The sequence below is a fragment of the Molossus molossus genome, unplaced genomic scaffold (assembly GCF_014108415.1).
Source record: "Molossus molossus isolate mMolMol1 unplaced genomic scaffold, mMolMol1.p scaffold_m16_p_1, whole genome shotgun sequence".
Lineage (NCBI taxonomy): Eukaryota > Metazoa > Chordata > Mammalia > Chiroptera > Molossidae > Molossus > Molossus molossus.
In genome coordinates, this window is record NW_023425344.1 from 213,937,507 (window position 1) to 214,009,595 (window position 72,089).

At 40.3% G+C, this 72,089-nt stretch overlaps 1 protein-coding gene across 1 annotated transcript; it reads left to right on the plus strand.

Annotated features, from left to right (window-relative positions):
- Nucleotides 1–36,977: 36,977 nt before the first annotated feature.
- Nucleotides 36,978–60,415, plus strand: LOC118623455 (potassium channel subfamily K member 16-like). The gene is made up of 6 exons (XM_036251049.1): nucleotides 36,978–37,095; nucleotides 38,957–39,153; nucleotides 45,060–45,174; nucleotides 47,550–47,716; nucleotides 49,802–49,970; nucleotides 60,213–60,415. Exons 1-6 carry the CDS (start codon nucleotides 36,978–36,980, stop codon nucleotides 60,413–60,415), a joined length of 969 nt encoding a protein of 322 aa, XP_036106942.1.
- Nucleotides 60,416–72,089: the final 11,674 nt, after the last annotated feature.

Consider the following 72,089-nt stretch of genomic DNA (forward strand, 5'->3'; position numbering starts at 1 on the left):
TTTTTCCGGTCTTTGCACTCGAGTGAAACATCATCTCTTCCTGGATCTCAAGGCTGTTGGCCTTCACACGGGAACTATAACATTGGCCCTTCTAGATCTCCAGCCCACTGACACCCAGGGGGTCTTGGGACTTGTCAGCCTTCATAATCACATGAGCCAATTCCTTACAATAAATCTTTTCATATTAATCAAGAGAACCCTGATTAATACAACATCTATTTCATTATGTAATGTTTAGGCACAATGAAATTAACAGGTAAAATAATGCTGTCAGATGCTTTAAGGCAACAGATACAAATGCAGACGGACACGGTTGCATTGATAGGATTCCAAACAAAAGAAAATATAGAACTTCCCTTACTTAACAGTGATTGTATTTCTTGAAAATTCAGGAAATGTAGGTATATTAAACTATGTAAAAATACTTCATGCTCACTTGTATAAAAACATAAGGTCCTTGCCTCAAATAATTATAAATGGGTTTTCCACCTACCCGAATGTCTCGTGAGATATTCCAAAGTCATGCAGAAGACTGAACAATATCTCATTGTGTGGGACTGGCATGAATGTTGCCCACTCAATGCTCGTAACATTTTCCAATTATTTGAAACCTAAACCACCTTCATGTATTTCTATATGGGGCAGTGTAGCCTCCACTGAGAACTACTGATCCTTATGGAAACTTTCCAAGGTAATAATAGTGTGTGTGTGTGTGTGTGAGTGTGTGTGTGTGTGTGGTGTGTGTTAATAAGTATGTACTGTATTAGTTTCCTAGGGCTGCTATAAAAAAAATGAATGCAAACCTGGTAGCTTAAAACAACAGAAATTTATTCTCTCACTGTTCTGGAGACCAGGAGTCTGGCATCAAGGTGTTTCAGGGTTGTTTGCTCTGGAGGCTTCTCCGTGCCTCCCAGGTTCTGATGCTGAAGACAATCCTTGGCGTCCCTCAGCTTAGAGACACATCGCTCCAATCCCTGCCCTCCCCTTCCCACGGCTTCCTCTCTGTGCGCCTGTGTCTTTTCTCCCTGTGTTTTACAAGGGCCCCTATTTTTTAATTTAGGGCCCTTCGTAGTCCAGGATGATCTCTCCAGCTCCTTAGCTTAATCGCATCTGCAAAGTCTTTTGTTTCTTTTCAGTTTATTTTTTACTGAGGTAACAGTGGTTTATAACATTATAACTTTCAGATGTACAACATTGTAAATCAACATTTTTATGTATCCCATCACGTACACCACCAAAAGTCTAATTTCTATCCATCCCCACACATGCAGTCTTTTTCCTAAATAAGATCACGTTCTGCGGTTCTGTTTAATCTGGAAGCATGTGAATAGTTGAGTGCTAGTTTAATCATTTTAATCATTTTAGAAATCTCTCTTCATTGCCATGAGCAAAGGACAAGCGGGTTGTAAGCAGATACACTGCAGAGAAAGTCTTTTTCTTTAGCTAATGCCTGCTTAGAAAACTGCATAATCAGAATTCATGCTTTCTGTGCGTTTGAGGGGAAAAGATCTCGACCATGAGGAAGAAACAAAACTCTAGATTCGTGCAGGGCGGCAGCCAGGGCCAGCTGCACTGTCGACAGAAGGGCCACCAGGCTTCCTGCTGCATGACTCCAGCTGCCATTGCTGGGCATCCCAGCAGAGGACACGTGAGGCAATGATCGTTTTACTTAGAAACTTGTCGCTAAGAAAACAGTTCTTTGTACCCGTGAACTAGTACACATGCAGGATAGGCTGGTTCAAACTTGAGGCAATCATATGGTACCCTTTGGAATAGAAAACATTTTTAATTGGAAAAGGGACAAAAGTACAGTGTGGGGGCCACTACTCTCTGAGTTTTAGAACTAGTAGATTTTTCTTTCACGATTCATTTCCTGCTTATCTGTATATTGCAGCACATACTCCCCCCTATGAAAAGGGACTTCAAAAAAAAAAAAAATAGTATGCAAGGGCACTTTTGGAATCAAAGCTACAGGTACCAGGTGATGCTGAAAGGCAAATATATATTCTGCGGATCTTGATTTGCTTTCAATTTTTCATGCTTTGGCGCATGAATGAAGTTGGGTTATTTAAAAATTGTTTCCAAGGAGCCTTTTTAAAATATTTAAGCTACAGGGTTTAAAGAGCATATACCATTTTAATTCTGCTAAAATAAACCATGTGAACTTGAAAAGATCTAGACGTTTATTTTGATGTTGATTATTTGTTAAGAACTCAAATAGTCATTTATTTAATCAAAGGGCATTTGCTTCAGATTACTTCCATCCATTGTCCTTACCATGAAAGACTGATTGTGTTTTGAACTAGGCTCTTACTTTTTTTTTTTTATTATGAGAGAGATAAAGAAAAATTTGTATAAAAGAACCTACACATCAAAGAATCAGCTCCTTAAAACATTTTCCTTTTATACACGTTGGCTACGTGCCTACATCTGTTCATAAACTGATATGTAGTCTTTTTATGTCCATTTGACATTACTGAACATTTCCTACCTTCAAAGATGAAAATACCAATGCACTGGGAAATGCACTTGAGATAAGGAATTACTCAGAAGAGGCTGTGGCTTATGGCTGCTTGTTTTCTTGTAGCTTTGCATCAGGTTTATTATAACCTTCTGTTTAACCTGAGGTTGAGTTTTTAATACAGTGGAACCTCGGTTCTCTAACTTAATTCACTCTGGAAGGCCGTTCAAGAAGTGATTTGTTAGAAAACCGAATCATTTTTTCCCATTAGGAATAATAGAAATTGAATTAATCTGTTCCAGACCCCCAAATGATTCCGTTTTAACATTTCTTATATATAGTCCATGTCCAATGTACTGTTTAATCTATAAATATACACTTTAAAAACAAAAAGGACGTGAAATGTACATAAAAATTTAACCAAAAGGAAATGATCAGACACATGAACACCTCTGTTGTACTTTGCAATTATTTTTAAGCTCTATCATTGTTCTCACATCTTTCCTTTTCACTTTGCTGCTGTCACGAACCTGCTTGGGACCCTTGGTGACTTACTGTACGTATTTAATAATAAGCAGCAGCAACAAAAGCAAAAATCCCACGAGAATATTCCCAGCACAGTTCCCGGGAGGCTCACATTGCGGGCGTAGCGGCAAACCGACGGTACTCCCGCGTTCTCTCCTTCGCTTGTCGCCTGAGCGCCGCACGGCTGATCGTCCAGGTGTCAGCAGGAAAGGCTTGTGGAGTCAAGAACTGAAGTTTTGTTCGACAGCCAAGACATTTTTTCCATGAATAACTTGGTCAAGAACTGAATTGTTTGAGAACCTAGGTCTGACTGTAATTTGTTAACAAATAAAAATACAGTCCACTGTGGCCTAACCCAAGATATAAGAAAGCACCAGAATTCCAAAATTTCCTACAATATTTAATAAAACACCTCGTTTACCTATCTTTAGGTTATGCCCACTCAGACTGCAGCTCCTCACCTTAGGAAGTAGAGATAAAAGACAAACTTGCCCACACATTACACATTGGAATGCAAAAGAGGGGGATGTTGATTGTTTTCTTCCTGACAACCCAGGAGGAGGGAAATTTTGAGAACTGAGGCAGGTAAGAAGTGAATGGGAAAAAATCTCTCAGAAGGAGAAGGGGTGTGTGTGTGTGTGGAAGAAAAACGTATAGTAAGAGATTCCTTGTAGCAGGGGAGTCAATGGGGGCCCCAGGCAAGACAACATCTAAAATTAAAAGTTAAGTCGCTCACTTCTCTCTATGGAGTTTCCCCCTTTATCACCAAATCTTGCATGTATCAGACACCAGCACTGCGACAGAGCTGCCCTGGGAGTGACGTGGTCTTTCTTCAGATTCGGGGCACAGATGCCAGGAGGGCACCGAGGCGGCCAGAGGCGGCGGTGGGAAGAACACGGGAGGAGACCGTGCCTCGCTCGGAGCAGGGATGCAGGACGCAAGGAGGCAGGTGAATGCAAACACTCTGGTCTGGGGATCCTCCCAACACCGGGGAAGGACGTGCCATGGTGATAGAATTGCACTGCTCACATGGTCATTCAGCAGGAACTGCTATGGGTCACAGTTGATTGACAGCTTCCAGCTGCCTAGCCGTAGAGCCACACGGCGCTCCCGCCGAAGCCGCGCTCCCCAGACAGTAACTGCAGACAGTGGCTACTTGAGCTGGGCCATGCCTTCCTAACGCAGGGTTCTTCTAACACCAGCCTTTTCTTGGGAGCTCTGCACCAGCCTGGCCAAGACAGTCTCTGAACTTCGCGGAGGTCTGAGCATCTTCCTACCCAATCCTTCCTTCCTTCCCTGTCTCTTTTTTTTTTTTTTTTTTTTTATGAATTTTTATTTATTTTTTTGTTACAGATATTTTACCTTTTTACCCCATTGGCACCCCCCACCCCACCCCCCCTTCACCCTGTCCCCGGCTTAGTTGTCCATGTCCATTGGTCATGCATACATGCATATAAGTTCTGTGGTTTATCTCTTCCCACCCCCCCAACCCCCATCCCCTCTTCTGAGGGATGTCAGTCTGTGCCCTACTTCCATGTGTCTGGGTCTACTGTATTCCTCAGACTGTTATGTTCATTATATTCCGTATATAAGTGAGATCATGTGGTATTTGTCTTTTTCTGCTTGGCTTCTTTCACTTAGGATAATACTTTCCAGGTCCCTCCATGTCGTCTCAAAGGATAAGAGATCTTTCTTTCTTACCGCTGCATAGTACTCCATTGTGTATATGTACCACTGCTTTTTTATCCATTCGTCTACTGGTGGACACTTGGGCTGTTTCCAGATCTTAGCTATTGTAAAGAGTGCTGCTATGAACATGGGGGTACATATATTCTTCCTGATTGGTGTTTCAGGCTTCTTAGGGTATATTCCCAGCAGTGGGATCACTGGCTCAAATGGAAGTTCAATTTTTAATTTTTTGAGGTAGCACCATATTGTTTTCCATAGCAGCTGCACTAGTCTGCATTCCCACCAGCAGTGTATTAGAGTCCCCTTTTCTCCACACCCTCGCCAACACTTGTTGTTTGATGATTTGTTGATGGCGGCCATTCTGACAGGTGTGAGGTGATACCTCATTGTTGTTTTAATTTGCATCTCTCTGATGATTAGTGATGTTGAGCATTTCTTCATATGTCTCTTGGCCATTTGTATGTCCTGTTTGGAGAGGTGTCTATTCAGCTCCTCTGCCCATTTTTTAATTGGGTTCTTTGTCTTCCTTTTGTGGAGTTGTATGAGCACTCTATATATATTGGAAATTAACCCCTTATCTGATACATCATTGGCAATGATATTCTCCCATACAGTGGGTTGCCTTTCCATTTTGATGATTGTTTCTTTTGCTGTGCAGAAGCTTTTTCATTTGATGTAGTCCCATGTGTTCATTTTCTCCTTTGTTTCTGTTGCCTTAGGTGATGTATCAGTGAAAATTCTGCTCCGTATGATGTCCGAAATTTTGTTGCCTACATTTTCTTCTAGAATTTTTATGGATTCACGGGTCACATTTAAGTCTTTTATCCATTTTGAGTTTATTTTTGTGTATGGTGTAAGTTGATGGCCTAGTTTCATTTTTTTGCATGTAGCTGTCCAATTTTCCCAACACCATTTATTAAAGAGGCTGTCTTTACTCCACTGTATGCTCTTGCCACCTTTGTCAAATATTAATTGAGCGTATTGCCTTGGGTCCATTTCTGGGTTTTCAGTTCTGTTCCACTGGTCTATATGTCTGTTCTTGTGCCAGTACCAGGCTGTTTTGGTTACAGTCGCTTTGTAGTATAACCTGATATCTGGTATTGTGATCCCACCTACTTTGTTCTTCTTTTTCAAGATTGCTGTGGCTATTCGGGGTCTTTTTTGGTTCCATATGAACTTTTGAAGTATTTGTTCTAGTTCTATGAAATATGTCGTTGGTATTTTGATGGGGATTGCATTGAATCTATAGATTGCTTTGGGTAGTATGGACATTTTAATGATGTTAATTCTTCCAATCCATGAACAGGGTATGTGCTTCCACTTTTTTATATCTTCCTCTATTTCTTTTTTCAATGACCTGTAGTTTTCTGCAAATAGGTCCTTTACTTCTTTGGTTAAGTTTATTCCTAGGTATCGTAATTTTTTTGGCGCGATGGTAAATGGGATTGTTTTTTCAGTTTCTCTTTCTGTGAGTTCATCATTGATGTACAAGAATGCCGTCGATTTCTTGACATTAATTTTGTATCCTGCTACTTTGCCAAATTCATTTATTAAGTCTAGTAGATTTTTGATGGAGTCTTTAGGGTTTTCTATGTACAATATCATGTCATCTGCAAATAATGACAGTTTCACTTCCTCCTTTCCAATTTGGATCCCTTTTATTTTTTCTTCATGTCTGATTGCTGTGGCTAAGACTTCCAGTACAATGTTAAATAAGAGTGGTGAAAGTGGACATCCCTGTCTTGTTCCTGTTCCCTTCCCTGTCTCTTTTTGCAAGAGTCAGACCTGCGCCGCATCGCCATCTGAAAGTTTTCCCTACCTACTTCTGCTCCCTTGCTTTTATTCCCTGCTCCCCCAATCTCTTCATGTCTAATACATCTTAGTACCTGCTTCTTGGGGGACCCAAACGGACATGGGAGGTCCCAAGAGGGGGGTCTGAGAAAGCTGACAGTGAGATGGGTTGGGCCTGGCTCACTCACTGTCCAGCGGGCACAAGGACCCTTTCCTGAGCGGGGCGTGGAAGGCACGCTACAGTCTCTGGAACAAGGTGAGCGTCCAGTTGCTGAAGATTTCCTCAGTGGTGACCTTGGAAATGTCCCAGTGGTGAGAAATGCTCTTGACAGTGCAGTGATTCCAGCATGTGAAAGACGCTGGGGCGTAATGTCCATGAGGAGTGGAGTTGCCTTCTTATTAATAAGCTACACCGACGTCCGGTGATGAGATAATGAGAAATTGAGGGCAGCTAGCAAACCATTCGAGGCTAAGTGTGAGAGCCAGAGGGCCTCTTGACAGCTTCAAAAGAGAACTTTATCTTCTGAAAGGGAAGAGTGAAAACAGCTGAGCAGGAGAGAGAGGTCATAGGCACAGAGCTCCGGAGATACTTAAATGCGCAGATAAGGCAGCTCTGTCATGCTAAAGTTAGGCCCCGGTTGGGAAAACTTGGAACTCTGAACTCTCAGGGAGTGCAGGTGAGGCCCAGCCTTGCCAACAGGGAGCTATCCCTGCCTGCCGGAAGTGACTGCAGAGACCTGCCACCTGCAAGCCACAGGTGCCCCCTCAGGAGCTGCTCCCATACCCTCTCCTGGCTGCTGGAGAGGTAACTAGAGTGAAATCTCCACATGACCTGACTGGAGCTGTGCTGGGCCTGAGAAGAGAGGGAAGAGTTACATGCTGGAAGCGTTAGAAGAATTAGCTGGCATGTACCAGTGAGAATGAATGGATTACCCCTGAAAAGGATCTTGAGGGTGCTTGACCAATATGGTTGGAACAAAAGAATGGTTGAGCAAGAATTCATTAGCTTCGGGGCCCTCTCTCAGGACATGTAACGTAATACTCCGCTGAGGCCCTGGTGAAGTAAGAGAAAGGGATGGCCGATGCCACACGAAGTGGAAAAGCGTGAGTCACTGGCAAGCAGAAGAGGAGAGCAAAGCAGAAGGAAGAGGCGGACGGAGGTGGGCGTGCGGGAGTGGATGTATCATGGGAGGACAGAGGTCTGTTTGAGCTGCTGCCCCTCAGCTCATTCTAGTCACACTGGGGCCACGCCACCCTTGGATTGTTGCCAGCCAATAACTAAGTGTAGCGTGGGTACCAGAGCTGAGCCTGCTCAGTGCTGGGCTCCTCTTCTAGGCAGAGACTTTTTGGTACAGCCAAGACTTTCTCAGAACTGCCCCAGTTAGGGTCTTCCTACCCAACCCTTCCTTTCGCCCTCTCAGTTTCTAGGTGCCAGGCTGGCACGGTGGTCTGCAGTCTCCACCTAGGTCTGCGCACCTCTCTTCACCCTTCACGAGCATTTCCCCCAGTGAACCTCTTGCATGTCCAATCCCATCTCGGTCTGCTTCGGACAGGATGTAGCCTGCCGAAGCGCAGAACTCGGTTACATGTGACGAGTTTTGATTGACTACTTTATTTCCTGAGAACGGTCACTTTTCCTGTTTCTTCGTGTGTCTAGTGGTTTATTGAGACTCAACATTTTCAATAACATATTAAAGCAATTCTGGATTCTGGTTTTTCTTCCCCTGAGGGTTGTTAACTGTTGCAACTTTATTTACTTGTTTATTTCTTTGTTTAATTTCCCTGGGCAAAATCTATGAAATCCGTCTCCTCTGTGGTTTGTCTCTGCTTAGTGTCTTTAAAAAAAAAAAATTCTTGTGTTATTTTTAGGCTTGCTTGCTCGAAGTCACTCCTGTGTCTACATTGCTTTGGTTTGACACTGGTTGGCTAAAGGTTGTGCTCAACCGTTTGAAGCTAAATATGGGTGTGGGGATGGAGAAGTGGAATTCAACATTTATGCATTTTCAAGTGTGCCCAGGCTCTTACTCTCTGCTGGGCGCTTTTGTGTTTCCTCTGCACATATGTTCAGCTTCAGGGTCGGCCAGGCATGTGTAATGGTTTTGGGTTTTCTCCAGTATCTGCTGCACGTAGTCCAGCAAGAAATATGCCTTCTCCAGCGATGACGACAACCTCAGGCGGGTGGAGCTGTGAGCCGGCCCGACTCAGCCGCCCCGATGACAGCACGGCTGGGTGCGGGCTCTCCCTCCGCACCGCACGGCGAGCCCCGCCAGTCAGAGAGAAGCTGCTGGTCCTTGTGACCTGCCCTGGAAAATCCTCTTGTCAACTGAGCCGGGGAAGGGATAGGAGCAGCCCCACAGGTCCCCGTGTTCCTATCTGGGATGGAAAGCCGATTACTGCCTGCTTTTGCTCGTGTCCAGATTGCTGAAATGATGATTTTTGCCAATTTTGTCATAAGGGACTTTTCAGGGAGAGGATTTGCCAGTCTCCTCCCTTGACCGTCACCAGGAACTCTGTCTGTGCAACAGCTTAATTGTGATTTCTGACTCTGGCCCTTCTCCACTCCCAGCTCCATACTGAAGTCTGAGTGATCATTCTAAAAAGACAAATACAGGTGCATCTCTTCCATAATTTAAGTACTTCAGTACTTTTCCATTTTCCTTCGAATAAATTCCTTATCAAACAGCATAATCTTTTCTAGTTTTGTTTTCACCACTTTCTCCTGAAGTCTGTGCTCGGACCAGGCGGGGCTTCACTCCTGCCACGCGCCGTCCTGTGACGCTCACCACCTCCCTCAGGCTCCTTCCTTCTTTCCTCCCCCTGGCTCTTATTTTTCTTTCCGACTCCTACTCACCCTCCAGATTTCAGTTTGCTATTTCCCTCCCAGGATCACCGTTACAATACCCCTCTCCGTTCTGGGTTTGGTGCCTTTGGTTTGTGTTTCCACCATCTGCCGTGTTTTGGCTGTTCCGGGCTTGGACTTGGTCGTTCTGGTGGTGCCACTGGGTTTGACTGTCTCCTCCACCAGAACATACCCTCCGTGGGGCAGCGACCACAGCTGTGTGCTCGTTGCTTTGTTCTCAGCACCGAGACCAGTGCCTGTTGGACCCTGCGAAATCCTTGTTAAATGATGATCAGTGACTACCTGATTAAACCAGGCGTCAGCAAGCTTTTCCTGTAAAGGGCCCAGTAGTAAACATTTTAGGCTCTGTGGATCATAAAGTCTCAGTTACAACTACTCAGCTCTCTGGTTTAGTGTGAAGGCAGCCATAGAAGACACGTAAATGAATAAGCAGAGCTTCATTGCAGTAAAACTTTATTCATAAAAGCTGGTGTCTGGCCTGTGGGCTGTAGTTTACAAATCCTTGGGTTAATTGAATGAAGGAATTATAGGTGATTGTTAAGTGTTTCAGTTGAACTAAACTCTAACTTGTATTTCATTTGTACATAGTTAACACCCATTTTTCTCTACCTTTTGTCTAACTAAGAAAATAAGTAATTGACACTTGCCACATCACAATCCACCCTCAGAAATAAAAATTATGTCATCTTATATTTTAATACAAAAACTGTCCCTTCGGTCAACAGGGAATGTTGGGTTTTTCTTTGTCTTTCTTCATTTCATTTTTCTATCTTTCTTCCTTTACTTTTTATTATTTTAAGTAAGTCAAGGTACAAAGTTAGCCTAAGAAATCAAGATCTTCATTAACATGGTTAAATGACAATTTATAGAGATATGCTCAGCATAGTTGTAAAGAACTATGAAGAAATATGCCAATTAGAAGTAGCATTGAAAATGACAGTTTGACATTTTGAAACTGTCTATTTGTCATTATGTCTTTTTCCTGCTTTTATCTATTTAATAATACCATGTTTTACATTAATGCACTTACATTTTTAGCAATGCAGCCAATTAATTAAATAAAATTGTTGCATTTTTAGATGGTACCTGCTCTTTGAGAATCGCTGCATTCTGTTTAATTGTGAAGAAATCTACTTTAGTTAGGAAATATTTTTATAATTCCTCTAAATTACACAGTATTGTGGAGACAACTTATTATATTCCTTATAAAACTGGATTAGTATTTCCATTATTGATCAGTTATTGAGCATTTGCCCTAAATGTACATACAAAAGAAGGGGCAGACTATTGAAATTCACCAATAACATCTAACTGCATATTTAATTTATGAATTTTAAAAATTAGCAATCTCAGATCTCACTTCCAACAATGTTTTTGTCACTTAAGAAAGAAAATGTCTGCCCCGGCTGGTTTGGCTCAGTGGTTGGAGTGTCAGCCTGAGGACCAAAGAGTCGCAGGTTTGATGTCGGTCCAGGGCATGTACCCTGGCCCTGACCCCAGGTCGTGTGGGAGGCAACCAGTCGATGTACCTCTCTCACATCTCTCTCTCTCTCTCTCTCTCTCTCTCTCTCTCTCTCTCTCCTTCCCCCTTCCACTCTATCTAAAGATAAATGGAAAAATATCCTTGGGTGGGGATTAAAAAAAAAGAAGAAAGAAAATGTTGAATGGCAATTATACAACAGAAAGGGGGGGTACAGAATGTCTTATTCAATAACTTGATTGGGCATTTTTAATAAAAGCAAAATAGTTTTTAATGACATCTTAGAATTTTTCAGAGTATACAGATGCAATGTTTTACTACTAAAGAAATGTACAGTGAGAGTTCATGTAACAGGGGTCTCATTATCGATGTAGAGAAAACCCTGATGTTGTATTTCTGAAGTCACCGTCCACTCTTGGGGAGCTTTGAGGAAAGCCTGAAGGACAATAAGAAATGACATGGATAATCCTGTCTCTGGAAATCTTGGGCTAAAGGCCAAAGGCCTTGCATTTACATTAGGTACTTGAAGATCAACTGACTCACAATAGGTGGCTGAATTGATAATTTGTTTTATCTTAGTGGTTTATTTAATTGTGCTCATTAAAGCTTAGTGAAAGGCTGTTGTAAGAACTCAGCAATTAGTCCTGGGAAATTGCATAAACAAAAAATATTTATCTCAGCATGAGATTCAATAAATAACACAGTAAGGATAAGAGCTTCTAATTAAAGGGCGGGGCACACATGTCTGTACCTGCCTACAAAGGTGTCTTGAGAACCAACTGGAACTGTAAACTCCGCCACACACACAGTACTATATTAAATTGCTTCATCCAAGTGAATTTAAATGCACACAAATTGAAATAGTGTTCCTTATCTTACAATGGCACTTCTGAAATCTCTGTTTTAATAGGTTTCACTCAAACAGAGAGTTCTATGGTCAAATATATTGGGATATCCTACGTTAAACAGAAAAAAGTAATTGGCTCTCTTTCCTAGGGGACTTCTCTGATCCTTAAATATGCTAAAACGTACACTAGACTAACTATATTTTCTTTTTCTGAATTATGAATGCACTTATGTGGTGAACCAAAGCCAAATACCTTGCCTTCTATTACAGTCCAGGGCAGGCCTGTGGTTTGGAGCCAGCTGGTACCCTTGCTTATTGACTGAGTTAAAACCTACACAGCCCAGTGACAGAGTTACTGCGTTCTGTCAGCTGGGTCTTCTCTGGGTCCTTTTCTCTGTGTATAGCTCTGTTATTGGTCCTGTTCAACACAGTGTTGGAGTCCTGGTCTGTGAAAAAGGACCATAAAATAAAGATTGGAAGGGAAAAAAGTAAACAGTCATTATTTGAAAATGATAAGATCATCCACATTTAAAAAAAGCTGGGTCAACTGAGCAACTAGAACTAACAACAGAGTACAGCAAGTTTCCGTAACTCATACTATTTCTTCACACCAGCAATAACCAACTAGGAAATGCATGAGCAATCCAGTTATCATCCATAAAAGCATTTTAAAGAATCTATAAATTATATATATTTCATATAGTGAACATTTTTTTTTCATGTTGACATTCTCTTATTTTATAGTGGTTACTTAATGTGGTGATAATGTTTAAAATTAAAATGTAATTCATAATTTCCTGGTCTAGAGGAGAAATAGGCATCACCCACAAATAGAAATAAGCTAAGAAAGAATTTAAAAACTTTTATAGAAGAAATTTTAAAAATATTATTTTAGGACATAAAAAAAAGCCCAAATAATTAGAGAGCCATACCATGTTCACTGATGGTATTATAATGATGTCAAGTATATAAAATTGTCCAATAAGTCAATATGATTTTTATAATATCCTCACCCATGGATATGTTTATTGATTTTTCTTTTTTAGACAGAGAGAGTGAAAGAGGAACATCAATGTGAGAGAAACATTGATCGATCTTTCTCCCATATGCATCCCAACTGGGAGTCGAACCCACAACCTTTGGTGTATGGGACACTGCTCTAACCAACGGAGCCACCCATCCAGGGCAGTCAATATGATTTTAATAAAAATCCAAGAGTATTTTTCAGTCTCTCTTCAAATCTATTTCAAATATATATGTATGGAAAAATAAAAGTCCCAGATAAAATCCTACAGCGACATGTCTAATAATGGGAACCAGACCCTCACTGCTTTCATGCGTAACCTATCTGAATAGATCCTAGATTCCCATTTTATTCCTTGTGGGTTTTCAACCACTTATGCTACCAATTACTGTATAGACCAGCTTTCTTAGTTGCCAACAACAGAATCCACTCTATTTTGAGCGGAAAGGGATTATTAAAGGGTATGTGTAGTTCACAGAATCACTGGGAGGGTTGACCAAACAGACTAACCTGAGCACCCACAGCGTCTGTTTCCAACACCCCCTCTTCAGCTCAGTATCCATACACACTCTCTTCTTTATTCTCAAGAAACAGCAGGCTCAGATCTAATATAATGTAACTACCCTCATACAAACTAAATGTATTCAACTTTCTCCCCAAAGGACATACCAAAATTTCAACATTTAGGTTAAAACAACAAGATGCCATTTTATGCCTGTTAAGTTGTCTAAAATTGGAAAGCTATCATCAAATATCAACGAGAATGTGAGGAGACAGAAAGTCCCATGCCCTGCTGGGGGAAGAGCACCTGGCCAGCTGTCCTAGAGCAAGAGTAGGTGCCAGACTTGCTTAGTAAAATTCAGCATAAATGTATGACCATGGAATCCTGCTCCATTTTGTAGAGAAACTCTTACAGATTCATAAAAAATGATACAAGAGTGTTTATCACAGTGTTGCTCGTGGTGGTGGAGTTGGAGTCTAACTGAATGTCCACGCTGGGAAATGATAACGAGAACCTGGGGAACACACACCATGGACTGACTACCATGCAGTAGTCAGAGCCAATGCATTGCCTGCACACACAGTGACAGGGGTAGATCTTAAAAGCATAATGCTGTTCCAATAAGAAACAAAAATATCTATACTACAATGCCACTGTATAAGTTAACACACACACACTATGTATTTATAAGTATCTATTCATACATATGGACACATATGACACACATTGGTGAAAGGAACTCTAGTGTAGAGAATGGAAGTGGGGATAAAGAATCAAGTAGAGAAAAATAATTTTCAAAAATGATGGGTCTTGCACGGATGCATAATAGTATGTTTGCACAGACAAATGGGGTTTGTTCAACTGCACCTGAAGGTTTGTTGTTTTTTTTCCAGTGGGGGAGATGTTCTGTGAGTATGGCATCCCATTTTCCTCAGTTAATCATAATAATTAAAAATTCAAAAATTGCCCGAAAGGTGCAGACACATTTTACTTTCAAACATAGTGTTGACTCGTTTACGTCTCTTAGGAGACTTCTGTCAAACATATCAGTCCTGTTCATCTCCAAGTTGCTTATTTTCTTGATTCCATGTCGTCTTGGCAAAGGAAATGGGGAGGTTAGAACAATCTTTCAAAACTTGGAAAATGTTTCTAATTGCTCTACATTTAGGCAAAGTTGCTGGTTGCTTAATAGCCATTTGGAGCTCTACTTGGAAAGCAGACGGCAATTCCAGGCTATAAAGGTAGTTTAATGGAAGTGTTCCTTTTGACAGAAGGAAGACATTGGAGAATTCGTATGCTATTTTAGCTGGGTCTGTGATTGCAATCACACAAATCACTACATTCCAGAGAGATTCTATGAACAGAAGGTTTTTCCATTTTAGTCTTTTAAGGTAAAACATTATCTTTTTATTTTCTGTATACTGCAGAGTATCAAGAAATGATGAAATGTAATTACAATAGTGTTTCTAAGTTTTCTTGATGGTCAGGTATGAAAAGGAGAGGGGAGGAAAATTCTTTTTTCTCATTGACGTTATAATGCCCATTAAAATTATAATGCCATAAAATTTACATATATATATAGTAAATCTCACTATAATGTACTGATTCGGGTGAGGGGGTGTCTGTTAAAGTCAAAAATTCATTATGTACTAAAGTAGGTTTTCTGCATGCATATGTTAAGAAATTGCCAAATTAGTGTACCTGTTTTTACTTATGTAGACACATTTGTGTAATTAAAATTAAGTATGTATGAAAAGTTTAATTTCACAGAAAAGTTTTCTATATGCAGTAGTGTAATTATAAATCCACACTGAATAGGTCTAGTAAATGCGTGTGTTTTCAGTCGCTGTGAGTACGGATGCGCACAGCTGGGGCGTGGCTTAGCGGTGGGAGCACCTGCCGCCCTGGTTAGAGGCGCAGAAAGTCACGCCCCCAAACAACAGAACCGGCCACGGAGCGCCCTGCCGTCCGTATGATCAGGCGCAAGTCATAACCCAGTGTTTATGAGAAGTGACTCTTGGATTTAAATATGTAGACTATAGTTGTAGATATATAATATTCATTTATGTCAACAAAATTACCACAATGTTTTTTCCAGCATTTGTATGGCCTATTTGCTAACATTTGTTTAAAATAACAGCGAATTCACAACAAAAAAATAACCTGTTCATTCAATTGTAAGCAAATCTTGGTTTAAAGCATTTAAAAATTAACAGGGAGTTAATGTTCACATATGGCATATGGACCAGAAATTTTGTTTGTTAAATCCAGGGTCCGTTAAATTGACGCCCGTAAGATTGAGGGTTTATTGTGTTGGGTTGGCTTCCCTTTGTTTGATTGTTGTAACCTCCGACAATCTCTCTGCCTGTTTCCTCCAACACCTGTTAGTGTCGCAGAGCAAGGGAAGGACTGTCTTCTGCGGGCCGAACAGTGCTGTGGAGCTGAAACTGTGGGGCGAAGAGACCTGGAATGACTTTAAAAGGTGAATGGACTGTAGGCTTGTCATACATTTCCCCAGCTGTTCAGTCTGGCCTCCATTCCCCTCTTTGCTAATTTTATTTGTCCACATGGAACACCATGAGGAAGCAGATAGTATAAACAGTGACTATCTCTTGGGCCATTCAATTTTGACTTTATATTTTCAACTCTGCTGATGACTGTTGGTCACATTTCTAATCCAGTTGGGTGGTCTGGTGTAAATGCAGAATGCTGTATGAGGATGGCCAGACCCGCTACCTCAAGCGAAAGTGTCTGCAGTCAGTAATGCAGATTTAATTGCTCAGGAAATTCTAGTGTGGGAAACTCAGCTTCTCCAGGCTTCCTGAGGACTGATCTTTGCTGAAGCATCTGCTAAGGTCTGGTGTGCGTGGCCTCCATTCACTGCTGAGGGAAAACTGTCTCTTAGGGACAGAGCAGTGTTTAGTATTTTAGTTGAAAATAAAATTCTGTCTTTTTAGAAATAAAGATGGCAAGCTATGGCCCCACTGTCTATTAAAAATATCCCTCCATATAATGAGAAAGATAATCCAAAATGATTTCTTTTCTAGGATTATTTCTTTAGCCATGAATACTAAAAGGGATAAAAAAAAAAAGTGCAATAGATTGAAATTCATAGTTGAAGTTGAACTCTACCCTTGAAACTTTTCTAAACATTCTCTCACTGAAAACACCTTTCCTCTTCATTACTTTTCTTGTTCTGTGTTCTCAACACGGCCATGAGCAACTGAAATCCCTGGCACTTCTGGACAGTATTTGCTAAAACCATGTTGGCAACCAGATTCCACTGTTACTAACTAAACATGCAGCTAAAAATAAATGAGATATGCTGGAGATTTGAGTAAGCCTGCAGTCTCATGATAAATGGCAACAGACTCTTTCAACTACAGTCTGCTTGTTGCCGAAGGATAAAACCCAGCATCAAAATTATTTGGGTAATCATCCTCTGCTCTTTTTCTTCCAGACAGCAAATAACCCACACCCTTCAAATCCCTAAACAGTTTCATGTTCACATTTTCCAAATACTTAAGGCTGCTATTCTGAGATAGTGGGAACCAGCCCAATCTGTCATCTTATCGCTCTTAAATAATAAAACTCAGATTGCCACAATCTGCTAAAACCAGGATTCAGAGGTTGCCATTCAAGAATGTGGCATGTTGTTAATGGGTGAAGTACAACTTCCATCGCCAAGGATTCAAAGTCACAGCCAATGTGCTAATGTCCCTGGATATCTGAGATAATTGTAACTGTACAGGGACATATGTGAGCCAAAGGGATGAGGAGTCCTAAAACATTAAAGATACTCTATATTGGATTGAATTATTCTACTCTTCTAAAGTGAAAGAATACTTTTAAAAAATAGATTTGGAGGGAGTCCTCTCCTCTCATCATGCTTTTCAAACCAAGTTCATTTTGCTTTTATTGATTTCAAGCCTCCATCATTTTGCTTCTAGTAGCAATGGGGATGGGATTGAAATGCAAGAAATTAGAAAAGTTTAGTCTAGTGTGCCCTGTGCAATATTTTGTACTTCGGTTAATCTGTGTTTGTTGCCGTTGCCTTCTTCCTTAGTGCTGGGAGTCGGGTGAATGAACTCGACGTGTGGATTGTCCCTCCAGGGCTGGGATGTGTTAGGCAGGTGCACCGCCTGGATGGGATGGGCCTCAGGAGCAGGTCTAGCTGGTAGGGTTATTAGTTGGTTTTTCCCTGCATGGCAAGGATAAAGGCAATAGGTAAACGCCAAGCTCATAACTAGAACATTGAAGGACACACCTTAAATCCGAGAGGTAAGATGGAGAAATTAACAGCACGATTATTCAGAAAATGCCCATCCCTGAAAAGAGCAGAATGTTTAGCAGAGATAGTTTGGAAGCTAGTGTGCTCATCAGGTGTGCAGCGACCGCCTAGGAAAGCGTGCCGGAGGGGAGACCATGCGGCCATCCCCATTCCAGGGCAAGGCAGCAAGACGAGGAGACACATACACGGGTAGAGCGAGTTCCTGGAAGCCTGCGTATCGCAATATTTAATACAACTTATCTGTCTATATGGGCATTCTTGGATAACTTTACTTTTTGATTTAATTGTATTTTCTGATTTCCCCTTCAATAAACATATATTACTTGAATAACAAGAAAGTTTAGAAAGATATTCAAAAGGATTAAATGAAATATAACAGAAAGCCAACCAACATAGTTTAAGACTCAGAGTGTAAATTCTAATGCAACAACATGACCAATTCTCTCTCTCTCTCTCTCTCTCTCTTTCACACACACACACACACACACACACACACACACACTGTGTCTGAAACCAACAGAAACACACAATTTGGTTTTTTCTTGCTGTAGAATATTCTGAGGAAGACAGTATCTAGGGAAAAGCATGATCTTTGTTGTCATTTGCATAATGAAGGGTCAGCAGTTCTTCAAATGGCTTCTAATTCACAGTTTAAAAGGGAAGGAAGCGGTCACTGCCCTGTAAGCTTGATGAAGGCAGGGACCATATCTGTTATGTTCAGTAATGTATTTCCAGGGCTCAGCACCACAGTGCCTGTTTATTCATTGGCAATGTGGTGTTAATCATACCTACCTCTCAGTGGTTATGAGGATTGAATGAGATAACATAGTATTTGGTTATTCTGGTTGTCTATTGTTGCATAAAAAGCAACCTAAGTCCAGCCGGTGTAGGTCAGTGGTTGAGCGTCAACCCATGCACCAGGAGGTCACCAGTTCGATTCCTGGGCAGGACACATGCCCAGGTTGTGGGCCCGATCCCCAGTGCGGGGCATGCAGGAGGCGGCCAATCGATGTTTCTCTCTCTCTCTCCCTCTCACTTCCTCTCTCTGTAAAATCAATAAAGGAAAAAAAAAAATTAAAAAAAAGAACAACCCAAAACGGAGTGACCTAAAGTAACCACGGTAGTTATTTTGTTCACAGAGCGCAGTGGGACTAGCTCATTCTGCTCCGTTTGGCTTCGGCGAGGCAGCTTGAAGATGGGGCCTGGACTTAATTACCTGAAAGCGCACTCACAGGTCTGGTGGCGATGCTGTCGCCAGTGGAGAATTCAGGTGGGCAGGTAGCCAGAACACCGTCCCGTGGCCTCCCCGTGTCACCTGGGCATCTTCACCACGTCGTCCTTGGGCTCCAAGTGTGAACATCCGGGAGCGCCAGCCAGATGGCACTCTTATGAACTTGCCTCGGAGGTGGGCAGTGTTGCTTCCACCACATTGTATTCCTTCAGGCAGACAGCCCCCAAGGTCAAGTCAAGTTCAGTGGGAGGGGAAGTCGCCTCCACTGTCTGATGAGGGGTGACATGCAGGAACAGGAATATTGCTGTGGCCTTTTTCTTGAAAATACGACCTGTCATACTGGCACATAATAGGTTACTGAAAATTGGACAAAATTTTTATCTTAAGATAAATGTTGGCTGGGTGTTATTAACCATTCTATTTATAGCAAGGCTGCCTCTCCTCAAATGTGCCATTAGTTAATGACAGTGTGGCATGCTGTAGCACGCAATGAGTTCTTTCTGGTGTGAGGAGGTCCCAGATTCCTGGAGAGTAATCTGAATTTCTAGTAGAGATTTGAGAGATCATAATCACAACCTTTCATTTTGGAAAATGTATTTGAAATGAGAATTAAAATGAGCAATGTAATTGATACATTTTAAAAACAAAGGCTACATTAATATTACTTGATTAGATGCATACATTTTGCTCAATGTGACCAAGGGTATGTTTGTTGACAGTAAGGGCAAGCAGTGTGGTTACTGTAACCACAGAAGCTTCTCTGGAAACTGATTTTTTAAAACCCTATTTTGTGTTCACATTGGACCACGGAACTTCTGAGCAGACTGAAGAAAATGTCCCCCCAGTTCTCGAGGTGAGGCGAGGTCTCTGCCTCCACTGTCTGGGTAGCGGAACTCTCTCTCCTCACCTCGTGGGGGAGAAGCGATGCTGAGTCCAGCCCCAGGAATGTTGCATTTCCCCCTGGTCCATGGCTGAGCAAGGTGTGAGGGGAGCCTGCTGTTTCAGTTTCTTTAAAATCTAGAATGACCACAGGGAAAGAGCTGCTGAATTTGGAGACCACACAAATGACATAACCTTGGATTTAAAAAAAACAAAAACATTTGTGTTTCTGAAGCCAGAGAAAATGCTTCAAGTCTGTTTAATTGGTAGGTTAGGGCATGTTTCAAAGCTTGCATTTATTTGCTCATTCCATCAGTCACAAAGTACTTACTGAAAGCCAGCTGTATGCTGGGTACCAAGCTAGTTACTCAAAGTAGGAAGATGAACAGAAGAAACAAGGTCCTTGCCCTCAAGCTCTTAGAGTTTATAAAGATAAAATTGTGTGAAGAACCTGGCCAGTGTGGCTCAGTAGATTGAGCATCCTCTCATGGACTGAGAGGTCCTGGTTCGATTCCCAGTCAGGGCTCATGCCCGGGTCGCAGGCTTGATCCCCAGTCGGGGGCGTGAAGGAGGCAACTAATGATGTATCTCTCTCATATCGATGTTTCTATGCCTCTGCCTTCCTCTCTCTCTCTCTAAACAGTCAATAAAAACAAAATTAAAAAAAAAAAATTGCGTGAGGATTCTGTTGGTTCTAAGGTTTTGTAGCCACTGGGAGGCACAGGCTGGGATTGGAGGTGGTGAAATTGGTGCCAGTGGGTCAGCTGGAATATGCAGCCATGGAAGGGGACCCATAGCCTGACAGGAGACCAGAAAACAGAGGAGAGACTTCACGTCCATGTGGTCTGTGTCCAGAGACTGCAGGGACTGGAGTGTGAGCCTGCAGTAGAATCCCTGTGTCAGGACCTTGAATGAGAGGTGTGGCCCCTTTGCAGAATGAGGCAAGATGCCGCAGCTACTTGCACTTGGTGGTGGAGATAGAAGCAGGTCTTGGGCGGCATCACACCTTCTATCAAAAAGAGAAGCATAGAAAGAGAGAGACGGAAGCTGCATCCCAGGGTTGGGGTCTCTGTCTCAGCGTCCTTTCCTGCCAAACTGCAGCGAAGCGTTCCTACAGGCCCTCGTTTGCCATGTGACTGATACCCAAGCCACCTACGTCTCATTTTGGCTTTTGTCTTCTCTACGTGAAAAACGGGGTTTGAGTGGATCAGATATAACAAATATGGCTTTCGTGGACTGGGCGTCAGGTGGCTGAAGTGACCTCCAACCTCATTCCAAAGTTTATTGTTTTTTATAGCATCACTAAATGGCAAAAAATGCCCTCCAAATACCAATAATGTATTGATTTCATCAAGGTACTTGCCAAACTTTGTCATGAAACCCTTGTGGATCAGCCTGAAAAATTGGATCATCAAGTGGCAAACGTGTGTCTCAAGAACACCGAGAAATGAATCAATGCTAAACTGGACCCACGTTCTCAGGCTTGAGTAATATGTACACACCCTTTAAAGGAGATATATACCCGTAGACCACCTCGCTATTGATCTAAAATTTTTATTATAATAATATTCAAACATATAAACTTAAAACTAGAAATCGGTTGTTTTAATACTTGTAAGCCTTAGTCAACAATAAATATTTTAAAATCAAAACCGACACACAAATGAAATAAAAACACAGTGTAAGTTAATAGTATTTATTTCGCATGACAGATAGTGTTTGCTGACACTGAATCACCGATGTTAGATTTAATATCAGTGCTGAATCGTCATTGCTGTTTCCAGGGCAGGACGGGCGCACTCGCTGGAAGACCCCCCGAGTGAGACGCAGGACTCGGAGGATGTGTCTGATACTCCAGGTCGTCAGACCTTGTGATTTATCATGATTCTCCCAACAAGAAATTCTTACATGCCAATTCTAATTAATTACTCAAGATTAGCATTAATATGAGTATCTTTAGGCAATTAACATCTACTTTAAATGGGAACTTAATCCATTAATTTCTGGAAATCAAACGGAATTTCTTTATACTTATGATATAATTTCCTGCTAAATTGGCATTCTAGAAGAAAAGTGAAGTATTATTTTTAAAACTAAGTACCTCGGTTCTCGAACGCCTCGGTTTTCGACCAAATCAGGATTCGAGAAACTTTTGTCTCGGAATCCGAACAAATATTTGGAACTCGAACTTCCGAGATGAGCCGAGTTGAGCCGAATGGCGTTCATTCGGCCCAGCGCGCCTTGCTCGCGTCATCAGTGTGAGTGCAGAGAGAGTCACGCTTTGTGGAGTCCGCTTTCCTATTGGGTTTCATTGCTTCGGTTCTCGAACAATTCGGTTCTCGACCGTCCTCCTGGAACGAATTATGTTCGAGAACCGAGGTATCACTGTATTCGATCCACAAGCATTTATTGAGCACATTTGTCAAACTACTATGTTCACTGTGAACACAGATCTCTCATTATATTTTCCCATATAAACTGCCAGAAACCGTTCTTCTGGTGGGATGTCGCGAGATTGTTTGGCTAGCACATGCTCAAACGCAAGGGCAGGCGTAAGTGCAAGCGTGAACTCTAAAGTGAAGGAGCGATAGTCAGTGTTGAGACCATCACCAGATGATGAAGAATATGTTCATGTTATTTTTCAAAGATCACCCTTCAGTGTAAATCCACATTTAAAATTCTGATTTCAAATTCATAGTTCAGAGTAGGTTTTTTATTTTTAGCAATTCTTCACTTAATGATTGGAACCGCTCAACAAATGATGACTATTTTATTACTGTTGTTGGTGTTTATTTATTTAAAACATTTGGTTGACCGTGCAGCCAAAAAGAGCTGGTACCAGAGCACAGATCTGAAGTCTGTTTTTCAGTCTTGTGTCGACTAGCCGACTCATCTTGGGTATCTCTGTGCTTGTGGTTTCCCAGCCATGAAGGAAGCTGAAACCTTCTAGAATTATTAGGAAAATCATAGGAGTTTGAAATTTAATCAATACTGGCTGGTGTGACTCAGTGGTTAGAGTGTCAGCCTACACACCAAAGGGTCATGGGTTCAGTTTCCGGTCAAGGGCACGTACCTGGGTTGTAGCTTCAATCCCCCACCCTGGTCAGGGCTCGTGTGAAAGGCAACCAGTCAATGTGTCTCTCTCACATTGATGTCTCTCTCTCTCTCTCCCCTTCCCTCCGTCCTGTCCACTCTCTCTAAAAAATAATCAACGGAAAAAATATCCTCAGGTGAGGATTAACAACAACAAAATTAATTCAATTAGTATCTATTATGCAAAAGCCCCAAGGTAAGTCATAGAGCTCTGAGAGTCAAATAATGCAGCACACATCTTATCCTTTTAGTAGACATGAGCCAATCTAGAGAAAATGAATTTCTCAACAATAAAAAACCCCACTCAGGAATACAACATCAAATCATTGCCCCTGGACAAGTATTTTTATCATTGTACCTCACTATAGTGATTGTTCTCAAATGAGACTTTCTGAAGCTGAGAAAATATTCAGAGAAAGGATTCTTTACCTGGAATTCAGGGATAAGCTTCAGGGAATGTAAGTTTATGAAATGTATCCAACATTTGGTGTGTGTGTGTATGTGTGTGTGTGTGTGTGTGTGTGTGCACGCGCACATATCTGAGAGGAAAGGTTTATATTTCATCCGGTTCACACAGGTGTATAAGAACCAAAATGTCTGTGAGCCGCTGTTTTGGAATGAGACTCTTACCTCTTTTTTTTTTTTTTTAGTTTTTCTTTTTTTCAAATCTTTATTGTTGAATGTAGAATGTATTACAGATGTTCCACATTTTTCCCCCATTGACCCCCTCCTCCCCACTCCCGCCCCCCTCCCACCTTTTCCCACACTATTGTCTGTGTCCATTGGTTATGCATATAAGTTCTTTGGTTTATTTCTTCCCACCCCCCCAACCCCTTTCCCTTTGCTTCTTAATCCCTTCACCTTTTTCACCCATTCCCTCAACCCCCCTCCCAACTGGCAACCAACAAAATGTTCTCTGTATCTATGAGAATGTTTCTGTTCTACCTGTTCATTTTGTTTGTAGACTCTTACCTCTTAGTACCACTTGAGAATGAACATTTCACTTTGACCTGAAGCTTGGTTGTTTTTATGAAATCATTTTTCCTGGAAATAGTCTCGAGGGTGCTACAGTATTCATCCTTGCTGTAATTGTGATGCAAAGTATCAATCAGTTTAATAAGGGCAGTTAATCCTTCTTTATCTTCATCAAGGAGAAGTTGAGACTAGAGGTAAAATAATGGTACGTATTGCAACCATGGAACTATGTTATTTGATTTGGAATTACAGTATTAACTAGGCCAAAATAATTGGCACTCCACGAACACAAGCTTGATCTTTATAGGCGAAAGCCACTGAAGTTACAGAGCACCCTGTTAGTTAAGGGAATGTGAGTTCATGTTAGTATGGGGACTGATTGGATTCAGCCTGGCTCTAGCCCTCAGTGACTCAGGTGTCTCTGGTGACATCACCATATATATGGTGGGTCCTAAATGTACAGTTGCATTTTGACAATACTACACCTGTGTAAGCCATGCCCCTGTCAGGTGCAGGGTGTCTTCTCCCTCCAGAGAGCCCCTTGGTCCCTCTCCGGCATTCTCCCCGCTGGAGACTGGTTTGGTTATTTTAGAGTTTATCCTACTTTCTTATTTAGAAAACCTCTTGTCAGATCGGCATTATCCAATGTTTTCAACCTGTGTTTCCCAGAGTCTTAAAAATCCTTGACTGTGACTGGGGAGCCACAGCCAGAAGGTCACGCGGAGGGGAGGAGAGCACCCCAGAGAGACCTGGACGCTTCTCCACTCCTGTGTCCACTGGGGCAGGTTCCCTTTGAACTCTCTTATGAACTGGGATTCCTTGTGGGGATTGGTTTTAAAAGGGGTTCTGCTTCTTTTTAAAACTTATCTGGCATCGGCTATTGTGCCAAAAATAACTGCAGTGTTCATATTAAACCATTATAGACTTCAACACTTGAAATGACAGTTAAGACTTCCTAAGACCCCAGGGAGTGAGCAAAAGTCAGCAGCTGTGCAGAATGAAGGCTGACCAAACGAGGCGACCAAACCAGGGGCCGAAGGAGGCGGCCCCACATGGAGGCTGATGGTGGCAGAGTTGGGAAAGCCACTCGGAGGGGGAATGAGCTTCCTCAGTCACACAGAGGAGTCTGTTCCTTCCCAGGTGACATTCCTGCATTTTAGGCCTTGTTTTCTCTAGTAAGGTCACCATCTGACTGTTTCAGCCCAGTCCTGGGCCTTAAAATCGACTGGACTCAGAGACAGGCCAGAGTCGCTTGTGATGATATCTGAGTAGACACTGTCCTATTCTCTCGCTGAAATCCAACTTCATTGCTGTATGAATTTCAACCTAACATCCATCTCTCCTAGGAGGTTTGGCTTTAATGAAAGAAACCATCAACTGGCTACACTACAGACGCTGTCATATTTATGACAGGGGAAACCACTTCTAGAATTAAATATTATTTTTATGAATTATTAGCTCCGAGTTGCTTAATTTTATAGAGAACCCATTAGAGAAGCATCTTTGCTGGTCGGCCCTTTTGATCTTGTTTTCCTTTAAATTTTCCCCCCAAATAGGTAAAGGATAAAAACCATATTTGTATCTTGATGTACAGTGTATAAAATTATCACCTGTTTATTGCAACAACCCTGAAAAGTATGCTTTGTTATCTCCATTTTAAAGGTGTGTGAACCGAGGCACTCATAAGTTAGGTGCTCTGCTCAGGAGAGCTCAGTGCTCAGTTAATTGCCAGATCTCTAGTACAGTGTCACACATTCAGGACATAACATTGTTCACCTGCATTTTTAGTCCTGGTGTGTTTAGTTAAGCGACAATACGCGGGTAACTATTCTTAATCCTCAGCATCACCCCATTTTCCAGCCCATTGTTAATGCTGGTTTTATGTTTTATTCACTTGTAAATACTTTTACATTTTAATTCTAAAAGTCCATTTCCATTGGGAGAGGAGAGAAAATCGTTTCCAAAAACTTGAGAAGGTGCCAGGAAAAGCTAAATGATTAATCTTCATGAAGTTCATCAGGCATTGCATTTGGGCAGATGACTCTGACCTAGAAATCGTCCTGAGATTGGAGATACAATCTTTGTGGGTTTCTCCAAACCAGGAAAATGCATACTGGCTGGCTACTGAGGAGAAACAAAACACAGGAAAAAGGCCCCTGGGAAAAGGCCTCCTGAGGATGAGCAGACCCCAAAATGCCTATAAAATATGCAGTGAGCAAGCCCCGTTTCACTAGCAGATGTGTCCAGCCTGCTCACTGTCCACGGAGGGCCATGTTATAAGCGAGGATTTGGAATATCAGTTTTTAAACAAACTCACTTAACCACATGCACCATTACTAAGAACGTACGCTCTCCATCAAAGTGGGAGAGAGCTTATCGTCAGACAGGTGAGAACCGATGCTGGAAGGGAGATGGATGGTACATTTTGTTTTTGTTTTATCCTCACCCGAGGACATTTTTCCATTTTTTGTTCAGATAGAGTGGGAGGGAGAGAGAGGAAGAGAGAGAGAGAGAAACATCGACGTGGAAGGGACACATCGAGTGGCTGCCACCCGCATGACCAACCAGGGCCAGGGACAAACTGCAACCGAGGTACGTGCCCTTAGCGGGACCGAACCCGGGTCACTGGACCGCAGGCCGACGCTCCAACCGCTGAGCCAAACCGGCCAGGGCTGGAAGGGAGATGGAGGTTCGTAGAGGACAACATTGCTGTCAGGGGGTCAAAATGGAGTCATGACCTGGCCAGTGTGACTCAGTGGTTGAGCGTCAACCATGCACCAAGAGGTCACTGGTTCGATTTCCTGTCAGCGCACATGCCCAGGTTGTAGGCCTGATCCCCAGTGGGGGTCATGCAGGAGGTGGCCAATCAATGTTCTCTCTCATTGATGTTTCTCTCCCTCTCTCTCTCTCCCTCTCCCTTCCTCTCTCTCTAAAATCAATAAAGAAAAACATATTTAAGAAAAAAATGGAGCCATGACTCTGGATGAGTCATTGATAGGCTGAAGTCCTTCACATAACACAGATGAGAGTAAGGAGGACTGAACAACAGAGAAAACAGATGACAAAGGGTGAGACCAGGCAGCAGGACAAAAAGGCTGTGCAGGTGGTTAGGATCCAGGACAGCCACAGGGGGGCAGCAAAAGCATCACAAATGTAAATTCTCCAGTGTCCTTGACTGAAGTGTACGTTTTCAAAGACCTGAATCTGTCACAGAATTCAGACTTAACACTGCTGTGAGTCAGTATTTCTTAATGACGCTTATGTAATTTAATCCAAAATAAATTTTAAATTAACTTTAAATATTCAAAAAATTAAGTAGGAAAAGTGGATCCAGAGGAAGGATTTTCTGACTGGGTTACAAACAGAAGATGCATTATTCTTTTTCCTCTTTTCTCTTTGCCATGATGAATAGAGAAGTCTCGGACTAGTGATTAAGAATTAAGGACAGATGTTGTGGCCTTTCTTTGAAGTAGTGGCAAGTAGGCAGCTAAAGATACACTAATGTCTTTAATCAGGACAGAATGAATGAAAGTGTAGCTGAGGAAATTGACAATCGGCTGATGAAACTACTTAATTGGATAATTAAACTACTTAATGAAAATGATACCTGGGGGCTACAAGGAGGCTCCCTCCAGAAAGGACTCCTGTACCCATTTCTTATGCCCCATGAGTTTTCAAAAATTGTGTGGAGCAAAGATTATAGATTTTTGTTTAAATCACATTTTTCTTCAAAAAGGAAAGTAACACTCCATAACTGGAAAAGAAAATACTGTTTTGGTAGGTCATCCGAGTGGTCCCCAGAAGAGACCTGCTGTTAGTTAGGAGTTAACTGGCCTGTGGATGGACTGGATTACTTCGATTTCAAGGCAGAAAGCCCAACTTTGGAGGAAATAGGTGAATCTATTCTACAATGTTGGGAGGGGGGACTGGAAGACTGAAATGGAAAACACTTACTTTGTTCAAGGAATGTGTTCTTCTCACTATTGCCTCTTGAGGCCTGAATTTCCTGCTTTTATTGTTTTTATAAAACCCTGATTAAGTATCAAAAACAAAAGACATTGACCAGGAATTCCCTTCCTAGAAAATGATTCCAAAAAATAGTCAGGGATGCAAAAAAGTGATTTATGTCCAATGATTTTTTTTTTAATCCTCACCCAAGGATATTTTTAAATTTATCTTCAGATAGAATGGAAGGGGTGGGGAGGGAAAGAGAGAGAAACAACAATGTGAGAGAGACACATCGACTGTGCCACAAAACTTGTCCCCTGCACGACCCTGACCAGGTCTGGGGACGAACCAAAACCAAGGTTCGTGCCCTTGATCATAGTCATAGTCGAACCTACGACTCATTGGTCTGCAGGCCGATTCTCTAAGCGCTGAGCCAAACCAGCCAGGGCATATGTCCAATGATGGTTTAAGACACCACTGTTTTATTTATATTTGTGAAGATAAAAAACATTTTATAATAATTTATTGAGTACTAACTTTGTGCCAGACCCTGTTTTAAGGCCTCACATTCTTTGTTTCTCACAAGCCTCGGTGTTATAATTATACCCATTTCACACATGAGGAAACCAAGGCTGCAAGATGTTATATACCTCGTCCAAAGTCACACATCTAATCAAAAGTGGAGTTGAGATTTTTTTCTTCAGAACACATAGTTTTAATATTATATTAAATAGCTTTCTATATAATGTAACGACTAAATTCATTTTGGTACATCTTCATAATAGGATATTTTTCAACCTTTAAACATCATGCTTTTGAAGAATAGCAATGCAAGATTAAAAATCACATGTTACGTGAATAAGCCAGGATACCAAATTGTACACACAGTATGACTTCAGTTGTATAAGATTCAAAAGAAATACACTGAAATGTTAACTGAACATACTGCTGGATGGTAGACTGAAATGTTCTTCCTTTTATCTTCTGGCATTTTCCAGTTTATTATATGAATATACTTTGCTTCTGTAATTATACTGAAAGTTACTATGTAACAGGTGTATAGTGAGAAGGAACTTTACATTTTTATTCTGTAAAAAAAAAATTGAGGACTTCCGGTCAAGATGGCGGGTAGGTAAACGCGGTATCGCGTCCTCCCACAACCACATCAAAGTTACAACTAAACTACAGAACAACCATCATTCAAAACCGCCTGAAATCAAGCTGAATGGAAGTCCTACAACTACGGAACTAAGGAAAAAAAAAAAAGCAGCTACATCCAGACCGGTAGGAGGGGCGGCGGTGTGTGTGTGTGGGGGGGGGGGCGGGGGCGGCGCAGCGCCTAGACGGGCTGGTCCCACACCCAAGCGTGGTGGATAAAAATCAGGAGGATCCCACGGCTGGGAAGGTCCTTCCTGAGGACGGAGGGGTCCCCGTCCCACACCAGGTGTCCCGTTCAGGGTTCCAGTGCCAGGAAGAGAATCCCCATAACTTCTGGCTGGAAAAACCAGCGGAAACTGAGGCTCAGGGAAGCTGATGCGTCTGGAGCCCCAGGCAGCTCCTTAAAGGGCCCGCGCACAGACTTATCGGACTCTCTCCCTCTAAGCTCGGAGGGGAGGCAGCTCGAGGGGCACCAGAGACACACAGGGAAGAACTGAGCTGTTTGGCACTGCAGCGAGAGCTGGAGAGGGGGCTTCCTCGGGGACAAACGTGCTGTCAGAGGCCTTTGTTCCTTTGGTGAGCCCTTCCCGGGGGCGGCAGACAGAAGCCATATCTGGGACTCCAGCAACCTGGCTCACACTGGTAGCCCCGCCCTGCTGACTCCCTGAGGCCCCGCCCCACCCAACCTTCAAGCCCACCCAAGCTGTCGCCACTTGCTTAACCATAGGATTGGCCGGTCTTGGATCCTGCTTCAGGTTTTTCCTAAATTCTTTCAAACGAGCAGCACCGGGTCTCAGAGAGCCCCATACCTCTCATTAAGTAATACACTGAAACAAACACAGGGAGGCAGCCAAAATGAGGAGAAAAAGAAACAGGTCCCAAATGAAAGAACAGAACAAAACCCCAATAAAAGAACTAAGCGAAAGGGAGATAAGCAACCTAACAGATACTGAGTTCAAAATACTGCTTATAAGGATGCTCAATGAACTTAGTGAGAACCTCAGTGAACTTAGGGAGGGCATCAAGAGCATAAAAAAGTACCAGTTAGAAATCATGGATACACAGTTAGAATTAAAGGAGGCATTAACTGAAATAAAGAATAATTTACACAGCTTCAATAATAGAGTATGTAGATCCAAGGAGCAAACCATCAATTTGGAATATAAGGAAGCAAAAAATCCCCAATCAGAAGAGCAAAAAGAAAAAAGAATCCAAAAAAATGAGGATAGAGTAAGGAGCCTCTGGGATAACTTCAAGCGTGCCAACATTCGTATCTTGGGGGTGCCCGAAGGAGAAGAGAGAGAACAAGAAATCGAAAACCTGTTTGAAACAATAATGGCAGAAAACTTTCCTAACTTGGTGAAGGAAACAGACATACAAGTCCAGGAAGCACAGAGAGTCCCAAACAAGATGAACCCCAAGAGGCCCACACCAAGACACATCATCATCAAAATGCAAAAGGTTCAAGACAAAGAGAGAATATTAAAAGCAGCAAGAGAAAGGCAGCTAGTTACCTACAGGGAGTACCCATTAGGCTGTCAGCTGATTTCTCAAAAGAAACTTTGCAGGCCAGAAGGGAGTGGCAAGAAATATTCAGAGTGATGAAAACCAAGAACCTACAACCAAAATTACTCTATCCTGCAAATCTGTCATTTAGAATCGATGGACATACATAAACTTTCCCAGACAAGAAAAAGTTAAAGGAGTTCATCACCACCAAACCGTTATTATATGAAATGATGAAGGGTCTTTTTGAAGAAAAAGATAAAATGTATGAACAAACAAAATGGCAATGAATACATATCTATCAACAATGGAATCTACAAACAAAATGAACAGGCAGAACAGAAACATTCTCATAGATACAGAGAACATTTTGTTGGTTGCCAGTTGGGAAGGGGGTTGGGGGAATGGGTGAAAAAGGTGAAGGGATTAAGAAGCACAAACTCATTGCTAGACTGACAAACCTCAAAGGGAAAGGGGTTGGGGGGGTGGGAAGAAATAAACCAAAGAACTTATATGCATAACCAATGGACACAGACAATAGTGTGGGAAAAGGTGGGAGGGGGGCGGGAGTGGGGAGGAGGGGGTCAATGGGGGAAAAATGTGGAACATCTGTAATACATTTTACATCCAACAATAAAGATTTGGAAAAAAAAAAATTGATATGATGAACTTGACAACTGCTTAGAAATTGTAGGCGAATTTGCATAAGCAGTGCAAACATTTGGGGGGAGGCGAGGGACAAGAATCTGACTTTATCTATGAATGCTTCACACTTACTGAAACTTGTTGGGGAGAAGTATGGCGGCTGTAAGTAAGTAGCAGTGAAATACCACTGAAGTCTGTGATAGAAAATCTCCATGAGGGTAGAAGAGATGAGGCCAGCGGTGTCGCTCCTGCCGCTGTGGACCTTTGAACAGGACAGCGTGTCCCAGTGGGGATGCTTTGGACTAGAAGTGGCACAACACCCAACTGAAATTGGACTCAGTAGTAAAGCTATTGATATCATCAGGGTGATCACTTCATAAGGTATATAAATGTCTCGTCCGTGTATTGTTCACCTGGAACTAACATAATATTGTATGTCAACTGTAATTGGAAAATAAATTATTTTTTTTTAAAGTTAGTCTTTAAAAATAAAAAGGATATTTATTACCTCCCATAAGAAATCCAGAGGCAAAGTGGTTCCAGGTTTGGTTCAGCAACTCAGTATGCAGGGATCAGCCCAGGTACTTGCCCGATTCCCCTCACCATCCTCACTTTGTTACCAGTGTCTCCCCTCATTACTCAGGATGGCTGCAGTGGTTCCAGGCATCACATGTAGACAAAATCACATTCAACATATATGAAAAGTTGTTTTTTCCACATGCATTTCTTCTTACTATAGGTATACTCCCCATTCATCCCCATTGGTCAGGAGTGTACACCAGCAAGAGACTGGGGAACGGGGAATGGCCATTGAGTAAGCAAAAAACATTGTCTGCACAGGTTCTTCCGGTGATGGAGTAAATACCAGAACTCGACCAGGTCCTTCAGGTGACACAGCTGTGTTTTTAACGAACTGTAACATTGTCCGTTGGGAGTCCCAGCCACATTTGGCATGGAGCACCCTGGAGTCAGGGTGAGGGTGAGGGACTGACCTCCTGGGGAGATGAAGCATTCCCAATACGATTGGGAATCATAGGAGAGAAAGTCCAGGTGGGATTCAAATGGTTCAGTGGGAACATTTATAAGAAACGCGACCGTTCATCACGCTGGTAAAATGGGCTGTGGTTATTACATTTCTATAAAGCAGAAGGATACAATTATCAAAGAGGAGATATTAAGATCAACATCTGGTAAGACACAATATTTTTTAAAATAAGATAATATAAAATTAAGAATAAATATAATAAGCAACTAAAGCAATAAAAACTAGAAGACGGAGAAAGAAAATAAACAAGGTAAAACAATTCCATCAGGCACACGAGTCAAGACTAAAAGGAAGTAAGAGAACAAAAAGATCAAATGCAGTGATATAACAAATTCAATTTAATGTACGTACTTCAAACAAGATGAAAAAAAAAAAAATGGAAGAAACAGAAACAGCTTCGGAAAGCTTTTTTTTTCTTTTTAATTTATGACTTTCGTTTATAGCTCTGTAAGTTGTGGTAGTTACGGAAGGCCAGCAAACCTCTTCTTAAATGTCTTATGTAACTTTGAAATGTAAGTCTATAGCCTCATGCTGAAGGTAGGTATCTCCAGGTATTTGTTTATTGCTTAACCTTCTGTTAAAGAGGCTGCCAAGTAACTTTGGCCCAACTCCAGCGGTTCTTCCTTGGCAGCCGCCGTGGTAGTGCGGAGCCTGCGCCCCATTCCTGCCCAGCGGACCCCCAAGTCCACCCTTCGCTCTTGCTGTTTTAATGAAGGCATCAGTTTTCAAGAGAAAATGCATAATTGACTGAATCATGTGCAAATCACACCCATGCCTGGGGAATTCTCGCTGGGTAGTCCACAAAGGGAGCTGCCCAGTTTTCAATTGCAGCATCTAAAAATAATCCAGAGTAGGCACAAGTCAGGTTCCCAGAGGACTGACTGTTCCCTCTGTGCCTTCTCGGATCCAGCAGCAGCCTGTACTCTCTTTAGGTTTAAAAACTCCGCTTTGTTTTTAACCTTCATTTATTCAAGTCTCTCTTTATCCGCCACTTGTAAGAATTGCCACCTCTCCCCAGTAAGAGCCCCTGGTGCTGCGGAGCGCGCTCTGACCCCCGGTCTGAGACCTGAGCGAGGCAATGATGAATTAGTTATTCCCGATAATGGACTTTTTCTAAACCTTTAGCCTTGAAATATTTTGAAACTTATAAACCTTCAAATAAATGTTAAGTTAAAGCAATATTTTTATTAAACGATATATATTCATTTTAAAAGCTTGGAAATACAGATAAGTAAGAAGAAAAATAAAAACCATTTAATGTTATTACCTAAAGATAAATTCATTGACATATTGTAATAGGTCCTTTGGGTTTTGGGTTTTTGTGTGTGGATGTACGCTTTTGTTCACTGTTTTAATATTCAACAGGTTTTTACTGTGCGTGGGCCATGCCCTAGGAACCAGGTATAGGGAAGATGGCATTAGAAAAACAATAAGTCCCTCCTTTCATGGAGCTTACATCTGAGTATCTTTTATAAAAACTGGAATCATTTCACACTTAAAATCTTGAAACCTGCTTTTTATTCATTTGAAATATACATTACATGTGTTTGCATGCTAAATATAGATCAATGCAATAATTTTAAATGAGTAATAGTTTAGCATTTGAATGTTCCGTAATTATTTTATCCAATTCCATAATTATAAATAGTTTCCATTGTTTTTTGCTATTACTGTATAAACAACGTTTGGAGGAATTTTGTACCTTGGCACATGTATTCAATTATAATAATAAGATGAATCTCATTCTCCAGTGTTTTGAGTCCTAGATCATAGACCTCTTTCCCAGCTAATATGTAGGTCGGTCTACTTTATTATGATCTTTATATTTTCTTGTAAGATAGTCTAGTATTTAAAAGCATTTTCCTACTGATTGTTATTATAAACAGTGAAGCAATTATATTCTTGTGCATGTACTCAGGCACAATTATATGACTAGTTGTTCCTTTATTTGATTAGATTTTAAATTGAAGTACATGCCTGGCATGAAAATAATAAGTAGAGCAGTATATTAAAGGAAAAGCATCAATTCCATCCTACCCTTTCTCCCCATCCCCAGGTTGACGCCCTGGGGGTAAACCACAACAATGCTTTCTCTCAGGAATTTCCTCCATGCATGCATGCTGTAGGCACTACATGATGTTTTTGTTTTTGTTTTTAAATCCTCCCCCAAGGATAAGTTTTTATTTTTTTATTGCAATTTTTAAATATGTTTTTATTGATATTTATTAGAGAGAGAAGAAGGGAGAGAGAGATAGAAACATTGATATAAGAGAGAAACATCAATCGGCTGCCTCCTGCACGCCCCCTACTGGGGATCGAGCCCTCAACCCAGGCATGTGCCCTGACCAGTAATCAAACTGGGACCTTTCAGTCCATGGGACGATGCTCAGTCCACCGAGCCACACTGGCCGGGGCTGTGCTGTGTGTGTTTGACCATACGTCATCCGTGCTCTCTCTCCTTTGCCACGATATCCTGATTTTTAGGAGTACCCACTCTTTCTCCACGAAATCTGCTCCTGCTGCTCTGGCTTCTTTGTCCCTCAAAATGAATTAAAAATATTCCAGCTTCAGGGCCTTTGCACTAGCCACTGTCACAGCCTGGAACGCTTATCCCCAGATTTCCACAGCTCCCTCCTTAACCCTTCAGGTCTTTGTTCAACGTCTCCCTTGTCAGTGGGGTGTCCCTCGTTGCTCCGTCTGCAGTGGCAGCCCCCGCCCCGTGCCTCCAGCGCCCTTCTTGGTTCCCTCCCAGGGTACTCTTAATCACCTGATGTTCTACACACCTGTTCGCACTGGAATCCCTCATTAGGATGTAAGCTCATAGCCTCAGTGCTAAAATAATATTAACATGATAAATAAATGTATTATTAACATAACAAATGAATGGCAGTGAAGGGACCGGTCACCATAGCTGTGTGATCTTGGACAAATTTCTTAGTGTGTGTAAGCTTTAGTTTCTTTACCTGTGAAATAGAGGAATTAAAAGTAATTACTTTATACGGTGTTATGATTCACAAAAGTTTTGTTACATGTTTTTAAACATAGCTAGCATCAACATATCTTTCCTTTCTCCTCCTCCTCCTCCTCTGCCTCCTCTCCCCCTCCTCTTCCTCTTCTTTTTCTCATTCTTGTTACTATTAGAAAGTAAAAAGCATGACCGGGTTATTTTTCTTCCCTCGAGGTCCAGCTTGTCGCTTAGCTCACGAGTATCTGCAGCAGGCTGACCCCTGCTGCCAGCAGACCATCCTCGCATCCAGGGCAGGCAGCACCCAGGTGCTCTGCTGCTTTGTGGCACCAGGGGGACCCGGCACTCCTGGGCGGTGGTTTGAACACAGGGACACTGCCGTCTCCTTCTACACTCTGTGGGACAGCTTAGGGGTGGGTCCAAGATTAGAGTCACTTATGATCACAAACACCTGAAACCTGGGATAGCGCCAGTGAGTTTTTGGGGGGCCACACTCTTGGCTCATACACTGAAAGTAGATGTTTCATTCCTAGTTCAGAGCATTCAAAGATAAATTAGCAGAGGAAGAACCCCACTTGGCTCCTTGGGATTCACGAAAAGAAGAAATGACCCATTCATGTTTCTCCTAGACTAATTCCCAGGCACCTCCCGCCAAGACTCCATCCCGCTCCAAGTTCATTTCATTACCACATTTTTCACTCATTCAGCAAAGTTTTTTTTTATTTAAGAAACAAAAGCTAGAGGGAAGTCACCATGAACTCTGCCATGAGGCATCTTTCTGCCTAAAGACAGTTATTACAACTAATCATAAAAATCAGAAAAGCTATTTATTGAGAATTTCTGTTGTGTTAGGCAGTCTGCACAGGAACTCAAATTCAAAATGATAGCAGTGTAGGAGATAAGAAAACAGAGATTCAGAGAAGTTACCTATCAAGATCCCAAACGACAGAGTGCCTGAGCCAGGACTCCAAGCCGGTGCCACGAACCTCTGAAGCCCACGCCTTTCGCAATACAGTCGGCCCTCGTTTATCGCGGTTAATCAGTTCCAGACTCTACTGCCATAAATGAATTTTCACGAAGTAGGATTCTTTCTTTATACAGTCGTCCCTCGCCTCTTCACGCTTCGACTTTCGTGGCTCCACCCAATTGTGGCTTTTTCAAATATAGTATAGTATTTGAAAAACCGTGATAGAGTGAAGGCGCGATAGTCGAAGCGCGAAGTGGTGAGGGACGACCAGTTTATATTGTCACTAGATATTGTCATCAGGAGAGGAAACTAGAAAGCTTGTCAATATTATGTTATATGGAAACTATTCAGATGCATCCAAGAAGCATTTACCGAGGATGTAGAGCCCTGTTGGGTGTTCAAAGGAGGTAGAACAATGTGAATAAGGTCAAGTCTATAACGTCTCTAGGGGATTGTGCATGAATGTAGTGCAAAGAAATGCTAACGGAGTTGACAGCAGAGACTCTCCTGTCCAATTAGCGAGGAGCAGAGAGGGCATCACAGACGATGTCAGCTGTGCACGCCAGGGGGCTGAGGAGCCTTTAGCGGCGGACGGGGAAGGCCCAGAGGCCTGACGGATTGAATATGAGTGTGAAGGGACTAGACCTGAAGCAGTAAGTAGTCTGACGGGGCAAATACAGAGAGGTTCTCTGGCCAAGGATGGGCGTCTACATCATTGCCAGGAAAGGGGTCAGTGGGGGACTGATGAGACAGAAAAGTTGAGCTGGAAGAGATCATAGCAAAGATGTCACAGGGTGGAGGGGTTGGAGGACAGAATGAGTGTGAATTACTAGGGGAAGGACCTGGGCCACAGCTGACCAGAGGCATGTCATAATAATGGGGAGGTGACTGTGTGTGGAACCAGCCACCCCCAAGGTTCCAGGTGGAACTGTGGAACGGTGAGCACATCATCTGGACGGGCACCGATGTCCTTTACCAGCTACTTAACCTATAATTTTAGAGGGCGTAGCATTCCACCTAGAGGTAGGATTACTTGAAATGGCTTCACCAGAGTGAGGGCCTGGTCTGTGGTCACACCGATGTTGAGGAGCAACGATGGCTTGGCGGTATGACTGCCGGGAAATGTGCCCCAATGGCGGAGTGTTAATGAAAGGTGTAGTCTCCCCAGTTAGCACCGAACCTCAACGATCCGTGAAGGCCCTCTTGCAAAAAGGTGGCCAAATCAGATGCATTTGTTTTTAATGCTCTACTAATAGTTCCTGAAGGTATTTTTCTGAGGTCTCACTGACGTACCACACTGTATTCGTTGTAGGTTAAACGTAATGATTTGACTGCTCCCTGTTCCCAGTGTTTCTCCGAAGGTAGGGAGACCCAAGAAAGACTCTATGGAGGTTCTTCTTTTAGTTGCAGAATTTATTGTTAGTTTAAATATGGAAATAGAAGATAATAAAAGCTGATAGTTATTCTGGTAGAAATTAAAAGTATAATGGCTGCTTAGGCAAGACTACATTATTTTATTATTATTCTGAATTATTTACACATAGTACAATAAAATTCATTATTTGACATTGGAAATGTGTATTAATAACTAGCTATATTTAATTGTATCGTATTTTATTAGGGTGCATTTTGGATAATTTAAGAATATTGGCTTTAAAAGGTGCTTGTTCTTGTAACTACTTTTTTTTCCTTCCTTCACTCAGGCAGGACTTTTTTTATCCTCACCTGAGGACATTTTTTGCATTTATCTTCAGATAGAGTGAGAGGGAGAGAGGGAGGAAGAGAGCAAGAGAAACATTTATGTGAAAGAGACACATTGATTGGTTGCCACCCACAGGACCCCAATCGGGGCCAGGGAAAAACTGCAACCAACGTACTTGCCCTTAGTGGGAACCGAACCTGGGACTCTCTGGTTCGTGGGCCAATGCTCTAACTGCTGAGCCTAACTGGCCAGAGCAGGATTTTTTTTAAAAATTGATATATCATTGGCATACAATAGCCTATTATAGTTTTGATAGCACATAGAAAACATAACTACATGCTTTCATTTTTAAAGTCCCACTGGGAAGGAAAGTTCCCCCAGGTGACGAGGGTCAGTGCTGCTGAGATTGCCCTGTGCTCTAGGGGAAGAGGCGAGGAGGCCGACTCAAGTGGGGGGCGGACTCAAGTGGGGGGCAGCTCCTTCAAAGGCCCAGGCCTGCCCTGAAGCCCTGTCCCAGAGCCTCAGGAAACTTCGCCCAAGGGCTTCAGCTTTCTGAATATTGGAATCTGGTCCCATGAAGATAAGAGTCTTCATGTTGCCTGGCAACTGTGCTGTTCCTTTCTGCCTGGTGCTTGCAGGAGGAGGGTAGAGGAAGTGGGAGGCAGAGGAGATACACCCCCACTTCCTCCTAATACTGCTCCTGTTATTCCCACCGCTGCTACCAACACCACTTCGTCTTGACTACTAGCTAAGATTTGTTGGGCATTTCCTATTTGCTAGACCTTGTTCTGTGGATTTAAATATAATAACTCATTTAAACTTTATAACAACCCATCAGGTAGCTATTATTATCTCCATTTTACAGATGGGGAATCAGGAACACAGCAAAGATCTGTAACTGACATACATTCACAGTACTAGTATCTGGTAGAGTTAAATGGTCTAACTTAATCCAGTTTATTAGACAACTAAAGCATTAACAGTGTATTCTTTTAAAAATATTCCCTGGGCACACTCCAAAGTATAACTCCATAATAAAATTTCCTCTATGGAAACTGAGCAAATAACTGAGTCACTTGGTTAACTTTGACCCTGAAGTATTTTCCGATCTCCCAAAAGAGCACAATTCATTTTTATTTATTTATTTTTAAATAAGGAAGCTTATAGTCAGGAGCATCATGGGGTCATTATCAGCTTCCATGAGCCCTTAGGATTAGGCTCTTTTGTATAATGGTTTAAAGGTAGGTTAATAAACTTAAGAACAAGTTCATGTTTTGCGTCTGGAAATTCTGTCTTGTTTTGCTGTATTGGGTTTCTTTTGAGAGCACATTAAAATGATTTGAATTCTCTGACCCTCATCCACTATATAAAGAGCCGCCAAGCAACAAATTCCAGAAAACCATATTCTTGTTTGCCTACCTATTGTACCTTTTGCTTGGGGCAATGGTACTTGAAGCTATGGAGAAAGACTTTGATATAAATCAGCGAAAGTTGGCAGATAATACAAAAACTGATTTTCTGAAAAATCGTTCTAATATGACTCAAGAAGATGTCGAAGTCTTTGTGCAGGTAAGAGATGAAGCTACAGTTATTCCAGAGTAGAAGACTTCTCTCTATGCAGAGAAGCTGCTTAACGTGAACATTCTGAGAAATACCTTCCTTCACTGAGTACTTTGTCAGGCATATGTAGTACCAATATTTTCTCCTAGGCTGTGGTTGGATTTCAATTTTGTTCATGGTTTCTTTGGAAGAGAATTTTGGTTTCTGTAAACTCCAGTTCATACATGTTTTCTTTTATGGATTATACTTTCTGTGTTCTAAGAAATCCACAGGTAACCAAAGTCAGGAAGATTTCAAGATGTTATATAGTTTAGCTTTTGTATTTGTTGGTTTATATACTGCATTTCACATTAATTTTGGTAAATTGTGAAGCAAGCATCAACGTTTGTCATTTTTAATACATGTTGTTTCAGAATCATTTGCTGGGAAGACTACCCGCCCCCCCACCCCACCCCATGAAATTATTTGGCAAGTTTGTCCAAAGTCAACTGATCCGGCTCTAGTTATGGGTAAGGTGGGGTGAGTACACTCCACTCTTTCTCCCCCACTGCATGTACCTATAAAACCTGGACAGAATATATGAATCAGGTACTGAGGAGTCTGAAAGTAAACAGTCGCAGCTGCAGAGAGGAAGAACCCCGGAACCGAAGCTCGCCCCGCCCTCCCCGTCTGATCTTAACACAGCTACAAACACAGAAGTGAGCAGAGAGTTCGTGCTAGGACAAATCCTCTAGTTCTGACTCAAGGAGCAGGAAAGGGGACTCCTAATGCTCTGAGAGAGTGGAAATCCTCCTTTTTCTTTCTTTCTTTGTTGACTTGCACCCCAGTTCCCAAGCAATGTTGTGGTGGCGGCAGTAGTAACAGCAGCAAGAGTGGGAACACAAAACCCTGTTCCCTGAGGCTGTTGTTTCAAGGCTGGGTCCAAACTCTTTTACTTTTTTTTCTTTCTTTTTCTGTCCTCCTACCCCTTGGCCCTAGATATGGCACAATCATGGAAGGAGTTGATTTCTGGCTGGCAGACCTCGTCCATCAGGAAAAGAAAATAGTGGGGAGATCACAGAGAGGGAGCTGTTTAGGGAAGTGACCCTGTAAAATTGCTTAGATCTGACCTGCACATACATGGGCCTAGTTTTCACACCAAAGGCTTTGAGAACTGAACTAGTGGGTAGACCTGAATCTGGGTCCCAGACCGACCTCTGAGTGATGGACATGTGGGGCAGGTCCAAAGGATACTGCAGAGGCTGTGACAGCTGGACTGACATTGGAACCACATCCCAGGGAACGGGAGTTGGAACTTGCAGACTGAATCTAGACAGGTCGAGGACCTGGTAAAGTCCAAGTACCAACTTGCTCTGTAGGATTTCAGTAAGAGAGTCTCATAACTTCGCATTCAAAACGTACAGGATACAATCCAGAAGTATTCAGCATACGAAGAGCCACAAAAATCTGATAATGAATCCTCTTAGGTTTGGTTTGTCTGAAAAAGGTTATATTTGTGCCTTTTTTAGAAGGACATTTACATTGGTTATATAATTCTAGTCTGGCACTTTTAAAATGTTGTTCTGTAGTCTTCTGGTTTGCCTGTGATAGGAAGCCTGCTTTAATTTTTATATTTGTTGTCTTTATATCCTGCGTCTTTCTTTCCTCTGGTTACCTTTTATTTAGCTCACTGGTTTTTAGTAATGTGAGTATCATGTATATGTTTTGTGTGAAAGAAAGTATGTGTTTCTGTGCCTCTATCAGCTTATGACTCATTGAGTTTCTTGTAACTATGAGTTTATAGTTTTCATCAAATTTGAAAAGTTTCAATCATTATTCTGCCTTTGTTCCTACCCTTTCTCCCAATACACACACTTGATACTGATATATTTTCGGTCTTTTTTTCTCTTTGTGTGATTCAGTTTGGACAACACGTATTGCTATATTTTTATGTTTATTAATTTTTTCTTCTGCTGATGATCCCAGTTGGTGAAATACTCTTTTTTGAGATATTATATTTTTCATATCTAGAATTTCCACTTGGTTACTTTTTAAATATTTCATTTTCCCCCTTATTGTGTCAATGCTTTTTTGTATCTTTGAGCATATTTATAATAACCTTTTTAAGGTTCCTGTCTGCCAATTCCATTATTTTAATGGAATGATTATTCATGGGCCTGTTTATTTTGACTTACTTTTATCCTGGTAATGGGTTACATTTTCTTGATTCTTTGTATGTCTATTCGTTTTTAAAAATTGGATAATGGACATTGTGAATTGTTTCAGGGTGCGTGGTTTTATTATATTTCTCTAAATTTCTTGGACTTTCTCTGACAGGCAATTAAGTGAATTACTTAAACATTACCTTAATTCTTCCAATGTTTGCTTTAAGCTCCTTTCAGACCTAAAGGAGCCTTTTTCTAGGGCTAATTTTGCCGCACCTCTCAGTCACAGCCTTCTCAGGGTTTCTACTACATTTCGTGAGCACAGCATGAGGCCTGTCCACTCCGGCTGAGAAAACCCAAACACTTCCTACCTGTGTGAGCTCCTATGACTTGTTCTGCTTGCGGGCCAGAGTATTTCTCCCATATGTCAGGTAACTGTTGTTGCACAACAACATTGCTACAAACTTAGTCACTTAAAACACATGTATCGTCTTGGTTTCTGTAGGTCAGGAGTGTGAGCACCCCTTAGCTGGGTCCTCTGGGAGACAAATCACGGTGTCAGACAATCTGTGGTCTCGTCTGAGGCTCAAATGAGGAAAAATCTGCTTGCAAACTCCTGTGACTTTTAGCGACATTCGGTGCCTTCAGGCTGTCAGACCAAGGACCCCAGTTCCACGCTGGCTGTGGGCCAGAGGCTCCCTCCCTCCCTGCCACATGGCGCCTTCCATGTGGAAGGTCACAGCATGGCAAAGCCAGCAAGGCAGACAGACACCAGCAAGATTAGCACCAGCCTCGTATAAGCTAATCATGTACACGGAGTCATGTACAGGCTGTCATCTTTGATACATTCTGTGCCACTAGAATTAAGTCACAGGTCCCAGCTACACTCAAAGAGAGGGAGTCACACCAGGGCATGAATACCAGACCATGGGGGCCACTTTGAGAGTCTGTCTGCCACACTCAAGACACTGTTTTTGACCAGCCTCATGAAGTTGCACCCTTTTCGTGTGTGGAATGTCATTCAGCCAAAGACTCAAAGAGACCTCTACGCAGGTTTCTGTGATCCTTTCTCTCTGTAGCTCCCTCCTCTCTGCATCTCTGCCCACAAGTCGCAGGCACCTCAGCTCTACTGAACTCCAATCTCTGTCTCCTCAGCTCAGCAAAATCACCATGCTGTCTTTGGGGTGCCCTTCGTATACCACAGTCTAGAAATGACCTCCAGACAGCTTGGGCAACAGTCGTACTCACCTCATTTGCTTTCCTTCTCTTAGTGACTACAGTTCTGCATTTCCTCTTGTCCAAGGTCTGGAAATAGTTGCTTCCTATATTGTGGGCAGCACCCTGTCTCTTGGGGTTATTTTACGTCCGATTACCACCTCCTTGCCCCATCTAACAGGTCACCCAAGAGTGTTTTTGTTCAACCTCATTTTTATTATATTATTATATAATGTATGCTTAATTTTTGTTTTGATTTACCCACGTTTTATTGATTTCTTTATTTATGCTTAGTTTCAGAGATAATTTTCTTTCCTGTGAAATATCTTTGGTAAATTTTATTCATGAGAGACTGCTAGTGGTAATTAACTCTCTCTCGTGTGTGTTTTGTTCTAAAAGTATATTCATCTAATTTCTTTTAAGATATTTTAGCAGAATATGCAGTACTAGTTGACAATTGTTTTCTTTCAGCGTGGGAGGCACTGTCCCACTATTCCGCGGCTCCCGTTCACTGCGTTTTCTGTCCCTCCAACTGCCCATCGCTTGTAGGCAACTTCTCTCTTCTCTCTGGCGTCAGAGACTTTCTCTGTTTTTATGAACTTCTCTTGATCTCTGCTGTTTTACTGTTTTAATTCAGCACACTAGATAGGACTTTTGTTTTTATTTTCCTTGGGGTTTTCTTCATGAATCTTTTTTTTTTTTTTTATTCTCACCCAAGGACATTTTTGCATTTATCTTTAGATAGAGCAGGAGGGAGAGAGGGAGGAAGAGAGAGAGAGAGAAACATTGATGTGAGAGAGACACATCGACTGGTTGCCACCCACACGACCCCAACCGGGGCCCAGGACAAATGGCAACTGAGGTATGTGCCCTTAGTGGGAACCGAACCCGGGACTCTCTGGTCCGCGGGCTGACGCTCTAACCATTGAACCAAACCGGCCAGGGCAACTTCATGAATCTTTATAGTTGTTTCTTTCATCAGTTCTTGGAAATGCTGAGCCATTGATTCTTTTTAAATGATCAATATGGTTGATCTATTTCTATCCTCTTTTTTAACTTTTCTTTTATATTCTCCACTATTTTGCCTCTTTTGGTGTGTTTTGAGAAATTCTTTAAGGTACATCTTTCATTTACTTATTTTCTCTTTGACTCCATCATGTCTGATGTGTTGAATTTTTAATTTCAACGATTGGGCTTTTCTCTTCTGAAAGTTCTACTTTATCCTCTTTAAATTTGTGTGATCTTTCTTGTTTATGTTGTATTCTTACATGTCTCTAATTTGTTTTGTTTTGTTAAATATTTTAACATATTTTATGCCCTGTGTTCAGTTGTTCAATATTTAAATCTTTAGGATTTTAATTCTGCTATTAGATTTTCCTGTGACTGTTATAGTGGTATTTTTATCTTACTTTTTACATTAATTGGAATCCCTCAATATTTCACTATTAAGCATAAAGCTGCTGGTGTTTGTTACAGTTATTCTGTATCAAATTAAAACACTTTGTTCCTATTTTCAACTTATAAAATATTATTTTATTTTATCTATTTTTGTATTTATTGAAGTCATTAATATTTGGTTTTTATCTTTATTATTTAGTGATTTTTCTATAGTTAAACATTTATTGCACTCCTTTAATCATAATGTATCCTTTATCACTTTGCTAGATTGGATTTAATATTTTATATGGAATTTGTGATTCTATATTTATAGGTACTCTATAATTCCCTCCCTCCCTTCCTCTCTCCCCATCTCCCTCTCTTCCTTTCTTTCTTTCTCCCTGTGCTATTCATGTCTGATCTTGCTATACTAGTGTCAAATCCATACTAACATTCTGTAAAGAATCAGGAAGTGTAGGAAAATATCTTTTAATTATTCTGCTCATTGTATCACTTTCCACTCCCACCTTCCTTTTCTCCTAACCTCTATATTTGAGGTCCCTTGGGGGTGTTTAGGAAATGAAGACATCAACTTCTGTAGCAGGTCATTACTATTACTGTTAAGATTGTAAAGCTGTTGGCTAAGGTTCTTTCATCAACAGAATTCTATGTATTTTAGACTTTCCTAACATTGCTAGCCCTCTCATTAGTTCCTTTCTTATTTCCCGGTGCTGTGTAAAAGTTCTGAGCATATGTCTTTTTCCCATGTCTCTCATGATTTGTTTGCTTAAACTGGAAGTCTCTCTGCAGCTGTCTTTGATCCATAGTTCCTAATTATTTAAAGATAATTGAATTTTATGAACATTTTCAACAATTGCACTAAGTCTGTATACCTCAATCTCACACATTTCCTCAAAATATTGTTATGGCCGCATATTCAACCCACATGCAACTTCTAAAAGGGTTAACACCACTGAAACAAACGAGGCCCACCGTGATACCTTATCATCATAAACATTCCCATTTCACTGGATCCTAAAGAAAAATTCCTATCTGATCCACTTAAGCATGGGTTTTGGTTTGAATCCAACTAAATGGAACTAATTTTCTTTAGTATTCTACTTAAAGAAATATAAATTACACAGCCCCCCAATTTTTTTTTCTTATTTTAACTTGTAGGTGATGACTCATTTTATATTAATAGGAATACATCCCACAGGAAACACAACTACTGGTCTTTCTTGGACTTATAGCAACTCGTTTCTAACTTCCATAATTACCTTAACTACAATAGGTAGGTATTGCATTTTTCTTTTAACTTAGGATATTAAATACTTTAGAATTGTTTTTGCATGAAGTATTGTCTACATATAACCCATACCTTTATATGGTATCTTAGATTTAATGAAATAAAGTAGTTTAAGGGGCACTAACTCTACTAAGATAAAGGGGGGAAGCTAGCAATATTTTGGCTGCCTACAACAGACAATTTTCCCCCCTACATTCGGGTTCCTTAAAATCTTGGCTTGAGGCTATGGTCTCTGAACCAGGAATTACGGGGAATAAAAAAAGTTCCCTTCCACACATACTATTTCAACAAGATATGTTTCAGAAATAGGAAAAATGTTCCCAAATAAGTCAAATGAGACTTAGTTCTTTCTTCCACTCCCCAGAAAGCTACATTACCAACTCTTGGGCAAAAAAGGGGCCCCTAAATGAGAATAAGGAGCCCCTGAACAGGGTAGGTACGTTATAGTCGCAGAACAGATGTAAATGTGGCCGTAGCGAATGCTGTAAGAATAAACCAGAATGTGGAATGATGGGGGCGGGGGGAATTAACCGTGGGGGGTAAGTACTTAAGTACTTTATATAATACCAGGAATCAGGAATTTATAAAGAAAATCTAAACAGAGGTTTAAGAATATTGTTTAAAAGTACAAAGGCAAATACAAAAGAATAAAAAGTAGCCATATAGCATGATGAAGGTGGTGCCTACGAATTGAATCCCTATCTTATATGTTAAAAATAGCAATAAAAATATGATCTAAAATTTAAACTAGATAAATCAACACATGGCTATAGAACCACACCTATGAGTCTAATTCAACAGGGTAGTTTTGAGGTAAGAACTGCCCCACAAAAGTCATCTCACCCTGCAGAGAGGCTCTGGCCTTTTATATTCCTGGGTCAGACAGCTGTTGGTGTAGGTGTGGGCACACCTGCCAGTGAGCCGGCTCCATGGGGCCTAAGGCAGTTCTCATCTCAAGAGAAAGGGAAACACAATGGAAACAGACGCATGGACACAGAGAACAAGTTGATGGTGGCCAGAGGGGAGAGGGTTGGCGGATCAGGTGAAAAAGGGGAGGGGATTAAGAACTACAAATCGGTAGTTACAAAATAGTCATGAGGATGTAAAGTACAGCATAGGGCATATAGTGAATAAGGTTGTAATAACTATGCATGGTGCCAGGTGCGTACTGGAAATACTGGGGAGAACACTTTGTAAAGTATATGACTGCATAACCACTATGCTGTACACATGAAACTAATATAAAATAATATTAAATGTAAACTGTAGCTAAAAAATAAAATTACAAAAAGTAAAAAATATCCCTGGCTGGTGTGGCTCAGTTGTCTGGGAGTTGTCCCCTGCACTGGAAGGTCTCCTGTTCGATTCCTGATCAGGGCACAAGCCCAGGTTGTGGCTCAATCCCCGGTAGGGGGCATGCAGGAGGCAGCTGATCGATGTTTTGTCCTCATGTGGATGTTTCTGTCCCTCTCCCTTTCTCTCTCTCTAAAGGGAATCTGAGTGAGGCCCAAGAGCAGAAAGTCTAGCATGCATTCATGTTTTCCATTCATTTTTAGGGAGAGTGGAAGGGAGGGAGGGAGTGGGAGATAGAGAGAGAAACATCGATTGGAGAAAGCCGCATCGATTGGTTGCCTCCTGCACGTGCCCTAAATGGGACTGGGGGTTAAACCTGCAACCCAGGTACATGCCCCTGACTGGGACTCAAACCCAAGACCCTTTGTGCATGGTCTGACACTCTAACCACTGAGCCACACCGGCCAGAGCCAGCATGCTTTCTTAGAATTAGTTGATGCTATTAATTTTCTTATTTAATTGTAGTAGAACGTGCTAAATGAAGAAAACTTGGAAAATGTACAACGACACAATTTTTAAGTAATTGACCATAATCTCACTGCTCCACACACAATAACCGTTAACCTTTGTCATAGAAAGTTACGCATTTATGGAATGACAATATACAATTTTCAAACGCTTTCTCAGAGCAATGTATTGGTATCTATCTCACATAGACTCTAATATAATTTTAATAGACATCAGACTATTTCGTTATATTTATATATCATAACGTACATGATCACTTTCCTTTATTGTTGAACATTGATGGTGATTCTATTTTTCAAAATTTGAAATAGTGATACTGTGAAAAACCTTTTTTATTTTAGCTTACATTTCTTGATTATTTTCTTAAGATCTAGCTAAGTCACTGTGGATTTTTTTTTTTTAAATATGTGCTGTGTGTGTTGGTGCTATTAGAATACCAGCGACTGAAAATTCGCCCTCAAAGCCCAGTGTTAAATGCGCATATTGTAGCAAGCTTCCATACTGAGGTGCATTGCATTTATCTTGTTTTCTCTTATCAGGTTGTGGGACAGTGTTTCCTCAGACTCCTAGTGGACAGATGTTCTGTGTTGTCTTTGCTGCAATTGGAATCCCTCTAACTATTATAATCTTTAAACATATTGGTTCATTAATTTTTCAGCCATTTGAAAAATTTGGAAACTACCTTAAACATAAGGGAGTAAGTGAGGTAAGATCTCTCTCTCTCTCTCTCTCTCTCTCTCTCTCCACTCGGTCACACACACACACACACACACACACACACACCTGGTAGAAAAATTTTGTTCCTTTAAATATATATATATCTACACACACACACACACACACACACACACACACACATTCACAAACTTAGATTGACTAGGCACATGACATGTATAAATACTTACTGACCTCATGTTGAATGAAATTTGTAGGAGTAGAAAGAGCAAGTGATTCTGTGCTACAAAACAATTGAGAAAATCCAGTGTTCAAGAGACCACCTGTTTCCTCTTAGATAATTTGCCTCTAATCATTGAACTTACAATAAGATGAGTAGTGGTGACTTGTGTATGAACTAAGTGTTCTCCGAAGTCATGCAGTCAACTCCTCTATTTCACAGAACAAGAAAACAGTTCACAAAGGCTAGGTGACTTGCTCAAGGTTACCCAGAGAAGTAGTGGCAGCGGGGCACTAACCCCAGAGGTGTTTGGACGAAGGCTTTGACCACATCTCAAGTTGAATCATGTGTGGTTAGCTCAGTAATTAGCACAGGTTTTACTCTTTTAAAAAAATGACAATACAGTTCTTTATTAAAATAATTGAAAATTTATTATAAAATAGACATTCTTTAAGAAGGTATTTTATTTTCTATAAAGAAATATAAAGAAAGGGTCCCCTTCAGAGAGCCCAAGGGAGCAGGTGAGATTCACATTAATCACTGATGTTATCAGTCCTTCAAAAGAGGGTGCTACTTTCTTTGTTATTTCTTTGTGCCCTTTTTATAGGTGTGTGGTTACTGTAGGGTCTGCTTTGTTGTTAGATTAGAATTGCATTGCCACAAAAGAAAATACAGTACACCTTGAGCTCTAATGTGATCACTATAACAAATTAATATCAAAACATTAATCTCCTTATGCAATAGTATGTTTTTTTAAATCAGCCCTGTTATTTGTGGTTCTTAGAACTTACAGTCCTGCCCTGGCCGGTTTGGCTCAGCGGTTAGAGCGTCGGCCTGCGGTCCTGAGAGACCCGGGTTCGGTTCCCGCTAAGGGCACGTACCTCGGTTGCAGTTTGTCCCCGGCCCTGGTTGGTTGTGTGGGTGGCAACCACTCGATGTGTTCCTTTCACATCGATGTTTCTCTCTCTCTCTCTGTTCCTCTCTCTCCCTCTCACTCTACCTGAACAAAAAATGAAAAAATGCCCTCAGGTGAGGATAAAAAAAAAAAAAGAACTTACAGTCCCTGGTGATGTGAATTAAATTATATTTAAATGTAAGTAAATTATATGTACATACATAAATGATAAACAAATTTTCTGAATGTTCATTTACTTATCAATGCTTGGTGAAGGCATAAAATATGGATTTTTGTTCTTTTGTTTGCCTTGCATCTCATGTAGCGCTGGCCAGCAATACAGGCAAAAGGTACTGAATGAATAACAAATGATGAGTCTCTAATAAATGAGTAAAGACTTGAATCATATCATAAAAAGAAATTGATAAATAAGAAATTATAAGATGAGTGTCTTGATTTTGTTTGAAAGTATATAGTTAGTTCTGTGGGACTCTCAATAAATGATATATTTATTGATGCCAATTAGTACCCTGATATTTCAGCTGACAGTTACCTAACTTTCCTTATGATGCAAGCAAGCAGGAAGGCTTGGTGCTGTGTCCAGATTGGGGTCCCGGGCTAGGCTGGGGTGTGTGGGCAGAGCCCAGAGCAATGAGGAAATATATATCCCTGATATCTAGGCAAGGATAGTCTTAGAAGGAAGCGTGGGGTGTTAAAGTGTATATGAAAATAAATCTTAATTCAAGGTCTAGAGGCAGAGAATAGTAAAGAAAAAAGAAAAGAGATGGACAAACAAAGGATGCTGAACAGGAGTACAGTGACAGAGCCTGGACATTCTCCTAGGGGCAAACTTATTCAAAGGAAGGCTCCTTTATAGGGCTCTAAGCTTTAGAACAATGAAGGAGTAGATAAGAACACTAAACAGAGCAAGCACGTTTCTGAAGGCTGCTGGTTTATGATATAATTGCTAACATTGTATCTCTTTTTCCAATATATTTTAGAAAAATCTTTCTCTTTGGAAGATGGTATTTTTCATTACAACTGGATCAGTTTTGTTTCTGGTATTACCACCATTTTTTCTCATGCCATTAGAAAATTGGACTTATATTGAAGGAATTTATTACTCATTCATCACCATAAGTACTATTGGTTTAGGCGACTACACAATAGGTGAGTCTTAATAATCTTGAAATGAGGTTCACTATCACAGCAACAGACTGGAACAGAATGGTAAAAAGGGGGATGTGAGGGGCTCCACTAGAAATGTTAACAGATTTCTTTGAAAGATCAGATAAAGTTCAAGCCCTTTTAAATAAATCTCCAATGTATAAATAAATCCACCCATCCTCCTTCCTCTCTCTTCATACCAAAGTTATCACTATCAGAATAAAATACAAAATAATTCCTTTTAAACAAAATATTTCTGTATAACCACAAATAAATAGAAGGCATGTGCACACACACACACACACACACACACAGAGTTTAAGAGATTAATCCTATATCATAGCTTTTCCAAAAATTGTTTCAAATTTCTCCCTAAAATAAAGATGTGAAAAGGAAAGGGGAAGAGCCATACAGACATTAGGTGTTTCCACAAATATCTGTAAATCATAATTAACATAGCTCATCAATTATTTTGAGTATAGAGTTCAAAATTGGTAGTTATTTTTTTATTTTTGCAATATTTTGAAGATGCCATTCCATTGTTTCTGGCTTCCATCATTTCTGATGATAAGTCAGCTATAGTCTTATTGTTAGTCCTTTGAAGTAAGGAGCCTTTCCCTCCCCCTCCCCCACCCCCACCTACTTTTAATCTTTTATTTTTGTCTTTGGTTTTCAACAATTTAACTATAATTTGCTTTAGTTTGGTGTGCATTGTATTGATTCTGCTTGGGGATGACAGAGATTATTGAATTGAGGAATTGAAATCTTTTATCTGTTTTGAAAAATTCTCAGCTACTATGTATTTGAATGCTGTCTATTTCTTATTTTCTCTCCAACTTCTGAGACTGCAGTTAATGAATGTAAGACCTCCTCACTGCGTTTCACATGTTCTAATATGCTTTCTGTATCTTCTGTATCCTCTCTGACTTCACTTAGGATATTTCCTACTTACTAACTTCTAGTTTACTGATTCTAACATCTGTTTTATGTAATGTGCTTTTAAATTTATATAATGAGTTCTTAACATTAATATAACAGTTTTTTTACTTATAAAGTGTCCATGTAATCCCTCCCTTTTGGTAGGTTCCCATTCTTTGGTGAAATCCTTCATCTTTTTATCTACTTTTCTATATTATCTTATATTTTTGAAAAACCATAATAATTATAAAACAATTTTTTACTTCAAATTCTGTATTTTTATTTCTAGCATTCCCATTTGCTTGCCATTAAGTTTCCATCTCTCTGCTGAAATTTACCCCGAATATTTTCTATGTTATCCACTGTTTCTACTATATCCTTTATCATATTTGTCATAGTTATTTTCCCCCAATTTTTATTAATATATTTTTGTTACAGATGTTTCTCCTTTCCCCTCCCTAGACACCGTCCTCCCCATCCCACCCTCCCCTCCCCCCTAGCATTGTTGTCTATGTCCATTGGTTATACCTACATGCATATAAGTCCTTTGGTTCATCTCATCCATCCCCCACCCCCCCAACTCTGAGGTTTGTCAGTCTGAACCGTACTCCTTTCTATCTCTCTGGGTCTGTTCCATTCATCAGCCCACCTTGTTCATTATATTCCACAAATAAGTGAGATCATGTGGTATTTTCTTTCTCTGATTGGCTCATTTCACTTAGCATAATTCTCTCGAGGTCCTTTCATGCTGTCTCAAAGGATAAGAGATCTTTCTTTCTTACAGCTGCATAGTATTCCATTGTATATATGTACCACAGCTTTTTTTTTATCCACTCGTCTACTGATGGACACTTGGGCTGTTTCCAGATATTAGCTATTGTAAGTAGTGCTGCTATAAACATAGGGGTACATATCTTCTTTCTGATTGATGTTTCAGGCTTCTTAGTATATATTCCTAGAAGTGGGATCACTGGGTCAAATGGCAATTCAATTTTTAATTTTTTGAGGAAGCACCATACTGTTTTTCACAGTGGCTGCACTAGTCTGCGTTCCCACCAGCAGTGTACTAGAGTCTCCTTTTATCCACACCCTCACCAGCACTTGTTTTATGATTTGTTGATGGCAGCCATTCTGACAGGTGTGAGGTGATACCTCATTGTTGTTTTAATTTGCATCTCTCTGATGATTAGTGACGTTGAGCACTTCTTCATGTCTCTTGGCTATTTGTATGTCCCTTTTGGAGAGGTGTCTGTTTAGGTCCTCTGCTCATTTTTTTAATCTAATTATTTTTAATTATTTATTTTTGTTACAGATGTTTCTCCTTTCTCCCCCATTGACACCCTCTTCCCCCTCCCTCCCTGCCCTATCCCCAGCTTTGTTGTCCATGTCCATTGGTTATGCACACATGCATATAAGTTCTGTGGTTTATCTGTCCCCCTCCCACCCCCTCTTCTGGGGATTGTCAGTCTGTACCCTACTTCCAAGTCTCTGGGACAACCCTGTTCTTCAGACTGTTATGTTCATTATATTCCACAAATAAATGAGATCATATGATACTTGTCTTTCTCTGCTTGGCTTGTTTCCCTTAGGATAACACTTTCCAGGTTTCTCCATGTTATCTCAAAGGATAAGAGCTCTTTCTTTCTTACAGCTGCATAGTACTCCATTGTGTATATGTACCACAGCTTTTTATCCATTCGTCTACTGATGGACATTTGGGCTGTTTCCAGATCTTAGCTATTGTAAATAGTGCTGCTATGAACCTAGGAGTACATATATTCTTTCTGATTTGTGTTTTAGGCTTCTTAGGGTATAGTCCTAGAAGTGGGATCACTGTGTCAAATGGCAATTCAATTTTTAATTCTTTGAGGTAACACCATATTGTTTTTCATAGTGGCTGCACCAGTCTGCATTCCCACCAGCAGTGTTCTAGAGTCCCCTTTTCTCCACACCCTCACCAATACTTGTTGTTTGATGATTTGTTGATGGCAGCCATTACAGCAATCTTGAAAAAGAATGACAAAGTAGACAGGATCACAATACCAGATATCAGGTTATTTCCAAAATATACAGAGTGCTCATACAGCTCAACAAAAGGAAGACAAAAAACTCAATTAAAAAATGGGCAGAGGAACTAAATAGACACCTTTCCAAACAGGACACACAAATGGCTAAGAGACTCATCAAGAAATGCTCACCATCACTAATCATCAGAGAGATGCAAATTAAAACAACAATGAGGTAACACCTCTGGCCATTTTTTAATTGAGTTATTTGTCTTTCTTTTGTTGAGCTGTATGTGCACTCTATATATTTTGGAAATTAACCCCTTATCTGATGTATCATTGACAATTATGTTCTTCCATACAGTGGGTTACCTTTCCATTTTGGTGGTTGTTTCTTTTGCTGTGCAGAAGCTTTTGAGTTTGATGTAGTCCCATGTGTTTATTTTTTTCTTTGTTTCTGTTGCCTTAGGTGATGTATCAGTGAAAATTCTGCTGCATATGATGTCTAAAATTTTGTTGCCTACATTTTCTTCTAGGATTTTTATGGATTCACGAGTCACATTTAAGTCTTTTATCCATTTTGAGTTTATTCTTGTGTATGGTGTAAGTTGATGGTCTAGTTTCACTTTTTTTGCATGTAGCTGTCCAATTTTTCCAACACCATTTATTAAAGAGGTGTCTTTAGTCCATTGTATGCTCTTGCCACCTTGGTCAAATATTAATTGAGCATAATGTCTTGGGTCAATTTCTGAGTTCTCTCTTCTGTTCCATTGATCTGTATGCCCGTTCTTGTGCCAGTACCAGGCTGTTTTGATTACAGTAGCTTTGCAGTATAACCCAATATTGTGATTCCACCTACTTTGTCCTTCTTTTTTAAGATTTCTGTGGCTATTTGGGTTTGTTTGTTTTGTTTCGTTTGTTTATTTGTTTTTTTGGTTCCATATGAACTTTTGAAGTATTTGTTCTAGTTATGTGAAATATGTCATTGGTATTTTGATGGGAAGTGCATTGAATCTATAGATTGCTTTAGGTAGAATAGACATTTTAATGATGTTAATTCTTCCAATCCATGAACAAAGTATGTGCTTCCACTTTTTTATATCTTCCTCTATTCCTTTACTCAATGTCCTGTAGTTTTTTGGAAATAGGTCCTTTACTTCTTTGGTTAAGTTTATTCCTTGGCATCTTAATTTTTTTTGCCACAGTGGCAAATGGGATTGTTTTTTTTAGTTTCTCTTTCTGTGAGTTCATTATTGGTGTGTAAGAATGCCATCGATTTCTTGATGTTAATTTTGTATACTTCTACTTTGCCTAATTTGTTTATTAAATCTAGCAGATTTTTGATAGAACCTTTAGGGTTTTCTATGTATAATATCACGTCATCTGCGAATAAGGACAATTTCACTTTCTTCTTTTCAATTTGGATCCCTTTATTTTTTCTTCCTGTCTGATTGCTGTGGCTAAGACTTCCAGTACTATGTTAAATAAAAGTGGTGAGAGTGGGTATTCCTGTTCTTAAGGTAAATGCTTTTAGTTTCTGCCCATTGAGTATAATGTTGGCTGTAGGTTTTTTATATATGGCCTTTATTATGTTGAGATATGATCCCTGTATTCCCACATTGCTGAGCATTTTTATCAGAAATGGGTGCTGGATTTTGTCAAATGCTTTTTCAGCATCTGCTGATATGATCATATAATTTTTATCTTTCATTTTGTTTATGTGGTGTATCACATTTATTGATTTGTGAGTATTGTACCAGCCTTGCATCCCTGGGATGAATCCCACTTGATTATGGTGAATAATTTTTTTTAATGTATTGCTGGATGTGATTTGCTAGTATTTTGTTCAGGATTTTGGCATCTATGTTCATCAGGGATATTGGCCTGTAGTTTTCTTTCTTTGTAGTGTCTTTATCTGGTTTTGGAATTAGAATTATGCTGGCTTCATAAAGCGAGATTACAAGTTCTACTTCTTGAATTTTTGGGAATAGTTTGAGGAGAATGGGTGTTAGTTCTTTTTTGAATGTTCGGTAAAACTCCCCCGTGAAACCATCTGGGCCTGGGCTTTTGTTTGCTGGGAGAGTCTTGATTACCTCTTCAATTTCCTTAGTTGTTATTGGTCTGTTCAAGTTTTCTATCTCTTCCGGGAATAGTTTTGGGAGACTGTGTGTTTCTAGAAATTTGTCCATTTCGCTTAGATTGTCGAATTTGTTGCCATATAGTTGTTCATAGTAGTTGTTAACGATCTTTTGTATTTCCGTGGTATTGGTTGTTACTTCTCCTCTTTCATTTCTGATTTTGTGTATTTGGGTTCTCTCTCTTTGTTTCTTGGTGAGTCTAGCTAAGGGTCCATCAATCTTGTTTATCTTTCTGAAGAATCACCTCATTGCTTCATTGATCTTTTGAATTGTTTTTTTGGTCTCTATGTCATTTATTTCTGCTCTGATCTTTACTATTTCTTTCTTTCTACTTGCTCTGGGGTTTTCTTTTTGTTTGCTTTCTAGTTCTTTAAGTAGTGAGGTTAGATAGTCAATTAGAAATTTTTCTTGTTTCTTGAGGTAGGCCTGTAGTGCCATGAACTTCCCTCTCAGAACTGCTTTTGCTGCATCCCATAGATTTTATGTTGTTTTGTGTTCATTTTCATTGGTTTCCAGGAAGTTTTTAATTTCTTCTTTGACCTCCTTGGTAACCCATTCATTGTTCAATAACATGCTATTTAGCCTCCATGTGTTGAAATGTCTTTGCATGTTCTTGTTGCAATTGACTTCTAGTTTCATGCCATTGTGATCTGAGAAGACGCTTGATATGGTTTCAATCTTCTTGAACTTGTAGAGACTTAGTTTGTGGCCTAACATGTGGTCTATCTTTGAGAATGTCCCATGTACACTTGAGAAGAATGTGAATTCTGTAGTTTGGGGGTGTAATTCTCTGTAGATATCTATTAAATCCATTTGATCTAGCACTTCATTTAGAGCCTGTGTTTCCTTGTTAATATTTTGTCTAGATGTTCTATCCAGTGATGTCAGCGGGGTGTTGAATTCCCCTGCTATGATTGTATTGCTGTCGATTTCTCCTTTAAAGTCCTCCAGAAGATTTTTAATATATTTTGGTGCTCCTATATTGGGTGCATATATGTTTACCAAAGTTATATCTTCCTGTTGGACAGACCCTTTCAATATTATGTAGTGACCTTTGTCTCTAGTTATAGCCTTCATTTTGAAATCTGTTTTATCAGATATGAGTATTGCCACTTCAGCTTTTTTTCCCTTTTTGTTTGCTTTTAAGATTTTTTTTTTTTATCCCTTCACTTTCAACTTGTGTGAGTCTTTTGTTGTGAGGTAGGTCTCTTGTAAACAACATATATAGGAGTCATGCTTTCTTTTTTCTTTTTATCCTCACCCGAGGACATTTTTGCATTTCTCTTCAGATAGACCGGGAGGGAGAGAGGGAGGAAGACAGAGATAGAAACATTGATGTAAGAGAGACACATTGACTGGCTGCCACCCACACAACCCCAACTGTGGCTGGGGACAAACTGCAACCAAGGTACATGCCCTTAGAGGGAACCAAACCCGGGACTCTCTGGTCCATGGGCTGATGCTTTAACTGCTAAGCCAAACCAGCCAGGGCTAGTTATGCTTTCTTATCCAATTAGCTACTCTGTGTCTTTTGATCGGAGTGTTCAATCCATTTATATTTAAGGTTATTACTGATATATACTTATTTTTTGCCATTTTTTTTTTAGTGTGGTTCTATTTTTCTTCCTGTTTTTTCTATTAATTACAACAGTCTTTTTAACATTTCTTGCAGTGCTAATTTGGTGCTAATACATTCCCTTAGCTTTTTTTTTGTCTGGAAAGGTCTTTATTTCACCTTCTATTTTGAATGATAGCCTTGCTGGATAGAGTAGTCTTAGATTCAGATCCTTGTTTTTTATGACCTTGATTACTTCATGCCATTCTCTTCTGGCCTATAGTGTTTCTGTTGAGAATTCAGGTGATAGCCTTATGGGGGTTTCTCTGTAGATAACCTGTTGCTTATCTCTTGCTGCCTTTAGGATTCTCTCTTTGTCTTTAATTTTTGGCATTTTAATTATAATGTGTCTTGGTGTGGGCCTGTTTGGGTTCTTCTTACTTGAGGCTCTCTGTGCTTCTTGAACTTGAATGCCTTCTTCCTTCACCAAGTTAGAGAAATTTTCACTCTTTCTTCAAATATATTCTCTAAACCTTGCTCCTTTTCTTCTTCTTCTGGAACTCCTATGATGCAAATGTTGTTGTTTCCAGTTATCCCACAGTTCTCTTAAGCTGTCTTCCTGTTTTTTCATTGTTTTTTCCTTTTGGTTTTCTGATTGGTTGATTTTTTTATCCCGACTTCTCATTCACTGATCCAGTCCTCAATTTCCTCTACTCTGCTGGTTAGTCCTTCCAATGTGTCCTTTATTTCTGCTGTGTCATTCTTCATTTCCACTTGGTTGGTTTTCAGTGTTTCTGTATCTTTACTCATGGTGTTGAGGTCCTTACTCATGCTGTTGAGCTTCCTCAAGATTATGGTTCTGAACTCTACCTCTGATAACTTGCTTAACTGTTTTTCATTTATCTTATCTTCAGTAGAATTCTCTTGTTCTTTCATTTGGGAGTTGTTTCTTTATTTCACTATTTTGGCTATCTCAGTGGGTTTTGGAGCCTGCCAAATTTTCCCTGTGGATGTTGGTCTTCTGCTGTTTGTGGCTCCCTCTACTGGGTTTATATGAGTGTGGGAGGACCCATGTTAAACACCACTGTCAAGTCTTACTTTTCTGGGTAGATTTCCAAGCCCAGAAAAGGTTCAGTTATCTTCTAGCTTTTTGCCTGGATGCTATTAGTCTCAGTTACTTGATGAGCCTTTGGTTGTAGCCCTCAGCTGAATGAAAAACTTCCTCAGGTATTCAGCGTAAGAGGATTTCCAGAGGGTGGGGAAGATGCTGGTTGTTAATGAGCCTCAATTTGCATTTTCTGGCCCAGCTGGGTGGGATTAAATCTCCTAGGGAGGGGCTGCTGCATTTTTCCAGAGCTCTGGGAAGGGGCTCCCCGAGCAAAATGGCCACTGTCCTGTGTGGCTGTAACTCAGCACAAATTCTGAGCGCCCTCCAAATCCCTAGTGTCCCCACACAGTTCCATTCCAGTCGGCCCTCCCTCTGCCGGAACCCAAGGTGAGTGGCTGTAGCTAATTTAGTGCTCTGTCCCGGCCCTCTGTGCTGTGGAGCTGGCTTGGGATTTTAACCCCGAGGGAGCTGCTCACAGCCAAGACTGCTGCTGTCTGTGTGCTCCCAGCCCCCCTCTCACACCTCTGCAGACCTACCAGGCTCGATTCAGTGTCCTTTTTTTCTTGTCCCTGGTTATATGGGTCTTCTCCAGCTGCTTTTCTGTTGCTTTTTTCCTGATGATTTGTCTTTTTTTCAGTTGTAATTTCAGTTTGGTCCTGGGAGATGGTCTGTGTAGCTTCCATTTTGGGATTTCTGTCATAGTTATTGTAAATGTCTGTATGATAATTCTAATATTGTGTCCATCTCTAATACTGTTAACTGTGTTTTCTTTTGATCGTGTATCACATTTTATTTCTTCTTTTTCTAAGTTTTTATTTTACACCAGACTGTGTGTGAAAGAGCCATGGAGACCACAAGAAATAATGCTTACCTTCAGAAAAAGGCAGAGTCCTTCTTCTCAGTTACTAATATGAGCAGGTGGTGTGGGGGTGAGAAGAAACTATTAAATCTTCAGATGATCTGGTTCTGGGTTTTGTTGAAGCTTTACTTAGATTCAGTTCATCACTGGGTTGGAATATTTTGAGGCTGATTTAAGATACCCTTCAGCAAGGCATGGGAGACGAGACCCAGTGACTCTCTAGACAATCACTGGGGGATTTTTCTCTAGTTGACGGCTTAACCACAGCTACTTGACTTTCTGGGGTGTTCTCTTTGATCTCTGGGCCCCAGTTTCTCTCCATTGTCAACTGCTGCCTTCATTCCATGGAAGCCTGATGTGCTGCAGGCAGACTCCCTGAGTTCGCCTGCCCTGCTCCAGGCTTCAGAGCACAACCCTTTTTGCACGTGGGACACTCATAGTGAGCGTCATTATGTAGGAAAGAGAGCAGCCACGAATATCTTCTCTCATAGGAAGGGCTTGTTGTACTCTAAAATTTAGTTTATTTAGGGTTCTTTTTCATGTCCTCAGCTCTCAGACTTAAAAAACAACAACATTATAATATTGTAGTTATCTAGCTTCTTCTTTTTGTTAGTGCATGTATGACGATATCTTGTGTCTTTCTATGACTAAATTAGAAGTTCCTTACATTTGCTTTTTAGTTGGTAAAATATATGATCTGATTATTGGTGTGTGTGCACATGTCTATGTGTTTTGGGAGTCAGTGTTTGGAAGAAGCTGTATCAGAGATACTTAACCAAATATCATTGGAAACCAAAAGTGAGTGTAGCCTTTCAATTATACTTATTTTCTGATAATTAAGCTGCATAAATCTTTGCTGGTTAACTGATACAATTATAAATAAATATTGAATAATTTAGTGTCTGATAATTTAAACTATTTCTTATTGTTTATACTCTAATAAGCACAGTTAAATTATATTCTTGTGGTACATCACCATGTCTTCATTGTGTTATTTGTCTCTGGTCACTTCTCTTTGACTTAAAAGTTTAGCTCTTTCAGCTCCCCCTTCTCACACATAAAAACGGCTAATCATGCAAAATAAGAAGACGTGAAGGGACTATAAAAGTTGTAGTATTGTGGTGTTAAGATGATTGATTTATAAGTGATTTTCTTTTTTTTTTCTAAGTGTTATCCCAAGATTTTTCATGACAAAAGCAATTAATGTATGGAATTTTAAACTCAGAAATATAAATAGGTGGCCCAGTGAAATGTACTGTATTTTTGTTAACAAGACCTGAATTCCATTTTAAACAATGTGTTATATATTTATCTTTTTTCCTACCTCATTTTAATAGTTTGACGAAGTAGTAGCAGTGACAAATAAATTACCTCATAGCAAAATATTTTACTTATTGTAGTCTTTAAAAGGATGGTTTTCAAAGGGGAAAAGAATCTTTCAACCTCCAGATGTGCTCTAAAACAAGAATCTTGATATTTGCAATTTAAATTATATTCTTTCCTTGAAAGCAGTGATATTTTTAGATGTGCTTTATTTTAATTTCTAATTTGTTTTTCGGATGAAAGGAGGCATTTTTCTAGGTATAAATGAATGGAAATCAAATGTGATGGGAAAGAGTCACCATTTGATTACTCGCATGCCATTGGCTTCCTGTTTCTAGTGTTACGGCCCAGCAAACAGAACCAGAGCATCACGTACACAGTGTTACTGTTATTTTGGGATTTCTGTGGTCTGGCCTGGATTGCTCTTCTATTTAATTTGATAACCAGATTCTTTTATGACATGGAATTAAAGCTAAGTAAGGACTCAACTGAAATAGAAGTTGGAAAAGAAGAAAAGAAGTCCGATGCTGAAAAGCAATAATGCTGAGTAGACTTTCTGCATGCAAACTGCAGAGGGTTCCACAGAGCCCTTCCAACAGGGCCAGACCAGGAAACAGGACCAGGAAAACAACCAGCTGTTTCTCCATAAACCCCTCATGTGAGTTGCCTTTCCACATCAAAATCTATTTCACTTCAATTGTCACTTAGAAAAGTAATTTTAAAATCTAATATGTATCTCAACTTTACTTGTCCACCTTCCTTCCCCACATCAGGCTCACTCCAGGTTGGATCCACACCGGCATTTGTGTAAATAGAAGCTTATGCTGAAAACTGTGTTTCCGTGTTTTTTCTACCATATATGTCAATAAAGGTAGGCATGTACAAAACTATGGAGTTATTTTCCTTGGGTTCTGTTTCTTGTGCACATTGTTTCTAATGATCGATCAAGTGTTTCTTAAAAATGCATGCATTTTCCCCTCCCAATTAAATAAGTGAGGCTCTTCTGATTTTCATTCAAGTCCAGGGCTCTTTATTGTGTATTCACAAAGCTCTTCGTGGTGAACATGCCCAAATGCCACCCAGACTGCTCTCTCTTTTGTCTTTTGCTGCCACGTGCAGCAGAGGTTCTTGTCCTGATGCCAGTATCCTGAGAGAAATAATCTGGATAAATGAACATGAAAAGCGGTAGCATGAGAGCCCAGGCCAGATTCACCCTAGGCCACCCCATCGTCCTGGGGACATGTCTAGTTCCAGTTACAGGGACAGAGCAGGAAGAACCAGGATTAGCCCTTTGGATAGGAAATGTTTCTCAAAGACTTCAAGGGATTAGTTGCAGAAGGGCGACCCCAGAGAGGAAAGGAAGTCTTTTTAGCCACTACGCACACAGGCCTCCAGCAGTTTGATCAGAACGTAGTCAGAGAGGAGCTACTTTGTACTTTCAAATGGTAAATAGGATTTACAGGTTATACACTGCAGATTAAAATAGCTGAGAGAACATACTTCAACTCAAAATGTTGGTTTGGGTAAATGTAGTATAAATCATATAAAATGGCATAATAAAACTAAATAAATGAACATGTTACTTTTTTTACATTTCAATTAGAGTGATAATGAATTAGTATAGCCTTTTTGTATAAAATAGACAAATAGAAATGGTCCAATTAGTTTCCTTTTTAATATGCTTAAAATAATCAGGTGGATCAATTTTTCACATTTTTTTTCTTAATTTTTTTTTCTTTTATTGATTTTAGAGAGAGAGGAAGGGAGAAGGATAGAAACATCAATGAGAGAGAACATTGATTGGCCGCTTCCCACATGCCCCCCACTGGGGATCCGGCCCACAACCTGGGCATGTGTCCTGAATGGGAATCCAACCGGCAACTTCTTGGAGCATGGGTCAATGCTTAACCACTGAGCCACACCGGCTGGGCTATTTTTCACATCTTTGATCAAAAATTTTATTTGGGCCCTGGCCAGTTTGGCTCAGCGGTTAGAGCGTCGGCCTGCGGTCCGGAGAGACCCGGGTTTGGTTCCCGCTAAGGGCACGTACTTCCTTTGCAGTTTGTCCCCGGCCCTGGTTGGTCGTGCGGGTGGCAGCCACTCGATGTGTTCCTTCACGTCGATGTTTCTCTCTCTCCCTCCTTCCTCTCTCTCCCTCCCACTCTATCTGTACAAAAAATGGAAAAGTATCCTCGGGTGAGGATAAAAAAAAAAAAAAAATTTTATTTGGGATATGTATGGGTAGGGTAAATCAATAAGAGGTCTTATTTGGAACCTTGTTTTGGACAGTTTACCAGTTGCTTTTTATCCCAAAGTTGTTATAACCTGCTGTGATATGATGCTTCAAGAGAAAATGCAGTTATAGCAATGGTTCAGAATTAAAATTTTAATTTATTAAAAAAGAATAAATACCTTACCACCACCACAGGAGCAATAACATAATTAAAATTAAAAGAGAAATAGAAAGTATAAAGGACATAAGAAGTCAAGGCTATGTTAGTAAGCAATAAAAAAAGAGACCAAACCCTGGATGGTTTGGCTCAGTGGTTAGAGTATCGGCAGACCAAAGAGTTGTGGGTTTGATTCTGGTCAAGGGCACATACCTCGGTTGGGTTCGTCCGCGGCCCTGGTCTGAGTCATGCAGGAGACAACCAGTCGATGTGTCCCTCTCATGACGATGTTTCTCTCTCTCCCTCCCTCCCACTCTATCTGAAGATGAATGGAGGAATATCTTTAGGTGAGGATTTTTTTAAAAAAGAGACCAAGTACAGATGTAGGGGCTTACCCCTCCCCACTCCTCCCTACCTTACCACCGCAACAGCAGCTGGTTCCTAGAGTGTATCCCTTCCCAAAGCTTCAGACTTCCTGTTTGTTTGGTTTGTTCAAGGCAGGCTTCCTCTGTATGGGCGGGGCCTCACGATGTGGGCGGGGCCTCTGGCGTGTAAACCTTCGGAGGACAGAAGCTGTACTTCCAGACACTGTTTGGCCACCTTTTCCTTCTGGCTCCAGCAGGTATAGGAAACCTATGCCCAATTCCTTCTCAGGTGGTATGTTCAGGTAGATGTAAGTTTTGTGCTTGCTACTTTAATTTTTTAAACTATGTTATTTCATTTTATTAAAGAATTTCCAATTAACTTCATCATGTGTGAGTCTGGGTTTTCATTTTCCCATGTCTGATGAAACCCTAGCTGGTTGGTCCCCAAAGCCAACACTTAGGGTAGCACCATTTGTTTTAACAGCAGCTACTTGTATGTAGATATTATATCTAAAAAGATAGAAATGTCTCTGAAGGACTGGCCTGAAGAACAAATACTTATAAAGTAAGTGCTGATGTTACTGTCGAGTGTCTTTTCCTTGGTGCCCCCTACTTTTTTAACGTAGGAAAGTGCCGTGGACACTCACCCCCTTAGAATTGTGAATTTGGCCCTGTTCGTTGGTCATTCTCTCTTATTTTGTCAAAGGCAGCTGCTTCTACAGTTATAAACACCCAGAGATCTACTCAGGGATCTGTGTTCCCATGGGCAGGTCATAGATGATTGACACTTGAATGATGGGGTTGAGGTTGAAAATAATTTTTCCTCACAGCTTTGATGATATTGTTCCATATCCTTCTAGCACCCAGTTTTGAAGATATTTTTCCCCCCTGAAATTTTACACTAATGATTCAATATATGGGATGTTCATTTATTCACTGTTCCAGGCCCTTGATGACCCTTTTAATATGCAGAGTTGTCTTGCTAAACTCAGAGACTCTGCCATGTCACATTTTCATACCGGAACTCCCGTTACTGGGACGAGAGCCCCTAGGCTAGAGCCCCCAGATCTCACATTCTCCGTCGAAAACTCTGAGTCTGTCTTTTTGCTCTACTTCATAGACTATTTTCTTGGCTTTATCTTATAACCCTCTATTCATTTTTTTGGTTTGAAGATCGTTATTTTTATGTCCAAAGGCTAGTTTTTAAATGCGCTAGTTTTTTTCCCTATCATCCAGTCCCTGTTTTTAAGAAGAGATGTGTCCATGAAGATTCTCAGGAGACGTCTCCCTTTTTCCGTGAACTATCTTGATTTCCTTCAGACTGGTCTTTTTCTGATTGTTTATTTTGGTCTCTCATTTTAGAAACTAACCTCTAATGCTATGGCCTTAAGATGTTCATTAGTATTTGGGAATGCACATGGATAAAGCTGTAGTAACTGCTGAGTTTTGCTTTTATATAATCAGAGGGTAAGCCGGCTGTTATGCTAGGAGACCTCTAAATGCCGGAATGTAAAAGTCTTTACTTCTGGGGCACTGAATTTCTTCTGAGAAGTAGATATAGAATTAAAATGGTAAATGTAGATTACAAAGAAGATACATTCAAGAAGACAAAACCTCTGTAATCATTTTGAAAAATTATCTTCTATCAAATGCTATCTGCTAGAGCTCAGCATCTGTTTTTGAGAAAATACTTTATAAGCTAAGCTAGGAAGAGATGGAAATCCCTTTTCTTGACAGAGGGTATCTTTCATAAATAACCATAAATATACCAGAAAGAATTAAGTTGCCTTTAACTACCACTTAAACGTTATTCTGAAGGCATTTGATGCAATAAGATAAAGAAGGAGTAATAAATTCTAGAAAGGATGTCAGACATTATTGTTTCCCTAGAATATCTAAGAAAACAACCAAGAAACCTTATCAACCAAGAACAACTAAAACATTAAATCTAATGGGAGTCAACCATAAGAGTGCCAAGTTGGAATAAAAATAAATATTCAAAACCTAATTCCTAACATACCAAAATTTATTTTAAAATATAAGGGCAGACCAAAAATGTTCATCTCCTGTCTTTGTCAATACTCTATTCAGGTAAACCAGACTGATGAAGAAAAGGGGCCATCAACAGACAAGAGCTTTCAACAGATTTCTGGAAGAGAATTTCTAGATGATAACATAGGAGAAAATCTGGGTGACCTTTGATCTGGAGATGAGTTTTTACATATACAACATCAAAAGCAGGAGTTTTTACATACACAACACCAAAAGCACAATCCATGAAAAAAACATTTGACGAGCTGGACTTCCATTAAAATTTAAAACTTATGCTCTGACAAAGACAATATTAAGAGAATGAAAAGACAAGCCACAAGCTGGGAGAAAATATTTGCAAAACACATATTCAATAAAGGACTATATGCAATATATATACACACACACACACACACACACACACACACATATATTAAAACTCAACATTTTAAAAATAGACTAAAGATCTGAACGCATACCTCGTCAAAGAAGATATACAGATGGCAAATAAGTTTAGGAAAAGAGGCTCAAAATTAAATGTCATCAGAGAATTGCAAATTTAAACAATGATTAAATAAAACTACACACCTATTAGGATGGTTTACATTCATAACACAACACCACCAAATGCTGGTGAGGATGTGGAGCAACAGGAACTGTCGTTTATTGATGGTGGGGACGCAAAGTAATACAGTCTTTGGAAGAGAGTCTGGCAGTTTCTTACAGAGGTAACCACAGTCATATATAGTAGAGCATTTAGTGCTCTTTGGTATTTATACACATGAGTTGAAAATATATGTTCACACAAAAATCTACACATGAATGTTTATATCCGCTTTTTCATAACCGCCAAATAGGTGAATGGATAAAGAAACTGTATATCCACACATGGAATATAATTCAGCAATAAAATTAAATGAGCCATCAAGCCATGAAAAGATATAGGGGAAACTTAAATGCACATTACTAAGTGAAAGAAGCCAGTCTGAAAAGATTACATACACATTGTATAATTCCAACTATATAACATTCTGGAAAAGGCAAAACTATCGAAACAGAAAAGATCGGTAGTTGCAAAGGGGAAGGACAGGAGGTCTAAGTAGACAGAGTACAGGGATTACTAGAGCAGCAAACTTCTGTAGATACAATGATGGTGGATACATTATATTATGCATTGTCAAAACTCACAGAACTGGAGAGCACAAGGGGTGGACGTTAATGTAAACTATGGACTCCAGTTAATAATGATGTATCAATATTGGTTAATCGGTTGTAACCAATATACCATGATAATGCAAGATGTTAATAAGAGAGGCAACTGCTTTGGAGAGGAGAGGAGGAGGAGAGGTATATGAGATATCTCTGTTTTTTTCTGCTCCATTTTTCTGTAAATCTAAAACTGCTCTTAGATGTCCCTCAATAGGTAATTGGATAAAGATGTGGTATATATACACAATGGAATACTTCTCAGCCATAAGAAAAGATTAAATACTGCCATTTACAACAACATGGATGGATCTTGAGAATATCATGCTAAACTAAATGAATCAGAAAAAGTTAAGAACCATGTAATTTCACTCATATGTGGAATATAAAACTACAAGCAACAAACGAACAAATAAGACAAACAAAAACTCATAGACACAGACAACAGTGTGTTGGTTACCAGAGAGAAGGGGTTGTAAAGGGTAAAAGGGTCAAATATATGGTGATGGAGGAGATTTGACTTGGTGTGGTAAACATACAATACAATATACAGATGTATCATAGACCTGTACACTTGAGAGCTATGTGATTTTGTTGACCAATGTCACCCCAATAAATTTAATTTTTTAAAAGTCTATTTAAAAAAAAAAAAAACCCACTGAATTGGTATTTCTGAGATAAGGGTGGTATTTTTTTTTAAGCTAGGATTCCAGAAAAAATAGAAAATCATTTTGAGTGAAATCTGATGCCAATATTTTTGCCAGGGTCAGAAGAAACTTGCATTCCATCTGCTGTAAAAATCTGCTCGCCCGGGCTGTATGGCTCAGTGGTTGGGCATCATCCCACACATCAGGAGGTTGCTGGTTCTGTTCCTGATTAGGGCACATGCCTGGGTTGTGGGCTCGATTCCTGGTGGGGGGCATGCAGGAGGCAGCCAATCAATGTTTCCATCTATCTATCCCTTTCCCTTCCTCTATCTCTAAAAATCAACAACAACAACAACAAAACAAAACAACTTTTCTTTTATCCTCACCGGAGGACATTTTTTCTTTTTTGCATTTATCTTCAGATAGAGCAGGAGGGAGAGAGGGAGGAAGAGAGAGAAAGGAACATTGATGTGAGAGAGAGACATTGAGTGACCACCACTTATATGACCCCAACCAGGGCCGGAGGACAAACTGCAACTGAGGCACGTGCCCTTAGTGGGAACTGAACCTGGAACTCTCTGGTCCTCAGGCCGATGCTTTAACTGCTGAGCCAAACCAGCCAGGGCCAAAACAATTTTTAATCACTGTGTTGTATATATAGTTCATACCAACATATTTTTTCTGACCCTACTTTTTGCACTAGTATGAAATAAGGCTTATTTTCTGTAAACTTCAACTATAATTTGTTCCCGAAAAGAAATTCATTAGCATAAATGCATTATGGGACTCGTTTGTTGATTGGTTAGTTGAGTTTTTTAGAGAGGAACTTAAAACAGCTTCACCCATAACCTAAACCTTTCCAGGCACCAGAAGCATCCAGAGGTCTCTGCTTGAACATCAATCAACCTTTAGACACTCCACTTGAAGTCTTCCTCCAAACCACCACAGTCTCTAACAGAATAACACAGAAGTTTCCTATCTGGTTTCTGCCCTTTCCACATTTTCAGTCTATTTTTAGCAGGGCAACCAGAGAGATTCAATTAAAACATAAATCGGATCTCATTAGATTCTACCAAAAATCCTCAGGAGTCCCATCCCACTCTGTTCCAGCCATACTAGCCTCTGGCTGTCCCTGAAGCCTTTCTAGTCCCTCTGCCTGGGTACTCTTCCTCTGCCTGCACTGCTGGCTGGCTCCCTCCCTCCTTTCGAGTTTTAGCTTACATGTCGCCTTTTCAGTGTGGCCCATATTAACCACTGTATTTTAAATGTTTCCCTCCTCCTCTATAGAAATTATCTCCTAATATACTATTTTAATTTGTTTTTATTTATTGTACTTATTGAACACATTTTTTTTTTTCCTGAACTGCACACCCCTTTAGGGCTGGGATTTTGTTTGATGTGTTCACAACTGTATGCCCAACATGTAAAATTTGCTTGAAACATAGTAGGTACTCAATAAATATTGGTTGAATGAATATAATGGATAACAGTGCCTTCTAAGAACAGACTTCTTCTTGAGCTTTCTGTAGCAAAAGCCATAATAAATCTGGGACACTGTATAGAGTGATTTACTTTTATATGGTTTTCATAATGTGGAACAATTATTTTATCCAATTTACCTTTCTAGTGTAAATGCTGTAGAATGTAGAAAATGTTAGCTGTGGTCCCTGATTCTCTTGAATAATTTTTGAAGACCCCCATAGGATACATATCAAAATTATGTAAATAATTTTCTTTTCCAAGAACAAGAGTTAAATATAACCTTTCTTCCATATTTTTATTTGTGGCTAAAGAAGTCCAACTTTTCTGTAGTGGTACCTCCAGATTTATACACTCGTTGCATATGTTTCATTACTGGTTTTATGGTGCAATGTCTTCTGAAGTCAAAGAAGCTAATCTATTTATTACCTTTCTAAAATCAAAGAATGGTTATTGTACATTTGCAAAGCTGTGTAACACACGAGAGAGACTGCCTCCATCAGTTGAGTTCATACTGACATCTGGAGGCTGAGTTTGGTACTACATAAGGGTCATCACACATTCATCAGAGCAATACCTTTCTTCAACCCTCTTTAAAATAAGTAAAATATTTTTTAAAAATTTATTTTGAATGTTTTTGCATCTTCTACATACAACTCTGTTGCTTGAGAAATTGAGTGTATAAGTCTGGGAAAAGAATAACAGTAACAGTGGCTAACATTTGAGTACTGGCCAGACGTCAGGCAGTATACAGGTGCTTTACTTGCAGTAACATTTTAATCCACAGATCACCCTATAAAACAGGGACAATTATCATCCCCATTTTTCAGCTGGGATGAAAGCTCAGAGTGATTGGTAATTTATCAAGGTCACTTGATAAATTCAAGGCAGAACTTGAACCCAAATTGGTTCAAATTCAGAACCTAGTTGGCACTGTTGCAGTTTCTGCAGCAAAGATTGTATTATGGGATCAAAAGAAATTCCTGTAAAGGATAAAGTGCTCTGGGTCATTTCCACAAGGAGCTGAGTTATATAACTTCCTGAGTCATAACCACTCAAAATACGCCATCAAAATTTTTTTCTTAGGAGGAGAATTAGTGGGCAAATGCCGGAGTGTCTCAGAAGCAATATCATCATTTGCAGGGTGAGTCTGAGATCTGTTTCTTGGGTCAAGTGAGTCAGGCCCAGCCCTATCCCAAAGGGGAACTGAGATACCAGTTGTCTGAGGCCCACATTTGTGAAGGACCTCAAATGTGGACCTCCAAATGGGATATACTGAACACACTGAAAGATGATACATTTCATCTTACACATTTATGCATGTATCTCGGTAAATGAATTTCCAACCCCATTATGTATTATGAGTATATCACTTCTGCCAGTGTTGTAATTATCTTCAAACAGCATAATTATGTTGCACTGTTTTTCTGCATTAAAAGTATTAATTCATTAAGTGGAGACATGCTATACTTCAAGAATTGTAACTCTATTTTGTCATTACATTTTTTTTTTTTAAATCCAAGATCCTCCCAAGATAGAAGGAACCCAGATTTCTATTGCCCTTTTAAATGCTTAGGTACACAGCTCTATACTTGCATAATTATATTTGGAACATTTAGCTAAGAAAATGCTCATCTTTGCTTAAGGCCCCTCTTCCCAAACTCAGCCGTTCCTTCTAGTAGTTTCTCTAAGGTATTGGCAAGACTTTGCTAATAAGTCAAAACACCTCAGCAGCTAAAGGCGGGGTTGGAGAAAATGTGTAAGGAATTCGAAGAAGGTGCTTTGCTTTTGGAAGCTGGCCGATTAAGTCATGAACTCTACCGAGAGCATTTTGGCCAGTGTGGTTCTCGTACTTGCTAAAGGAGCTTAATTGGCATCAGTGTCTCTCGATTTAACACTCCCAGTAATGAAAATATGCTTGTTTTAGAAAGACAAAAACATTTTTTTTTGTTATAGTAAGGTGGTAACAATCAATGAACACCTCAAAAGAAAGTTAATGAATTTTTCAGTCAAGATTTATTGTAGGACTGGCCTGTGCTGGTGGGCACAATGCTGTCTCTGCTCCTGTTCCTAGCCATGTGCCCGGAGATCACAAATGAGGGGGGCACTGCTTACGCTTCACCCCTTCATGTTTCCCTCTGTTACAAGCTCATCAACTCAACGTGTTGATGCTTGCAGTCTGGCAAGAGCCAGCATCTGTCTAACAGAAGGGAAGTTCTGTTAGGACCGCTTCTCTATTGCACTATGTGTGGTTTTTGTGAACCAATTAAAGACATTCATTCAAAACCCTTTATGTCCCATCCTAGGCAAATGTAACCTGCTGTTACCATCATGACTTACATGCGAATCAAGTGTAATAATGTGAGCAGTTGGGATTGAAGATATCCAAGCTGAGAAGCTCACTCGCCCTTGACTCCTTGCATTCCTCTCTACGTTCCCACCCAAACTCTCCCACCGAGAAAGAAAGAAAGAACGAAACTCCTAGGTTTTTCTCATTCTTTGTAAAAGCTCTACAATGATTCCAAGATGTTCACCATGCCGTCACAGTGCACAGCCCCTCAGCTGTGCCTTCCACACTAGGGTTGGAGTGATCCGGCTAAGGGTGGTGTCTCTGAGGTTAAAGAGACTGGGGTTTGAACCACAACCCTGTCATTTTCTAGCTGGGGAACTTGGGCAAGCCATTTACCCTCCATTTCCACATCAGTAAAATGAGGATAATAGTTATATTTAGCTCATAAAGTGTATGAGTACATTCCCATATATAACTAATAATAGGGGCTTCTAAACAACTTTATTATTTCAATTATTTCAGTTAAGGGTTAATAGAAATGAATTGACCACTTAATTGATGATTTTCTGAGGGAAACTGTGATGGTTAATTGTATGTATCAACTTCACTAGCACCCAGGGTGCTCAGATATTTAGGTAAACAATATTATAGGTGTGTGTGGGGGGGTGCTTTGGAATGAGATTAACATTTGAATTGGCACAGAGGGAAGCAGATTGCCCTCCCCAAGGTGGGTGGGCTTCATCCAGTCTGTTGAAGGCCTGACCAGAGCAAAAGACAGGAAAGGGAGAACTAACCCCTCTGTTTGACTGGTTTTGTTCTGGGACATTGTCTCTCTAGGTTCTCAGAACTTTGGACTGGGCTGGGACCGAACCCCTGGGTCTCCTGCTTGCAGACAGCACGTCATGAGCCTTCTGAGCCTCCACAATCACGTGAGCTAAAACAAATCTCTTTATATATACAGATGCGGCTTGATTTATGATGGGCTTACATCCTCATAAAGTTGAAAATGCGTTTAATGCACCTACCCTACTGAACATCAGAGTTTAGTCTTGCCAGTTTCTACTGGGTGTGTGTTTCTTTTGTACCATCATAAAGTAAAATAATCGTAAGTCAGACCATTGTAAGTTGGGGATCATCATATAGATTCTATATATGTATATATTCTGTTTCTTTGGAGAACCCCGACTAATACAGAAACCAAGCTAGAAATGATACTAATTTGTATTAAATATTCTCAAAAATATATAATTAATGAGTAATTCCAAATGAATTACTACTGTTTCTAAACATCATCATTTATTACATCTTATGTCAGAAGAAAGACATGCCTATTTGTTGAAAAAGGTAAAGAAGTTATGAAACCAATTGAAAGGGTCTGATTCTGCATACTAATTAAGGAATCTGCCTGGTTATGAGGGTGATATTCACTAGAAACAGCCAAACAATTTTGTTTTCAAACTTATTCAGTTGGGTAGTCATAATTTTTCAAAATCACCACTTTTGAATGTATAATTTAGATGTCCTAATCCATTTTATAATAACTTGGGAATGGTCTTTGGTATTAGACTACAAAAATAGTAAAGCAAAATGCTTGGAATATATGGAGGTTTCAAATCCCTTAAAATTAAACAAACACCTGTGCTGAGATAGTCCTTACAGAGATTTCCAGTGCTGTTCAACAACTCTGGTGTTTCTGATCTCATAAAAATATAACCCTGTGCAAGGCATCAATTTTTTTTTAAATACTAAGCTTTGTTTTCAAAATTTATTGTTCTATTTACTGCAAGCACATTCATTTAGGTAACTG

What these genes read in the sequence shown, in the direction of transcription:
- LOC118623455 (XM_036251049.1), top strand. Translation starts at nt 36,978, where the DNA reads ATGGCTTGGCGGTATGACTGCCGGGAAATGTGCCCCAATGGCGGAGTG. An exon ending in AACATAAGGGAGTAAGTGAG is followed by an intron (nt 47,717 to 49,801) that starts GTAAGATCTCTC and finishes AATATATTTTAG; the next exon opens with AAAAATCTTTCTCTTTGGAA. An exon ending in TTTAGGCGACTACACAATAG is followed by an intron (nt 49,971 to 60,212) that starts GTGAGTCTTAAT and finishes TCCTGTTTCTAG; the next exon opens with TGTTACGGCCCAGCAAACAG.